General features: G+C 36.7%; 1 protein-coding gene across 2 annotated transcripts; it reads right to left on the bottom strand.

Moving 5' to 3' along the window:
- Positions 1-9,751: 9,751 nt before the first annotated feature.
- LOC121166249 (zinc finger C2HC domain-containing protein 1A) lies at positions 9,752-50,931 on the bottom strand. Of its 2 annotated transcripts, XM_040995349.1 has the most exons (10): positions 50,851-50,931; positions 41,563-41,639; positions 39,154-39,270; positions 33,177-33,318; positions 30,055-30,203; positions 25,530-25,629; positions 24,189-24,288; positions 18,219-18,335; positions 14,635-14,745; positions 9,752-10,170 (listed from the first exon to the last, which is right to left on the bottom strand). In XM_040995349.1, the coding sequence occupies exons 1-10, from the start codon at positions 50,864-50,866 to the stop codon at positions 10,005-10,007; spliced, it is 1,095 nt and encodes a 364-aa protein (XP_040851283.1). In that variant the 5' UTR covers positions 50,867-50,931; the 3' UTR covers positions 9,752-10,004. The 2 variants fall into 2 exon arrangements, with proteins under 2 accessions (XP_040851283.1, XP_040851284.1); XM_040995350.1 differs by lacking the exon at positions 18,219-18,335.
- Between the last annotated feature and the right edge of the window lie 9,935 nt (positions 50,932-60,866).

The following is a 60,866-nucleotide window of genomic DNA, read 5'->3' as shown; positions in this document are numbered from 1 at the left end:
ATATATATGTATAATGTTCTACTCTATTCCAATCATCTGTATGTCGATAATTTATCCATGTCATGATTAGTAATATCATCATCATAAGTCTAAAAATTAGGTCACTGTGTGTTTTTTTTTCCTTTTTCTGATATTCTTGTTCTTTTGTCTTTTCATATACAGTTTATGATCAGCCCGTTAGACCACTAAAATGCTTACAGGAATTTGAGGAGAAATTGTTATTAAGCCTGCAGTTTAAACTGGGGGGTGCAAAGTTTATTGTTTGACCTAAGGAATACAGTATGATTCTGTATTTAGGTCTTTGAGTTCTTCCATCAAGTTTTATATTTTCCAGCATACAACCCCTAAACATATTTTAGTCAACATATATGCGTAAATACTTGGGTAAGTTCATGTGTGTAATATTACAAATGGTATTTTTAAATATAAAGTGATCCTGCTTACCGTTGTCATATATAAATAATTATTGCTATTGTACATTGTCATTGTATCCTGTGATCTTGATAAACTCACTTGTTAATTCAGCCTTTCTATGGATTCTGTGGGATCATCTATATAAGCAGTCATGATGCTGGCAAATAGTGATCCATTCTCTGTGCTTATAGATACTTGTGAAATCTCACATTTTAAATTCTTATTTTATCTTCTGCATAGCACCATCAGAAAAAAAATATGATTTTTTTTTTTAGCTTTGTAGCATGAAGACACTAGGTATATTCAGTTTTCCTTTTTAAACAATCTATTGCTTCATCATCAAAATGGCTGATGCATTACTACTCAGGGATCTTTACACTGACATAGAGAATATTTGTATCGGATTAATACTAATAAAGAGTTACTGAGAGTTTTTTGTATTTCTGCATTTTTATTTTAACTGCATCTCAAATATGCCAGTTTAAAGGTTATCACAAATAAATAATAGGTCAAATCATTACCTGCCAAGTTTACATCTGCAAGAATTTTGCACAACCCGACTTGAACTAAGTGGCTCTGTTCTTTGCCATGTGAATTTATGCCTCTGTCTCAAATACTGAGAAAACACAGAAGGGAAATTGCACTGAGTGAAACCAATTAATAGTTGGCAGTGTTATATGTCAAAGCTCAAAAAGATATGCTTATTTAGGTGATAAGAATTTGAGCTACAATTCCACATGAATTTACTCTAAATGGCTGAAGTAGTAGTCAAGTTTAGTCAAATTGGGCAATGGCAAGATAAAGAGGTGAGGAAGCAAACAATACTTACCAGTGAGTAAAGGAATACACGAGCTAAGTGAGCCGCTGAGGTTGATAGATGGACCAATCCTTTGAGCTTCCTAAGGGACTAACCACTTTTCGGTTCTGCTCCATCTTGCACCTTATATAAAATTCCTTTTCTCTGGTTAATTTGGAAGGACCCCTATCACTTATATCTGAAAGTGCCATTGAAACTGTTTTCCATGAATGAATGCGGAACAAAGAATGAAAAGTTTGTGTATAAACATTAGGTACTATTTTAAGAAAGTAAAAGAAAATGAATGACTAAAATGTGCTCCATGATCAAGACAAAGCAACTGAGTCAACAGCAAACAGGAATTTATTTCCCTCCCACTTTTGTATTTTTTATTGTTACTATTATTTTCTATGACATGGCTTTCTAGACAGGGGATGCCCATTCCACCTCTCCTTCCTCCATCCACATTATTCCCTACCACCACCATCCCCCCCCCCCCATATTATTACAATAGTATAGTCCTTCAGCAACAGTCACAAGTCCACCATTCTGCTATTCAAGTATAGGTATTAGAAATTCTGAAAAAATCTAGTATCATAGTCAAGGCATATTTAACAGGAAACAGATAAAGAAACTGTGATATATCTACTCCATGAACTACTTCTAAGTCATTAAAAAGAATGAAATTCTACCATTTCCACCAAAATGGTCCCAACTGGAGACCATTATGTTCAGTCAGTGAAATAAGCCAATCCCCAAAAGGACAAATACCATATGTTCTCTCTGACATAAGGCAATATTCATGCAAAATACAAAACAATTAGAAATATAGGTAAACATGTATTTATATACATATATATCCTCAATAGATGAACTGCATAATGAAGACTAAGAAATTGGTTAGGGAAGATAGGCTGTGCATGTATCTCTGTTCTCGAATAAAAGGAGGACTCCTATGAGTAGACCCACAGATGGCAGAGTAGTGGACAGGAGAGCAGTCTTACGAAATGAGAAAACTTCTCTTTTTATGTTAAACCGAGGGGTGGGACAAAAGCCTCAGTTTGTTTCAACTCTTAAGTCATCACGTGAGCACGTTTTTCTGAACGCTAAATGCTCAGAATGCTTTATGTGGTCAATGTAAGTTCATACGGCTATTTCAGAGAGGAATGGGATACAACCACCATCTCTTGCTTTGTTTCTCACTAACTTGGGGACCAAATAACATAAGAGTATTCAGATTATTTATTTAAGTGAGACCATACTACTCTCATATTCAAATCTTAATCTGAATGAGCCAACCTCATATTTATGCCACCCAGAACATACACTATATGGCTGCTTGGTTACCTGATTTAACTTTCTACTCTCTTCCTACACAGACAAACTGTTCAGGACTACCAGGAATGTGGCTTTACCACAGACCTACAGAGTTTATTTTACTTTCATTATGAAATGTCCTTTCCTCTCCTATCTACCTATATACTTTAACCTTAATGAATAAACTTAAAGAGAGAGCATTCAAACCTCAGGGGTACTCAATACAAATATAAGAACAATAAACAAGTAGTAATGGCTTAGCCTCTCTCAAGTTTGTGCTCATAGATCACTTTATCAATGAAATCAACCCTAAACATTGGAACTAAAATTGTAATCGACTCCCACTCTCCCCATCTACCTTCTAACCACCCTCCTACTTTTTCTATATAGCATTGTCATTATTTAAGATAAACTATTTTAACTTATTAATTGTCCATGTTTTCATTCTTCCTTTACTATAATGTGACCTTCAAAAGGGCAGGCAATCTTGACTGCTTTGCTTATTATACTTAGGAAAGTGTCTTAGCCAGAATTAACATGTAGTATGTACATCACCTTGTAACATAAGCAAAATTATGTAATAAAAAGTATCAGTAAGAACCTGGTATTGGGCATTGTGACAAGATTTTATACAAAATGTTGATAACCCTCAAATTAGTCCAACAAAATAGAGGCCAAAGTCAGCAAAGATTTAATATTGTCCTTCTCAACAGTGTGAAAACACCCTGCCGCCACTTCCTAAGTAACAGGATCTTTCAGAGTACCTCAGCAGTGGACAAGGAAGCATCTACTGTCCCTTAGGAATGGACTCTTCCAGAACCATCGCAGAAGAACGACTGATTCCATTATTTCATTCTGCATATATGCCACACCCTGTGTGGGAAAGTGACATGCCTCCTTATCAATAATCAGGTCTGTTAACTACCTCAATTTTCAATGATGTACTCCTCAACTATTTATGTGATTGATAACTATACATAATGTTGTATTCCAACCTGATTCAATGCAAGTACACACCCTGTTAAAAAAAAAAAAGAGGGGTACAAAGCCTATTATCAAACTCAGGCTTTTCTGAGCAGCCAGTTCAAGAAATTACTTTTTATTTTTTTCTTTTCTTTTCTTTTCTTTTTTCTTTTCTTTTCTTTCTTTCTTTCTTTCCTTTTTCTCTGTCTTTCTTTCTTTCCTTTTTCTCTGTCCAGTGATTTAAACCTTCCCTTGACCAGCTGAATAAGCTTTCACTTTGCTTTTTCCAGCAGATTTTGTCAGTAAGAGGTAAAATTATACCTGAAATATATTAAGTCAGTTTACAATTATCTAATACCATGATAGGAATGAAAAAGGATGTTAATTTAGCTTCTCTTAAACATTTCCTCATTATCACAGCCATTGTAGAAGAGAAGCAGAAGATCACATTACTTTGTTGAAGCTTTTGCATGCCAATGGAAGGCCTTAGTGCAACAGATGTAAGCAACAAGGAATTAGTAAAACACTGTCAGGTAATTCCTATAGTCCTCTGGAGAACCAGATTGTAAGCGTGGAAGTTGTCCAGCAGAAATAATACCCAAATAGTAATGACAGATGATTCTAGCAGAGGACAAAATCAATGCAAGCGCTCTCCCAGGGAGCAGGTCACATTTTGTGATGAGGATGCCATTTCGTGTCTGCCTACTAAATCCCAGCGATTACAACAAGCAATGCAGATTGCACAGTCTTTGCCTCCTATAACCTGCTGCAGAATCAAAATCTCTTCGGTCGCTCCCAAGTAACATAACTACTTGTAGCTATGGAAAGGATGGAAAATAAAACTCCGGCTGAGTCTGAGTCATTGAGATTTAATATAGAAAAATCATTAAACCAGGAGGAATTAAAAAAAAATGCTAGCCATAAACATATACATGCCTATTACTGATAATTTAGGGTATATTACAAACCAAGCTATTTTTTTCTCTAGTACGTTACGTAAGCTGTAATTAATTCTACGATCGTCCAGTATGGTAATAGATCTGTGACAATTAGTAAGATCTCCAACAGCCCCCCTCTGTCCCCCAAATAACTGTTGATGGTATCTATGAGGAGAAGAAATCTTTCTGTTGATACAAGAGGGATAACCATGAAAGCATTTACCAAAATGGCCATGAGAAGAGGGTCTCACAGAGAATTTTTGAGCTGGGCTTGCACACAAGCTGCTCATTCAACTGCTTTGATATCATGTATAGCCAGACATATTGTTGAAATATCTATTGTTTAAGATTTTCAAATTAATATCTAATGGCACAGAATGTTTTCAGCGAATCATGGTTGAGAAATTAGGGTTTAAAATGAAACTTTTCATTCCTGTTTCTTTGTGAGATCTATTTTTTTTCCTGTAAGGATTCTCAAGTGTGATATTAGTAAAAATCCTGGACTAACATTATGAGAATCAGAACAAAAAAAGATTTTAAGTTTTAAAAGGAATATACAAAAGTAGATCTACATTATCTTTATATAGACATATGAATATATAAAAACATATATCCTCACTCTAGCTTGATACCATGACCAAATAGCTTTTAAATATTTAGACCAAGTTTATCTTTCACTTTGTGTGCTATGAAGCAAAAATCCATGTTTTAGAATATCTTCTTGAGTTAAATTCAGGAAAAATGATTACATTAATTCTTTTACCTTCACATATCATTTTCAGTAATAAAGATATTATGAAAATTATCTATTGCAGCTGACATTGTGGCAAAGTGCGTAAATTCACTGCCTCACATTCTGGCATTACATAGAGGTGCTTGTTCAACAGTAGGCTGCTTCACTTCCAATCCAGCTCATTGCTAATGTGCCTGGAAAAACAACAAAAAATATGAAAAGGGGAAGGGAAGGGGAGGGGAAGGGAAGGGGAGGGAAGGGAAGGGAAGGGAAGGGGAAGGAAGAGAAGGAGAGAGTCTAACAGTGCTGCAGAACTCTATCAGTTCCTTTATAATTAAAACAAACATGATGCATTAAACTGGGTGGGAGTGGGCATTTGATGGAGGTCAGGATGCTGCTTGAGATGTACACATCCCACCTTCGTGGTTTGAGTGCTGGCTCCAGTTCCAAATCTAGTCTCCTGCTAATACAGACTAGAAGAGGTTACAGGTGATGGTTCAAGCCATTTGGGCCCTTGCCACCTCTGTGGGAGACACAGGCTGAGTTCCTGCTCCAAGTGGTAGAACGGTAAAGTACAGCCATTTCAGGCATGCACTTGACGAGGAAATGGGAGCTTTCTGGCTCTCAAATTTAAATGAAGAATTTTTCAAAAGGAATCACTTCTTTTTGCCCTAAGTTGCAATCACTTTGGTTTCACATCAGCTATTATAAATAAATCATACCAGTTTAATAACAGAATTAACCACATCATATTCTCTTGATAGTGAAGATTTTATAGAATGAGCACATACTTTTCAAAATATTTCTAAGCATAAAGTTTTAGCTTTTCACATCTTACAGTAATTGGAATATCCACTAATGTAATAGCTATTAACTAATAGAAGCCAGCTTGCCAGATTAGATATTAATTTAGGGCAAATGAGAAAAAAAAAAAAGATCTTTACGCTAAGATCTTAACCTACTAAACTGCACTATAGCACAGATGAAAGATTAGTGCAACTGTTCCAGTTATTTGGCAACGTGAAAGCTTAAGATTCACAACTCTGGTAATAAAATATTGTAAAGTATAAATTCTTACTATTCCTCTCAATTACTACTAGTTGGTGGCATAACAGATTGAATTAGGTTTTTAAAATAAGTTCAACAACTTTGAATTATTAAAATCATAATAAAAGAAATTAAAGTCTCTTTATTCCTATGCATGAAAAAGGGAAGGAAAAAATTTATCAAAATTATCAGAAAAAAAATTCATACTTATATTGCTGAAGCCTGTCAACTTAACATAGTAATTCAGACTAGCAATTACACTATGCATTATCCACAAGCACCCTCTAGTGGCAAAAGAAGCAACTCACACATTACATTAAGAAAACATATTTACCTTGGCATCCTGAGTATTTTATTTTTCCAAATGAAAATAAAAACAAGTATGGCTACAAATAACTTAAAAAAAAAAAACCAATTAGTTGTTGTGACATTCAATAATATAACCATTTGTAAAAAAATAACCTTATCACTCAAAATATATTCATCATACAAAACATGCGTTACACACATAATTCTCGCTGATTTTTTCTATGTACTTCCATTATTTTCCAATCTTTTACTTATATTTTTACTGCAGATAACTCTACATTTTTAAGTCTAAATCATAAAATATTATAAAACAGCTTCTGCTATGACATCATACCAGTTACAAATAAGTTTCCTATTAATTTGACATCACTAATGTTTTTAATTACTATTTCTTATTTTAAAGATTTATTTTTATTTGAAAGGCAGAATTACAGAGAAAGAATCTTCCATATGTTGCCTCACTCCCCAAATGACCTCAAAGGCAGAAACTAGAAGATGATTCCAGGTTTCCCATGCAGGCAATTTTCTGCTGCCTTCCTACACACCTTAGTGCTGGATTAGAAGTGGAGCAGCTCCGATTCTCTCCGTCACCCATGTGGGATGGCAGAGGTGCAGGAAAAGGCTTAGCCTGCTACACCACGGTGCTAGGCCCAATTGCTAAGTTTTATTAGATGTGAAGATAATGTCTGTATACTTGAAAAAGTATCTATAATACTGTCATGATATAATCTAGTAGTAAGAAAAATTTAAAGAGGCCATCAAAAAGCCAGTAAAAGCTACCTTCTCATTTTTCTTTTTTAAGATTTATTTTATTTTATTGGAAAGTCAGATATAGAGAGGAGGAGAGACAGAGAGGAAGATCTTCCTTTCGATGATTCACTCCCCAAGTGACCTCAACGGCCGATGCTATGCCAATCCGAAGCCAGGAGCCAGGAACTTTCTTCCAGGTACCCCACACAGGTGCAGGGTCCCAAAGCTTTGGGCCATCCTTGACTGCTTTCCCAGGCCACAAGCAGGGAGCTGGATGGGAAGTGGAGTAGCCGGGATTAGAACCGGCGCCCATATGGGATCCTGGCGTGTTCAAGGTGAAGACTTTAGCCGCTAGGCCACACCGCTGGGCCCTACCTTCTCATTTTTAAAAATCTATACATTTCAGTTCAAATATTTCCTGATCAGTGAGTTCTTATCTACTTACATGTTGCTAGAATCAATGAATACCAACTAGCATATTTATGCTTTGTGTCTTTATTGAATTGACTCGAAAAAGATAACATCTTGATAAAAACACTTAAGAGACAACAAACAGCAGCCACATTCTTACTTTTTCAAGCTAACGACTTTCAGAATAATATATAATTTTTACAATTTAATTTAAGCTTATCATTTCTTATTCTACTACACAAATACTTGTGAAAATAAATAAAATGATGCATAGAAAATTTTCTCAACAAGAATTGCACAAAAAATCAATGTGAGAACAAGATATGCAATATGAAATGCATTTAAATTGTCACATGTTTATATGTCATAAATATATTTCATCTACTTACTGCTTATAATAATCTTTGAGGCCTGGATTAGATCATCTCTTACCAATTCAATTTCATTTGGCAGACTACAACATTTACTTGCTACTATAAAATTCAGTGAGAAACAAACATATGCCAATTTACTCACCTTTTAAAAATTTTTTGTTATTTAGTTTAACCTACCCCTGCCTTAAGCACACACGAAAAAATTATACAATCTTTAAAAATACTAGAATGAAAATAGTGCTCATTCCTAAGATAAAAGAAAGTGTTCAGTGCTCCTCATCTGATTTCTGACAATGAGGATAGAATAAACATAACGAAGAGGAAGCCCAATGCATACACAAGTCTTTAAACACATTATAGCTTATTCTAGCTGATGGATATTTGCTTTTTCTTTATCAATATGACTGAATATGATAGAAAGGAAAATACTAATAAAAATTATCAGGAAGAAATCTATAAGGTACACAAAAATAATAATCCTATAAATAAACTAGGTTTAAACTCCTGCACAAATCAACAATAAAAAAGCAAGTAAGAAAAATTCAGAATTTCTGAAAAACTATAACCTACAATTTTTTACAATGAATACAGTTGATCAGAATCATAAACAAGCTAGAGATTACATAAGATATAAAAGGTTTGCTTCTACCTTTTTAAGATGTTCACTTACATTTGACTGAACTGAAATTACTACAAAATGACTGATTTCCTACTAAACACTGTGTCATCCTAAAAATGACGATGATTGAAAGCTCATTTTTAGTCGAGCTGAAGAAAAAAATACAAACTTTTGTATATATTTAGTTATATAACAGGTTGGTTACACATTAAACATATTTTGACTTTGAGATGTGAATGGTGATTCAATACTAAACACTAAACAAAATGAGTAGGAAAAATGAAATATCCTTTTATCCTACTCACATCTGTATTTAAATATACGTCAAGGAACTAATATTCAAATACTTTTGACTTGCATGCTCAGCACTAATGATTAATACTGTGGTTATTATTTATTAGGTGAAGTGCCTTAAGATGTATTAGAAATAGTTTATTCTAAATTCAGTTACACAAAAATAAAAAATTTTAAACATGTAGGATATAACAAAAATTTATAAAAATGAAGCAGTAAACTAAAAGTGCTCCATAAAGGTTTTGGAAAAGAAAAAGGAATGAGAAATTTGGCAACATGATTAGAATGCAGGAAGAAAACATAATTGTTCAACTAATTCACACAAAAGTTTTAAAAGCTCATTTGGTTATAAATTAGACATGTCTTTAAATTTGTGTCTCTGAAAAGAAATGCATCATTACATTTTCACAGAATGAGTAGTAATAATCTTTACATAATTAATAATACGCTGTGAGCAATGTCGATCTCGGGGGGTCTACTGCTTGCATTTTTTTTAGGATTTATAAAATTAGCTATAACTTAATTAAAAATCTCAATAGGAAAATGACCTCACAAACCCAATAGTACTAAAATCATTATCCTCAATCAGTAAATTCAGAATATGCCATCCTATCACACCACTATCTAGAGACAGGCATCAATAATGAAAACAATCACTCTGATTTGTTTTTAACCTTCTGATTACCCCAAGTGTGAAGCATAAAGTCTGAGAATTTGTGGACACATACACTGAATGTGCCTGCACTACAGGAGAAATGTAATACCTAAGCTAATGGTTCCATTAGAAATTATTTTCTGAAAGACAAGTATTTCCTTGCATGGTATAGTTTAAGGAATATCATCAGGTATTTATTCTATACAGCTTATGTACACATATATACAAATACTCATAATACAACCATAAGATATGTGCCCAAAATTACCAGTAAAGATATTTTGAATATTTTTAGCACAAAATAACCAGAGGAAGTGCTCTAGCTGTCCAAGCAGCAATAATCATAGAATTCTGAACCTGGTTCTTTTTCATCTGGGTTGCTATTCATAGAAGCATTCTCCGAACGCCACATTCACAACAGAACTTCGCCCATTCTACAGGGTATTTAGTCCCACACTCGTGGCAGAATTTTGGTAAGTGTCCAGATGAATTTCCTTCAGTGCTTCTAATGCTTCCACCATTAAACGAAGATGTGTAGTCCCCATCTGGCCTGGAAAAGTATAGGAGAAAACAGAAATACAAAGTTCTCATCAGCTTTTCATTGAGATGTGAATGGTGATCCAACATTAGGCACTAAACAAAATGAGTATGAAAAATTATTCTTTTATTCTACTCACATCTACAATTAAATATAAATCAAAGAACTAATCAAATACATAAGACTTGAGAAAAAATAAAATATAATAACTTACTCAATCTCATTTTCAATAGTCTTCTAGTTCAAATTCTAAGAGAACTCCTGTTAGTACGTATCATAATTTTAAAAGCCCTCTTTAACAGATCTGTCAGTGTTAGAATTTATCTTGACCAAAGATAGTCAAACTTCCGTCTCTTCTCTGTGTAAGCATTTGGTACACTAAACCCTCATACAAAGAAAATCTAAACTCACAGAGAAAACCAAGGGTCTTCGGTTTCCAGGTCTCCCTCCTCAGTTAGAAGGATTGTGACGTGAAATCTCCATTAATTTACTCTTTAATTTTATTATTCAATTAGATCAAGCTACTGTGACGAAGCACTTGTGCATGTCATGATGGGTTATTTAATTCTATAAGAATGTCTTCTCTCTCTTCTGAGAATATGATGTTTACTTTAAAATCACCACAAAGGGAACTTCTCATCACTGGAAGATTATAAGCATGGTACTCCTAGAAAATAAAATATTCTTTCTCCGCAGAAATTTATTGAAGAATTCTAGTTAATTCACAATTTTGGTATGATTTTCATACCTTTTGGGAATAAAAAGAATTCTTAAAAAGTCTGGCCTTGTGAAACTGCTGGGTTAAGCTGCTACTTTAGGGACACATTCAGCCCATATTACAGTGCCTAAGATCAAGTGTGAACTCCGCTTTCAATCCCGTTAATACGTACTGTTGGGAGGCAGCACACAACAGCTCAAGTATTTAGGTCCCTGACATCATGTGGGCCCAGCAGGGAAATAGTGGGCGCCTCCCTCTTGGGTTTCTTCTCCGACCAGTGAGCATGAGAACCAGAAGTGGGGCAGCCATGGCTAGACAGAGTGGCATCCACTGGCACATGTATGGGCTGGATAGCGTGGCTGGTTGGGTTGAACTAGGCTTCAATGCCCATTGACATGTATGAGAGCTAAAAGGGATATGGGACAGACCGAACCAGTCTGCTGTACATACTGACAAGCACGAGAACTGGGATAGAGTGTGGGCCAGGTGGGGGTTATTGCAGGTTGCTCTGATTAGGCTGCAGCTCCCACTGGTGTACATGAGGGCCAAGTGTGTGATGGGCAGGATCGGACTGAACTGCAACACCCATTGGTTTGTGTAGAAGACAGTGCTGGAAACAGAACTGACCCAGCATATGCATTAGCTGACTGGGGTGGCTCACTGCGCCAGATCCTGCACTGGCAAGCAGACACAAAGAATCAGGTCTGGGATCCCCTCAGATCAATTCTCTTTGAAGATCCCCCCAACACGATAGTCTAGTGTCAAAAGCTCTTGCCTTGCTGCACTGCTGGTTCCTATTCTGGCTGTTCTACTTCCCATCCAGCTTCCTGTTTGTGGCCTGAGAAAGCAGTAGAGAGGATGGTCCAAAGCCTTGGCACACTAAACCGGGTGGGAGACCCAGAATAAGCTCCTGGCTCCTGGCTTTGGATCAGCTCAGCTCCAGCCAATGTGGCCACTTGACAGTGAACCAGTGGATGGAAGATCTTTCTCTCTGCCTCTGCTCCGTAAATCCGCCTTTCCAATTAAAACAAATCTTTAAAAAGATTTATTTATTTTTATTGGAAAGGCAGATATACAGAGAGGAAGATCTTCCTTCCGATGGTTCACTTCACAAGTGACCATAACAGCTGCTGCTGAACCTCTTCCAGGTCTCCCACGTGGGTAGGGTCCCAAAGCTTTGGACCATCCTTGATTGCATTCCCAGGCCACAGGCAGGAAGCTGGATGGGAAGCAAAACCACCAGTATTAAAACTGGCGCCCATATGGGAACCTAGCATGTTTAAGAGGAATTTAACCGCCACACTATTGCGTCGGGCCCTAAAAACATTTTTCTTAAATGTTAGCCTACTACGGATTTTACATACATTTTTCCCAACTGCTTATAAAGCTGATCATCTGTTCATGTTTCTTGCCATCTGAATTTCTTCCACTGTGACATGTCTGCCTCCAATTTCCCATCCACAAGGCACATTTTGTACCACACAGGTTCAGTTAAAATTCTGCTTGTAGAAGCTGAACAAATATTCTCAACCATAACTTGTCACGTATATTGTAAGTTTCCTTTCTAATGTGTACTGTTTATTTCACTCTATCCCAGCAGTCTTTTGCAGTAGTAGTTTTTCAGTTTAATCTGAATAACACTTTCTTGCCCACAAGCAATATTAATCAAGAAATCATGATAATGACACTTCATATTCAAAGATAGCTTTCCTTCCACCTTAATTTACTTGTAGTTTTTTCTCCACATATGCAAGACCCATATGTCTAAATACTCCACACTTTTACATATTCATTGCTACCTTTCAAGTATGATAAATTTCCAAGTATTTGTGGGATAGTGGTCTTATCTGAATGCTCAATTTTGACCTATTATTTCATTTTACTCTCCTTGAGACAGTATCACAATGTCTTAACTGTTATAGTTGCATACAGCATTCACACATAATTTTATTTTTTTTGATACACACATTATTGTTTTCAAATTCTCTTTGCTCCTTCACTCTTCTCTTGCTTTACTGACAGTGGGACAAAAGTTTGTCAAGACACGTGATTTCTGCACTGACTTTGTTAACTCGGGTAAGGATACGTGTATAAGACAACTTTGTGATATTACTCTATTTGATGGAAAAAGCATATATCTCTTATTTTTTCTCTTAATGTCTTTTATGTTTTACAATGTTACCAAATTTAAAGCTCTTGCTTAGCTTTTTAACGGATTCTTATATACCTAACACTTATGGATGTTTGTCTAAAAAAAACTGACTATAATAACTTTCAGTATACTGACCGCATCAGCAGAACATTCACTGAGATATCACTATTTACATTTTAGTAAATAATACCTTTTTCCTCTATTCACCGTTTTTAGGTTGTTTTACTAGACTTCCCAAAAATATGTATCCTATCAGGTTTGAAGAAAAAAAGAGTCACTGAATTTTCTTTATCTATTATGGTTAGAATTATTTCTCTCCGGGTGGGGGTAAGGATGAAGCCCAGTGAGAAAGAGGCAGGATCCTGGCTTCCCGTTAAATACCGGCCATTTTTTAAAGGAATAAAACCAAGAGCCAAAACTTACTGCTTAATATGATTTTTGTGCCTCTCTTTTGGCATTTCTATTTCTCATCTTTTGAAGAGATGGACACGCTTAATTCACATAGATTACTGCATATATTAAGCTTTCCATTTTTATAAGAGATTAATTTTGCTTAGATTAAAAAAACACATTATATAATATGATAATTCATTCAAAACACAAGGCACTCTCTCTACATTTATGTATATATATAAATGTAGCACATTGTAACATTAAATTTTCTGAGATAATTAGCATACTTTCTTTCCTAATTTGTCATGTTATTCACTCATCTTTGATGTCACTGTTTTTAAAGGTAATAAACTAGGGCCTGGAGTGGTAGCCTCGCAGCTATAGTACTCCTCTTGCAAGTGCCAGGATCCCATATGGGCACTGGTTATAATCCCCATGACCCTGCTTTCCATCCAGCTTCCTGCTCGTGGCCTGGGAAATCAGTTGAGGACAGCCCAAAGCCTTGGGACCCTGCACCCATGTGGGAGACCCAGGAAAAAACTCCTGGCTCCTGGCTTCGGATTGGCTTAGCTCCGGCCACTACAGCCATTGGGGAGATGAAAGATCTTTGTCTCTGTCTCTCCTCCTCTTTGTACATCTGCTTTCCAATAAAAATAAAATAAATCTTAAAAAGAAAATCATGAACTCATCTCAGTTATAGCTATTTTATACCAATCTCATGCTGTTCCAGAAACTGAAGGGAAGGGACATAAATCTGTGAAGTACAGTGAGCTGCAGCGACAGCCATAACTGAGTTCATTACACTTAAGACACTAATGTCAAAGAGTAAACATCATGAAAATCAGAAAAGGAAGTATGTTAATCATCAGAGGGTGGACAACAATAAACCTGCTGACAATAACGAGAGCACAAGTTCAAAGGACCCATTTCTCCACCTGTTGAAGTAAAAACGCTGTGCAGTTAAAATTAACACCAAAAATCCATATGGATTCAACAAAATGAATAAATGAAGCATTCATAACAAATAATGACAAATTACAGGAAAATTTTACATTCAAACTGTGTCTAGTGTACAATTTAAAGATTAAATTACATAGTAAAAGAAAAAAATCACTGTATGAACAGCATATTATGTATTTTTGTCCATGGTTTGTGAGAAACTAAATACTCTAACTTCAATTTTAGTTATTAGTTATAGTAAAATGGAACATACCTTGCTACCTGACTGTCAGCTCCATATGTTTTTCTTTTGTTTGTAAGTGCACCCGAGGCAGGGTTTCTTGCCAAACTAGGTGGTGTGGAATTTCGAGGTTTGATGTTAGTTCTAGAAGACAGAAAGAGATGACATAATGAAAAATCACTGAAAGACCATTATTCAATTACAAAAATTATTAAAGCTGAAGAGAACTTGAAAACATCGAAGTCCCAATGATTATTTGCAACATGGAAACAAACAGTAGACAATCTGGAATAAATTAAAAAGAATTTACTAACATCATCCTTGTAATATCTACAATCAGTTAAAATCTGCACATACACTTTACATGAAATTTTGTAATATAATCCTTAAAGGCTTGAAATTTTCTTCAAAAGTGAATTTATAGTATTTTCAAATAAGTTGTTAATGCCTACTAATTAAAAAGTAAGTAATACATTCAACAAGCTTTTACTATAACTTTAGTCATATGAAGTGTGGTTGAAAAATAATACACAGCTAACTACTTCAGATGGTAATGATTCAGAGACTGTAAATGAAATAAAGGAGGCAGTGTAACTTCTCCTTTAAAGATTTAATTTTGCGAACTACACAAGAGCTGTCTGGCATTAGAACTCTTAGTTACATTATCAACTAATTCTCACTTTGAAATTTTAGAAGTCATAGAAAGTTTAAGAAATTAAATGATTAAAAAGAGACAAGAAAGTTAAATGACGAGCCTAATACAGTAGTCTAGTGGCCCAAGTCCTTGCCTAGCTTGGCCCAGGATCCCATATGGGCACTGGGTCGTATTCCGGCTGCTCCACTTTGCATCCAGCTCCCTGCTTATGGAAAGCAGTTCACTTGGGGAGTGAATCAGCGGATGGAAGATATTTGTCTCTGTCTCTCCTTCTCTCTGTAAACCTGACTTTCCAATTTAAAAAAAAATAAATGTTTAAAAAGTTATTTTTAAAAAAGGTTAAATGATGATACAATACTAAAGGTAAAGAAAGGCTTTGGTACACATAATTCTAAATTCAAATTCAAACAGCTACTGATATGCTTTGTAAGAGTAGCCAACTTCTCTGCATCTGAACGCTCTCATTTATAAAATGATGCCTTACAGGAATGTAAGATAGAAATTTGCATAAAAGTAGTATAACTGGCATTACTAATACTAATGATATTGCTGCTGTTCTAAGTTACCCCTTATATACTCATTCTTCTAGTGTTAAATACATTTTGGTCACTGTACATATGTATGATGTCTTAATAAACCTATTACATATAGAACAACTAATAACTTCATTTTATATAAGAGGCAACTGAGGCAAAGAACCCGTTAGTAACTTGCCCAAGGTGACAAAGCCAGTATTCTGCAGTCAGGGATCTGATGTTCACAAAGCATTATTTCTCTATCCCTCTTTTGCAAGTCAGTTAAACTTTGGCATTTCATAAATAATCAGCATAATGTTCTTATATGTAAAAGGAGAGCACATTTTACAATACTGTGCAATTAGCAGTTTCAAGCTTTTGCTACAATTCTTCTGACTCTATTTGTGTGATAAAATATCCTAAATGCTTATGTGGTTATTTCTAAAACACACATAGGTTTAACAACATGGACTATTAGTCAGATACGCACTATAGGCCAGATTGGAAGTCATATACTTCATTTAATTTAGTGTTCTCCAAAATTTCAGAAGATACCACTCCACTCTGAAGCTGAAGAAACCTGGGCTTAGTGAGATAATACAGGTTGCAAAGCTATTCTGTGATCATAGTAGTACTTGAACTTCTACTTAGGTGGACTGTACTACAAATGCATTCAAATATGTACTACTTTCCTTCAGAAACAAGCTGCTTTGAATAAATCATTTAAAATATTTCTAAATGTCCACAAGCAAAGAATCACCTTGGTGCATGGATGGCATATCATGGAACTCTTAAAATTGCCACTCTAACTCCATCCATGAGGATTAGGCTACTCTGCTTTTGCGTATTTGTTCTAGATTTTACAGAACTATTAAAGTGCCTTTCCACGAATTCAAGGTCTAAAAAAATAACTGTCAAAAAATAGCATTTGAATGGCAAGGGTGCTTTTATGCTTTGGCTCTAGAACAGCCAATTTAAAAATTCTGTCACACCTTCATATAATATATACAATGAGATACACAACTAACACAAACATACTCATGAACATACACATGAGCTCACTGTATCAATAAAGTTGCTCAAAAGGTTTACATTTAAAGGAAAATTATCAACATTAACAGCTGTCATACTTATGCTTAATAATATCTTTTAAGCGATGGAAATTGAATGTCAAGCATAACTCTCAGGAAATGAAACAAGTCTGTCTTGATTGATCAGTACATAAAACATGTTGTTCCAGTATCTGAGTTGCACTTTTTTCTTTCTGGCAAAAGTTTGAAAATCATTGCTCTCTGTATATCTATCTATATATCATATTCTATATCTGGAATCTGCTTTTACTCCTCAAATGATAAGAGGCTTAACTTTGTTACTGTAATTAACTTATTTTTCTACTAGGGTTTCTTAGAGTACCACTTCAGAAGATGCAGGAGGTACTACTACAACAAAATGGCTCAGACCATATCTTTGTGCTAGTATTTACCAATAATGTTTCAAGTTTATGATTTCCTGCCACTTGTATGGGGGATGGGAGCCCAGGTAGATGTTCTAGTTTCCTGGCTTCAGCGGCAACTGGGGAACACTGAACATATCTGATGAGTGAATCAGGAAAGGGGAATTCTCTCTCTCCTACTCACAAAAATTAATCATATGCTGATTAAACTTGTTACTATTCACACACACACAGCAGGAAACATTTTGCAGTAGGAATTGGTTTAAAAGATAACTATAATAATATGCTATTCAACTTTAATAAGTAAGATAATTTATTATATCAGAATTTTATCATTTGATAAAGGGACTAGTCTTGACATTGAGGCTCAATGGAGTGAACTTTGAAGATTCACAATGAAAATTCACCATGAAAATTCATTCACTGTTCCATCTTCTCAGCTTGATTAGAACAGAACAGAAATGAATCTGTCTTGGAATTTACATATGCTAACAAAAACACTAAGGGCTGCTAGCTTAATGTTTTCTGAGTTCTTTCATTCAGGTAGTTTATAATAATTCATCAGCTGCTTCACTAAAACTAATCTGGCAAGATAACATAATGTATGGGGATACTTCAAAATGTTCATAAAAATGAAGTAAAGACAGTTATTCTGTTGCAAACATGTTTTAACTACATGCACACAGTTTTCTATAATATGTGTTTTCTGTGAACATTTTGAAGACTCTCTGTAGAGGAGCATCAAGACCATTACTCTTGAAAACAATTTCATTGAAGGTGACTGTTATGGAAAACCTCTTTTAGTTGAATGGTCTAAAAGCAGTTCTATCTTAACACACTAAAAATATTGATAAGAGATTTGAACATTTTAAGTCCTAAAAGATTAGTGTTTTTTGACTTGAGTATGAAAGCGGAAAGTCACAGTATTCTACTATACAAATCATTTAAAGAAATATCTGAAAATGATTAATCAAACTGAGTTACAAATACTTACTTGTAAATGGGTAATAACTCATGTCTTTTGATGGCACTGTTTGATTTTGTATCACAGTCATACAACTTTTGCATATTTCTTCCAGTTCGAAGTGGAGGGCCTAACATGCCCATCTTACTATTAAAATATATAAAGGTGTACCCATAAGGAGGTTGCTAATGCTTTTTATATAAAGAATTTTTAAAAAAAAAGACATACTAGTTTATCAGAAATCCACCCCATAATTATCTGGCTGCCAGATGAGATCCAATGTAAAAAAGAAATCCTCAAAAAGCTCACATGGAATGCATAATTTGACTGGGAAATTCTGATCTTGCAGGCCATCCTGCCAGTTTGGTGCTCATCCAAACAGATCCCATATTCACACAGCAAGCAGATGTAACCACAGGAAAAACAAAAACTATTCCAAAGAAACTTCGTGTAGTCAAAAGTGATATGCAACTTGCTATTCACAATAAAGGCAATTTTCATTCTTCTCTAAATTTTTCTTCTCTATTATGACTTCCCAAGTATTAAAATTCCAACATAAAATAAGTAATTGAATGCAGTTTATATAATTACCCCATCTAATCTTCTAATACTTTGCTCCTGAAATGTATCTAGAGAAAAGTGAAATGACTTTATCTGAAAAACATTGGAGAGCAATGTTTTTTCATAAAAAAATCAGATGTAAAATTGTAAAGTGACCATGTCATCTAAAACTTTCTACTTATTTTTTAACCGAAGTTTATAGTATCTCCCTTGAGAGGATAATAGGATAAATTGGCATGTTTATAGACTTTGCATGGCTTTGCCAACACCAAATAATTTAAACACATACACTACCACCAATTTTCATTCATAGAGTAGGGAAATAATTAGGAAATTATAAAAAGTATCTTACATAACTACTGAATGAGATATTGCTGTGGTTACATTGAAAAGTACATTTTTTTTAAAAAAAAGGAGGGTTGTTTACTGATTGCTTTTTACTTACTCACTGACTAAATAAAACTCTGAAAACATAGTACATGTCAGACACTGTACTGATTTTTGTAGAGACAGAGAAGATAGCTCTGATAATGGATAAATAAACTCAGTATCCTAAAAAGAATTTCTTCATTTTTCTGGAGTAAATGGAATTCTGATGAGGGACTCCTTACACTCATTGCATGTTCTGAAGCAGCCTATGTATAAAAAGCATTTTGTTATAAAAAGTATCACTAATATTCTGCAGGTAGCGGTACATACATTAGTATTTAAGATTTTTTTTTTTAAAAAAAAAAGGCTTCATCTGATCATACATTAAACAATTTCTATAATGATATTAAAGTTTGTTTTTAATCAGGAAACATTATTGAAAAATTTACTTATTTGAGATTTTAATCAGATTTTCTTTGAAGTGTTATTTAATAGTTATCAAAGCACTACTGTTTCACAGCAGTTATCTTTAAGATACCTAAAATTTTATAAGGTACTACTTTCTCTGAAAAAAAAAGTTACTGAGATTAAGATTTATAAAATTTTACATCAGAGTTTTAAGACAGATTTCTCTGAAGGTATCATGATACCAGACGCCAGGAAGTACTTTAGAGCAGATACAATCAAAACAGCATGATTGTGGCACAAAAACAGACCGGTGCATCCATCAGACAGAATCCCAGAAATGAACCCACACGTTCCCAGGCAGTTAACTTCCGATAAGCAAACTGAAATCAATTCCTGGCAAAGGACAGTCTCTTCAAGAAACTGTACTGGGAAAGCTGAAGTGACGTGTACAGAAGTATGAAACAAGACCTCTGCTTTTCACATTATACAAAGATCTATGCAAAACAGATCAAGGACCTAAATCTATGACCAAACACCATCAAATCACTAGAGGAAAACTGCTCAGATGTAGATACAGCCAGAGATTTCTTCAAAAAGGCCCTAGAAGGACAAGCCATAAAAGCAAAAATAAATAGGAATACACCAAGCTAGAAGCTTCTGTATTCCAAAATGTTCAACTAAAGAGAGAACCAAGAAAAGGGGAGATCTCTTTCACTGATGGAAACTAGAGAAGCTGATCTCACAGCTGAGAGTGGAATGATGGTGAATAGAGGCTGTGGACAATTGGAAGGAGGAATGAGGGAGGAAAGCGTGACTTTCGAGTCTAAGTTATGGATAAGAGAGAGAAGTTTTTCTGGTCTATTGCACAGGTAGTGTGATTATAGGCAAGCATAATACACTACGAATATTTTTTAAAAGCTAGAAGATTTTTGAATGGTGTCACCAAAAATAACAAGTTGAGATCAGTATATGTACCCTGAATGAACATTACACAATGCACCTTAATATTGAAGCAACACATGACACCACATCATTATATATTACATTGACAATACTTGGCAACATTATCCATGTATAAATGATTTAGATGAATAATCTATGAATGGTCCCTGTTGTTGAAACCATAAGAGTGAATTCATTTAGAAAATAAAGTCAGGCAGTATGGCTGATACAGTGTACTGTAAAATGGTATGAAGCATAACATGAAAATGTCATAAAAAGATGACTTCTAAAATGCCAACAACGGGGATTTTTTTTTTTATCAAATTTTATTTCACATCTCTGTGGACTCTACAGTTAATGCTATGAGGCATCTTAAGTTTTACACTTTGTCTTTTATCGACTTTTGGTCACAAATTCATAAATGCATAAATTCATGAATTTATTATCTCAACTCCATGGCAAAGTTAGCTTCCTAATTCAACAGCTTCAATCATTTTCATTTGTATAACAGTCAAGGCTCTGTTATCTTAGGTTGTCTTAGGGATTTGCAAATCAGTAAGACATAAAAGTTTATAAAAATCTAACTCCTATTTCATACATAGTCAATTCACACATATCAAAAGATTAGCTTATCAAAAAAAAAAAAGCAAAAATGTTACATTCACATAAAAATATATTTTAGGGCCCAATGTAGTAGCTAGTGGCTAAAATCCTTGCTTTGCATGTGCCAGAATGCCACACGGGCACTGGTTCATATCCTAGCTGCTCCATTTCTCTTCCAGCATTCTGCTTGTGGCCTGTGAAAGCAGTTGTGGATGGCCCAGAGCCTTGGGACTTTGCACCCACGTGGAAGACCCAGAAAAAGCTCCTAGCTCCTGGTTTCAGATGGGCTCAACTCTAGCCACCTGGGGAGTGAACCAGTGGATGCAATATCTTTCTCTCTGTCTCTACTTCTCTCTGTATATCTCCCTTTCCATAAAGATAAATCTTTTTTTTAAAAAAAGAAAAATCTCACATATATATAAATATTAGATAAATAAATATTTTTTAAAATATAGAAAAATCACATATATATAAATATTAAAAATCATGTGTTATTTCCTACTGGTTCTAATGGTATTAAGCATTAGATTTTTCATTAAATAGGTGCACCACACATGTATTATGTGGCTCTGATTTTATACCTGTTATGAACTCCAAAGTAAACATTTTTTTCTTAGTGATTGAACAAAAGTAAAATCTTTAAAATTTAATATTTTAATTATTAATTATCTGCCAAAACACTCATTTGAATTGGTAATTAACTATTAAGAAACACACATGTAGCACAGCAGTTATGATGCTGCTTGGATGTCCACAAGTCCTGGCTCTGGTTCCAATTCTAGCAGCGTGATAATACACACTCTAGAAGGTAGAACAGAACGGCTCACATGGTTCAGTCCCTGCTACCAGTTTGGGAAATACGCCCTTCTCTGGCCCAGGCATGGCTGCTGCAGGATTCTTGGAAATGAACCAGCACATACCAGATCACTATCATCCTTTCCAACCTACGAAATAACTTCTTTATTACCAATTAGAAACACATGCTGTTCACAAAGTGCAACTGTGTAAATTCTGACACAATTTAAATGTGGTAATACTTGTACGAAAGTACAGTACCTCATCATACTTTAAGAATTTCCTAGGATTAAAGATAATTATCTTATAAGGGAAAGTTTTCCACCAGTGTAAGTTTAAAACATTAGTTACAGTTGATCCACAGCTTGCCTAGATGTTAACCATCAAATATGAATACATTTTCTAGTGCAAAGGTAAAAATCTCTATGTAAACACGATAAATGTTTCAGATCACTAATTTGGCCTTGTAAACCAAAATAAATATTATATACATCAGGCTTCCAACAATTACAAGCTAATGAAATGATTTAATTTATAGATCTCATTTCTTGAACATGATAGCTAACTGGATATCTTAATTACACCTTTAATAATCCTGAATCAACTCTAAATGGAAAAAATTGTGGCCATACAAACTTCAAGTTAATCTTCCACTTGTTCCAGGACCACAGTTCTACGATGTATCAACAGATTTACAGATCAGGAATTTATTTTACTAATTATTTTTTCAGTTATTCACCAAAAATCCTTGGGTGTCTACACATGAGCTTCTGTAACTATTTCTGTAAAGCAAGGCAGACATGCTCTCGGCCATCATGGAATGTTCATCTAGTAAGGAAAATGAATCATTATCTCAGTAATTCTGAAAAAGGAATGGACTCTGGCACTAACCAGTAAGCTTTGAATCTTTCTAGTACACTACAGTAATATTCCAATTATTACAGCAAATGTGTAGAAAAAATAACAGTGTTTTCAGAAGAAACCCTCCTGACTCACAGGGCCTTGTAGTTCATCATGGAAGGTTGTTCTCTGTCATACTGCAAAACATCTTTGTAAAGTAGATTGCTACATTTATACTCCACTTTTATCCAATGAGTTAACACAGACGCAAGGAAACAGCAAATTAATTTATTAGTGGAAGACTACTGATAATCAAAGCTTCCTGCAGATGGCAAATCCCCTCACTTAGGAACACAAACAAAAAGAAAAAAAATGTAGCATTCAACTCTTCCAATCTTGTTATCTTCTTTTTCTACCACGGTAATTAAACACTCTGTAGGTCTTTTCTGTTTGATACGAAATGAAAAACAGAGATAACTATTTCATTTGATAAATATCCTTGTAAGTAACTACACCAAGTGAAAGAGAGCCTCTCACTGGGCTATACTTACGCAGCTAACTGCATCAACGTAAGTAAAAACAAGTGTAAGCCTTAATTCGAGCAGTTTAGTGACAATCTCAATTGTTTTATTAATCAAAATGGAAGAGCATGTGCCTTCTACATAGACTCAATACCTGTGTTACTAAAATCTTTCACATATTAAAACAAATTATTAAAAGTTTAGTTGTGTGACTTTAATAAAAACCATGTATACAAAACTAGAGAAAGTACTATAAAATACCAAAGAAAAATTCACTGTTCCTGTTGCACAAAATTTTTCTCATGTACACACTTTTATATTTCCCATCACAGTATATAAAGGATTTTGTATCCTACATTTTTTTTTACTATTGTAGGATCACATTGTTAAAACAAGTACATGTATTATTAAATGGTTTCAAAATATTGCTTTGTAGATTTTTATAATGTATTATTCAAACAAAGATGTCTATTCAGCAAATTTTTGAGATGATAAAACATGTATAAAGTACAATATTTCAAGCAAATATAGATCCCAATTTGTATTCTGCTTCTAACTCTTAAAAACTTCATGAATTTTAACAAATTATTGTTTTCCTGGTTTTCTTGATCATGGTGCAGTTTTAATAAAAGTATATGTAAAATGTCCAGCACAGTGCCTGAGTGCTTAATAAATTAGTTATTATAAAATTCATCTATATTTGAATTATTTCTTTACAGTCCCAAAATAGAAGCATTAAAATCTTCATATTTCTGAAGCTCTTAAAAAATGCCACCAGATGGTTCACAAAATGCTTATACTAATCTGAATTCTCAACATCAGTAAATGAGCTCCTGACTAGTTATCACTATTTATAAAAAACAAAACTAAGCTTAATTTAAAAAGTCATCTAAACAAAATCAAAGTTTAGCATGATTTAAATACACTCCACTAATAAGTTAGTTATTCAATGGAGACTTACCCTGTCTGAGGGGCTGCCATCCCTTTATGAGAGGGAGATAAGGTCTGAAGTTTAGTTCCCAAAGAGCTGTTAACTGAAGACACTTTACCTGAAGGCAAACCTTATAATAAAAAGGGCATTAGTTTTAACAATAAAAAAAGAAAATACAGAAATGTACAATAGAACATGTGACAAAAAAAGATTCAGTGCTACTCTCTGTGGGTATAATCAGCAGTAATCAACAAACAAAATTCTTTTTTTACTATTTATTTATTTTATTGGAAAGGCTGATGTACAGAGAGGAAGATCTTCCGTCCAATGATTCACTCCCCAAGTGGCCGCAACAGCCGGTGCTGCGCCAATCCGAAGCCAGGAGCCAGAAAGTTTTTTCTGGGTCTCCCACGCAGGGTGCAGGGTCCCAAGGTTTTGGGCCATCCTTGACTGCTTTCCCAGGCCACAAGCAGGGAGCTGGATGGGAAGTGGAGTGGCCGGGATTAGAACCAGTGCCCATATGGGATCTTGGCACGTTCAAGGAGGGGACCTTAACCATTATGCTATTGCGCCGGGCCTAACAAATAAAATTCTTTACAAAATAGTATTTCCCAGGAACAACATAAAGTATCACTTATTTAAAACTACTAAAAAAATTTATTTTTAAGATATACATAAAAATAAAGGTTTATTTTAGCGGTAAATATCTTCTTCAAAGAGTATAAACATTAAATGTCGATTTCTATAAGCTGTTAAGAGCAGAAAGGCCTGAGGAGTTAACATAAAAAATGAGGAGGAAATATTGTGCTCAAAGAATCAAGAAAACCAGTGCTAGAACTGTGGCACAGGACATTAGGATGTTGCCCGCAATAAACAGCTGCCTCCCACCTGGGAGTGCTGGTTCGAATTCAGGCTGCTCCCTTTCATCCAGCTTCCTGCTAAGGCACCTGGGAAGGCAGTGCGGGACAGCGCGTGCACCTAGGCTTCTGACACCAAGCAAGATGGAGCTACCTCCTCCTGCCTAGGGCCTTGCCCAGAACTGGCTGCTGGAGTCAGTAAGCCAACGGGCAGAAGATCTCTCTCTCTGTCTTTAAAATTAAGGAAAAAAAAAAACCTTTAAAAACAAAGCAAACTTGGGCGACTATTCTGAACACATGATATATCAAAAATTTCATCAGAGATGGATTTTAAAAATAATAAAATACCTAAAATAGAAACTTTATTAACAGGTAGTTTACTTTTACTGCAAAATCATTATTTTTCTTTCTGTTATCTAATCATAAGTTTAGTAATCTAGAATACACCACAACTTTCACTTCCTTCTCTACCAACAGAATTTTTTTAAGTATCAGATACTGCAGCTTTCATTACCTACAACAGGTTTGCTAGTTCCACTTGGTTGTGGTAATCGTGAAGATCCTGACGATGTGGTTCCAGGAGAACTGGACTTCTTAACTGCAGGTGGTTTATACTAAGATAAAGAAAATAAAATATTTCATCAACATGATCTCTTGATTATGGACTATAAACTAGTAGTTACATGCTCACATTCCATGAGTACAGAATTTTTACAAAATAAAGTTATAGAAATTATGATTGCATAATAAATTTATTTAATGCCATGGAATTGTACATTTAAAAATGATTCAGGGAAAGTTGCTCAGACTTTTAACAGTTAGTGTTTGATAAATGTTTTGGATAAACGGCTTCTGCTAACGCATACTTTCAGCGGCCGAGGTGATGCCCAAGTCTATGCAGGCCTTGATCTTTGTTCCCAGCTGCTGTCTTCACTAGGCCCAGTCCTGGACAGCACAGGCATCAGAGGAGGCCCCACTAGACGGGAGTTAGCTTTCTCCCTCTATCCTTTTCTCTACCTCTCAAATGAGTAGAAACTTCTGAAAAGATAGTTATGATATTAAATTTTGTTATGTATTTCACTACCAAAAAAATCTAAAGGAAAAAGCTCACTCTCTTAAACAGCATTTTTATTAGTTACTGAAATAAATACTCAAGTCAAAAAAATATAAATTAACATCTGTTCCATAATAGAAAGATTTTCTGAAACACATTCTCTATTAAAACCGGTACACTACACGCTTGTTTCAAAAGTTCTACTGCTAAAGCAAACGGGCAGGGGGGAGCATAACAACAAATTCCATGAGTGATAAGATTTGAAAAAAGAAACACCATAAAAACAACAGAAAATCTTAGAAACACATAATCATGCTCAACTGAAGTTTAACTTTAAAAGTCAAGATTCTTAGGTATTCCTGGGTGTGTTTTTATTTCATATGATTAATCCAGCTGTATTTCCTACTGAAAAAAATCAGATTATCAGCCTGGACAAATTTTATAATAGCTATCTTAAGGATACCTCCAATATAAATAAAAACAGCTAAGTCTGGCTTCACTAACCTTAACACATATAAAAGTTGAATATTATGGTTTTTTTCTGTTTTTTTTTCCTATATTTTTTAGATAGATGTCAGTTTTATTTTCAAATCTGGCTTAGAAAGATGTAAGACAGGACTCCTACTGTTAATAATTTTGTAAAAAAAGGTATATTAATTATATCAGCATTAACTTTTTGAGCCAAATATTTGCTTAATTCACTAAAAAAACAAACAAAAATTCATTAATCCTCTTTTGCAATACTAAGAAATGACCAGAATTACCCACCTTAACTGCACAAGAGGAGTAAAACTAACACCATCCAGTTCAAGTTCAGTGTTGCAACTATAAAGACATCTGCTTGTGCAGTTAAGTATTAGTCCAAAATATTGTAAGACTGTTCAGGACTTTATGGGAAAACTGGTTTGGTTCAATTTTTAAAGACAACTCATACTTTTCATCACTAAGCACTACAAAAATTTAAGACATTAACTACCAAAAATAATTAACAATAATTTTGAAGTCATATGTTCACAAAACTACATTTTGTTAAAGGGTCATAAAAATGAGTGCAAGCAATTTTGCACTAGTATGTTAGCAATCAAACATCTTATATGCTACTTGTGAAACAGAAAAACAAATTTTGGAAACTTTGGGAGATGAGCCCCACAGATATATGATTTCTTTGTTTCTGTGTTTAGAAGTACATTGCTTTAATTTCAGACTCATTCAAATACCAATGGCATTAGAAAAATTTTAAAGCAAAAAAAGACTTCAAAAAAGACTGATGAAATTATCAGTTATGTCCTCTTAAAATATGAACAATAAAGAACCAAACCACACTGGTGACATGCTCATACTGAGCTAACCATCCGAAAAAAAGTGCAGAACAATTAATGTAAACACAGGATGCATGTGTGGTATACCATAAGTTAAGCAGCCCAAGACTGGGCTTCATAATAGTTAACATTTATTAAGTTAATAACCTACTGATACATCAAAAATGGCAAAATATTTCTTTCAACAGGTGTTTTATTCTTCCCTTCTCCTCATTAGACCTCTCATCACTTTAATTCAGGTAATGTTTTCTTGCTGAATGTCTTTCTTTTAAAACATACTCACCTGCCTATCAGTACCTTACTGCTCCCCCGAAGCAGACAATCTGATTTGTTCTTTCCTGTGTTGTGTCCTATTCAGCATGCAGCTGAAAATTTGTAACTATTATAAGGTCTTTTAAGACAATGTTAGCTGTCTACAATTTTGTATAAGGCTATTTTAAATGGTCAGAAAACATGACCATTTCATTTTTAAACAATTACACTCAACACACATATTTTCATTCATCAAAATATTTGCTAGTTACCATTATTTTATTTTTTATAAATCATGAATACGGAGTGGGGAAAAACCACGAATATAACAAATTTTCCTGGTAAAATATTAAATTTACAAAGCTTACTCATGGGAATTGGAAAAGTTTAAAGAATATGGAGAACATCTATTTCTGTAAACAAGTACAAAAAATTATTTGGCCCAACTGAAACCGAAAAATGCTCAAGACAGTATATAAAAAAGCACTGAACACCAGAAAAAATGAAAAAGAAAAGTTACAGGCCAATACCACATAAGTTCTGTCTGGCTAACATGGGAACCTGCTGTACAAATTAGGCTATTTTAGGAAAATTAAAGTCCATTATTTAATTTAAATTGGTTCTACACTAAGAGTAACACCAAATACTTGGAAGAAACAAGCACTTCATACAAAGAATCATGAATGAAGCTTTAAGGGTCATGTAGGGCAAACAGTCAGCTGTTATCTCTGATTTAAGTATACAGGCAACCATGAATAAGGAAGCAGAATAGCAAAAATGCACCTATCAAGGTCACCTTTGAAAATGATCATACACATACAGGTATCACAATTACACATGCGAGGTTTGGGTTTTTGTTTTTTTTTTTTTTACTATTTTATTTGGAAGGGAATCGGAGAGACAGGGATAGAGGAAGATTTCCTAATCCACTGGTACATTCCTCAAAATTCCCAGCAGTTGGAGTTGTGTCCTTTGAAACCAAATGCCCAGAGCTCAATCCAACTCTCTGACATAAATGGTTTGGACCCAAGAAACTTAGGCATCATTAGCTACTTGTCGTGATGTACATCAGCAGTAAGCTGGAACTGGAAGCAGATCCACTACCCAAATCCTACTGCTCTTCTGATAGGGGATGTAGTTGTAAAAATTCTTAATAAAATTCAGCATATCAAATCTAAGTATTTATATTAAGGATTTATTCATGAAGTACACAATTGGTTTAATATCAGAAAATCAATAAGTGCAACTCTTTTGGAATAATGGGGGAAAAAACTATATTATCATTTCAATACATAAGAACATTCAAAATCTGCTCATGGTTCCAAAAGATCTCTGAGAACAGAACTATCTGATGCTGACAAGGCACAGATGAAAATCACTCAGCTAACCTCACACTTAACAGTAAACCTTTCACAAAGAATGGGAACAAGGCAAGAATAAGACCTCTCATAATTTACATCTAGCAATGATAAACACTATAATCAGTACAATAAATTATATGCACATAAAAAAGGCAAGTGGTTTGCAGAGAAAGAAGCAAAACTACCCTAATATATAGGTGACATAATCAACAAAATCTATAGGGCAGTTATCCAACATTAATTGAACAAAACAACAGGCACAATATATCTATACTTACAGATAGACAAAGATAACCGTTATATATTGATATCTATATACACACAGATATACAGACATACTTATCTGTAATATTCCTGGTCTAGCAATAAATTGAAAATGAAATAATAGAATTACATCTGCAAGAACATCCAAAAATATGGAACACTTAAGGAAATTCATAATAAAAATCTGTGTATTATCTATCCTATATACTGAAAACTACAAATCACTGCAGGTAATGTTAACAAGTTCATGAATTGGAAAATGTAATACACTTAAGATGTTATTTCTCCCCAAAGTGATTTATAGATTTAGTGTAACCTCAAATTTTTGTAGAAATTCACAAGTCAATTTTAAAATTCATATTAAAAATATAAACAACTTGGTCTACTAGACCACTTATAAAGAAACAATAGAAGAATGTAGACTGTCACATCTTAATAATTAGAAAGGTAGCTAGATTTTCCTTCCCATATATACCACACTCCCATATTACCTGGAAATGTGATTATTCAAACTGACACATGTTCACTTCCACACACTTTTTACTAACACAACGTCAACTATCTCTACCTCATTTTCTTACATTTTTCCTCTTCTGTCCTCAGGTCCTATAAACTCAAATCCTTCTAAAATCATGTAGATTTCACAATTTTTCTCTATCAGCTATTCAAACTTTGAAGCTATTTACTAACTCTCAAAGAAATGCATTTAATTTGGTAGGGAAAGCATATATATTTGGAAGACCCATTTTCTGATGCCTACATAGAAATTATTCAAATTCACTATTTCACCTGCGTCCGGGAAGCTGGTTTTCCTTTGGTATCTGTAGAAAACTTTCCTTTATTGCTAATACGCGCTGCCTGTTCTTTACAGAAATTTATATGTCTATCAGCTGCATTTTCATTGAATCTCCTCTGGCAATATGGGCATTGAATATAATCTAAAAAAGATAAAAACAGGAGATTGATTACATCATATCTGAAATGAAGGGAGACTCATTAGCTTGTATAAATGGCAATTAAAGATGTATGACATAATTAGCAACATGTGATAAGCAAAAGCACCTAATTCTTTATAAAAACCTAACAGGTATTACCAAAAGATAGCAAAGACTTTCACAATCGAAATCAAATATAGCTAAAGAAAAGAATAAAAGAGAAATTCTCAATTTAAAGAACTAAATGATGAAAAAAAAGAAAAAGTTACTTCTTTTGCTCAAAATAACACCTTATGTTTTCATCATGGATGCATATTTTTATATAATAGACTGGTTAATTGGCAATATACAAAAATGTAACATTACAATATGTTTCAAAAAGTGGGTTCATCTATGAAATCTATAATTTCACTTACAGAAAATGAAGAAATTGTTTCATGGATTTGAAACAGTTGTCTCTTAGATGACCTAACAGATGGAGCGATTTTTTAAAGGCCTCATTAACATAATTAATTCAAATTTAAGACACAGCAAATGTTTCCAAGACGAAATATCTTTCCAAAATGCAAAGTATACTGTAAATAAAATTTATTTTAAAATTCAATCTAGGAATTATCACAGACAAGGATTTTGGAGGATTGTCAAAGATATCAACTAAATGTGACACTGGGAATAAACACAAAAATTTAACAATGTGAAAAAATAATCTTAGTTTCAACATTTTTACTTTTTCATAGGGAGCATATCATTTATACTTTACACTCTCTGAGCTCAGAAATCTGTTTTCCTTACTGATGGAATAAGTATAAAACCTTTAATAAAAAGAAATTGCTGGAGCTGGTACTGTAACGTAATTGGTGAAGCCACAGCCTGCAGTGCCAGCAACCCATACGAATGCCCGTTTAAGTATCCACTGTTCCAATTCCAATCCAGCTCCTTGCTAAAGTGCTCCTTGGGAAAGTAGCATGAGATGACCCAAGTCTTTGGGACCTTCCTTGTACCCACACAAGAGACCTGGAAGACATTCCAGCTACCATAGCCATTTGGGGAGTGAATCTGCAGTTGGAATACCTTTCTCTCTGTGTCTCCCAAGTAAACAGATAAATCTTTCAAAAGCAAAAACAAAACAAAACAAAACAAAAAAACCCACTATTTCACCAATCCCAAGAAAACAATTTCAAAAGTCAAAATTATCCTTAAGGACAGATATTCTGCGTCTGGTTCTGTGCTATAGCATGTTAACAGCAGCTCAGCTCCCTGTGCCACCACCCACATGGGCACTGGTTCGAATCCAAAATGCTCCATTACCAATCCAGCTCCCTGCTAATGCACCTGAGAAAGCAGCAGAGGATGCTCCGGGCGCTTTGAGACATGGGGACACACACACACACAGACACACAGAGGATGCTCCAAGTGCATTGACACACACACACACACACAGAAGCTCAGAGCTTTGACCTGGCACAGACCTGGCCATTGCAGCCATCTTAGGGATGAACCTATGCATGGAAGATCTCTCTCTGTGCAACGCTGCCTTTCAAATAAATGAATCTTAAAAAAAAAAAAAAAAACCAAACTGACATTCCATCTTATTTATATAGACATGAGAATATAGCCATGGAAAGTAATATGTAACACAATGCTCTAAAGCAGATAAAACTCAATTTCATGAAGAAAATTAAAGTAGAAATAGAAGAGACACAAGTTAAATTCATAGCACTAAAGTTAATTATAAATTCTTTAAACAAGAACTGGCAAACTGTGGCATGGACAGCGTGTCAGTCTTGTGTGTGTTTGTGTTTTAAAGAAAGTTTTGCTAACATTGAACAAAGACAACCATTGCTGCCAATAAGAATTAAAATTCAGGGCATAACTTAGGTAGCCCAGTCTCTATAGTAGTTAACTCATGTCAACGGTACCAATAATTACTATTGTGGTTCTTTCCTCTTCCCAGATGATAAGGTATCAAGGTAAGAGAACTATGTGAATTATTTTATTGAATGACAATATCCCAACAAGCGTGATTACATTACATACTGGAATATTAAGTTAATAGCCGCTATAATTTTTAAAACACTACAATGTTATGTGCTTAACTACAAGTATTGACATACAAGACAAAGGATTCCCTATTTCCACAGTTATATGTCTTTTTTTTTTAAGATTTTATTTCTATTGGAAAGTCAGATATACAGACAGAAGAGACAGAGAGGAAGATCTTTCCACCTGCTAATTCAATCCCCAACTGGCCGCAACTCCCAGAGTTGCACTGATCCAAAGCAAGGAGCAAGGAGCCTCTTTGGGTCTCCCATGTAGGCACAGGTTCCCAAGGCTTCTGGCTGTCCTCAACTGTTTTCCCAGGCCAGAAGTAGGGAGCTGGAAGGGAAGCAGCGCTGCTGGGATTAAAACTGGCACGTGCAAGGCAAGGACTTTAGCCACTAGGCTACAGCAGTGGGACCCTGATACGCCTTTATGATCTCAGCTGTATGAACTGTCACTACTAGTTACCAAAGCATTTATAAAGATAACATTTCATTAGATTCTATTATAAATTAGTAACACTTAAAATTTGCAAAATTCTTTTTTTTTTTAAAGATTTATTTTTATTATTTTTTCATTGGAAAGGCGGATATACAGAGAGGAGAGACAGAGAGGAAGATCTTCCATCCGATGATTCACTCCCCAAGTGAGCGCAACGGGCCGATACTATGCCGATCCGAAGCCAGGAGCCTCTTCCGGGTCTCCCACGCGGGTGCAGGGTCCCAAAGCTTTGGGCCGTCCTCGACTGCTTTCCCAGGCCACAGGCAGGGAGCTGGAAGGGAAGCGGGGCTGCCGGGATTAGAACCGGCGCCCATATGGGATCCCGGGCGTGCAAGGCGAGGACTTAACCACTTGCGCCACCGCGCCGGGCCCTGCAAAATTCTTATAATTGTTATCTCTGCACATTTGTATTTCCGTCTACAATATCTCATATACCAGGATCATAGGAAGGTGGAGGAGGGGGAGGAAGCTTGCCACCCTCTTTCAGTGCCTGATCAAGGCCTTTAGCTGCTCGAATGGTGGCAATAAATTCTTCATGCTTTCTTCTCCAATTAGATGGCTTCTTTGGTGGTTCTGGCTATAAAGAAAGGAAAATCAGTATCAAACTTTATTTTACTAAACTGAAATAACAGAATTAGTACTGCTTTAAATGATTTTAGCAGAAATGCTTAATCTCAAATTTAGAAACTTTTGAAGAAAATCCACACAATTGCATTGCATTATACGCAATTTCTACCATAATTCTGTGACAGACTATGTATCACATCCATTTATCCTCCTCCTAAGACTGTATCTCTGTTTTCCCATAGTCGGAGTATGTCCCCAGGCCCTGGTGTTTTTAACTGTTGAGGAAGTGAAAAACAGTGCTCTGCATTTGTAACTGGGTTTTCTCTGAACAAGAAGTCAAGCACCTGCTATCAGTCATTTCTGTAATAACTTCCTATAGCTACAGAGGAGGCTATCTCAACTAAGCGGTATGTCTTGCGATTCTGTATGGGTATGCTGACTTGCAGAATTATTTTTAAGATTTAGCTTAATGATCTTAACTAAGGCTAATCTGCTACCAAAACAATAAATAAATAAATGTATGTCTTCATTGTTTGGAAGCATGCTGTATAGCCATGCAGCTGTGTTAATATCCTTTACTGAATCATCTCCACACAAAACTGAGACAGCATCTTCATCAGGAAAAAGATTTCCTTTTGGAACGGAGCCCACTTCTGAACTTGGGTTTCACTGTTCAGATCATCCTGTGCTGAATACTGCCATTTAAGTATTCAGATTTTATAACACTGAAATACAAGAAAGCATTATGCCTTTATTTTCCTTTTACAGTGTGTTTATTACTACATGTATATGAGACTACGTAACACATTCACAGCAAAATTAACAAATATCTAATGGTTTTAATTACCACATTGTTTTTTATTATTGACTATTATTTTATGATACGGCTCCATAGGATCTGGGATTTCCCTTGCCCACCTTCCCCAAATGCTCTCTCTCCCACGAATCCCCCCCATATTATTACAGTAAAATAGTCCTTCAAAAGCAGTCCTAAGTCCCTCATTCTGCTCTTTAAGTGTATCCTGACATTGTAGGTATGCACAACAGAGGAGAGTCCATCTTTGATTTGGAAGTAGAGGTGTGTACTGCATTATATCTTCACAAATGGATATGATAGTACCTTTTGCACAGTTACTGTTATGGGGTGTGAGCGAGATCACACCAGACATGTCTAAGGTTTATTAAGGAGTCTTTATTAACCAAGCTTGGTGATAATAGAGCATACTAGAAATAGCAAATCACAAGTCCATATGGCAATCCAACCAATCATAATCCAACCAAACATAATCCAAAGAGGAACAAATGGTCATTATCCTTAAGTCCATCCATTAACCTGAAGATCTATGTCCCAGCTTCCCCAACAATATAACTTATCCTAGAGACAGTCAACGAATAACCTAGACACACAAAGCTGCAGACATTCACCTTTCCCTGGCTTCTCTGCCCACATTCCACTACTGCGAGGCCTCACCTCTCCTGGAACTCCTGACAGCACACAAACCAGAAACAGCATTATTATATCCATTGTCCCATCTAAGCAGTACACAGGGACCATGCTCAGGGGATTACCTGTCCTGGGTCAGCCAGCAGTCGAGGTCAACAGGAAGAAAAATAGGAAGTTTACAAAAACATGAAGTTAATCAACATGCTATTGAATGATGAATGTGTCACTGAAGAAATGAAAAAGAAAAAAAAATCAAAACCCTTCTTAAAGAAAATGGTGCTACTGTCTGGGAATATATCCAAAGGAAATGAAATCTGCATATGAGAAAGGGATCTGTAATCCTATATTTACAGCAGCACAATCTATAATAGCAAAGACATGGAAATAACCCAGATGCCCACCAAAAGAGGAGTGGATAAAGAAATTGTGGTACATCTACTCCATAGAATACTACTCAGCCATTAAAAAGAATGAAATGTAACCTTTTGCAACCAAATGTTCTCAACTACAGACCTTCACACTCACTAAAAAAAATCAATCCCAAAAGGATAAATATTATATGTTCTCTTTGATATAAGGCAACCTTCATGCAAAATAAAAGATCAATAGCCTTTTCAATACTGTTTTTGCAACATTTCAGAGGGTTTGATACTTTTGTCTTCCATTTTCATTCAAAAAAGCTTTTTCTTATTAATTTCTTCACTGACTCATAAGTCATACATTCTATTACTTTCAAAATTTCATCCAGAAAAGAGAGAGAACTCTGATCTGCCAGTTCACTCCCCAAATACTCTCAATAGACAAGGACTAGGCTCTGTGCTGAATCCTGAAGTTAGCAATGCTATCCAGATCCTCTGGTGAATGGTAGGAACAAGATGACCTGACTTATCAGGGCCACCTCCCTAGGACTGTGATGGCAGAATTTGAGTCCAGAGCCAGAAACAGGCATCAGACCCACACGCTCACTTATGTATGCCAACATCTCAACTGCTAGGCTAGTGCAGAACATCAGGAGTCCTAACTTGGCAACAGCACTTCCCACTACACTCCAGCGGCTACTGCACCAAGTGGCAGAAGTCAGGGGTTTTTAAGCTCTCATCCTCCAATCAGACTGACAGTCACACAGAAAAGTTTCCATACATTCAATTAACTAAGTGGCTGGAGGCAGGAAGAGAGCTGCCAGAGCCCAAAGTTTTCCTGCAGTTAATTAAGCTAGCAACAGGAAGCAGGAAGTGCCACACTGTCAGTTAACTTGAATAGCTCTGGAGGCAGGAGGGGTGAGTGGGGAACACGCAAAGAGCCTCCAGAAGTAGTTTTGCACATTCTATTAACTTGAATGGATCTAGGAAAGGCAGGGCATAAAAAACTCCCCCTCTGCATTCTCTGCAACTGTCAATTAACTCCGCAAGCAGGTGCTAGCCATCAACCAGCTGCAGCTGCACCCTATCACAATCAGTTACTGGTAAATTCTATTCCTCTCTTTCTCTTTCTCTTTTTTTGCTTGTAATGTCAAGCCAGCAGATTCTGTTATTACTTATCATTAATGAGTTAGGCTTTCTAGATACAACTATTTGCAAAAGATTTTTGGGAAGACACGAGCAGCACAGCCTTTCAGATTATCCAAGCTAGCAAACTTCACTGCTATATCAAAGGCTACCTCCTGTGCATAATCAGGGCTTCAGTGTAATTACTACATTGCTCCTTCTGCTTCTCTGAAACCATCTGAATCCAGGAGAACTAATGCTACCATCCCAGCTTTGCTAAGTTTTCACAAACCACTTCAAAAACAAGACAGCCATTTCGGGGGGGGGGGTCCCCCATCTTCAGGAAGGCTTCCCAAGAATGCTTCAATGCCTCCTCAATTTCCTATTCCTCTCCTGTCCACTTTCTGGTTTGTGTCCAACATCAACTTGTTCATTATAGGTCATGGGTCCAAAAAGGGTACTTCAAAAAGTTTGGAGAGAAACTGAGTTAAAAGTGAATTAAAAGTTGACACATTGGCTTAACTGGCTAATCCTTCACCTCCAAGTGCTGCATCCCATATGGGCTCAGTTCATGTCCTTGCTGCTCCACTTCCGATTCAGCTCTGCCTATAGTCTAGGAAAGCAGTTGAGGATGGCCAAAAGCCTTGGGACCCTACTACTGTGAACAAGACCAGGTGGGCAGTCCTGGATCCTGGCTTCAGATTAGTTCAGCTCTGGCCATTTGGAGAGCAAACCAGGTGGTGGAAGATTTTTCTCTCTGTTTCTTCTCTGTGTAAATTTTTCTTTCCAATTAAAATAATAATAATAATACTTCAAAAAAAGTAAAGTGTTTTCTGATATAAATTCTTTTGGAAATGTATGAAGATATTTTATCTTACACATTTTCCACACATTTTTGAAGACTTATTGTAGGTTTATAATTAAATTTCTTTTCACCACAATGAACTTATCCTTCAATTTCTTTGAAGTATTCTTGTTTATTTTTAAATAAGACCTGTCATCTTTAGGAATCACCTGTAAAAGAGACCTTTAGCCTAAGGTGGCAGATGTCTAAAATCAAAGCTAGAGTTCTGGAAACTTAGTGCACTTTCTACCATGGCCCCATTGACCCAGATCTCTCAGGAGCCTTGGGCAGCTCTTACAAATATTTGGTAATATGTGGAATAAGCCCATTTGTCTAAAAGTGGAGCTTCTACAATTGTCTTTCCCTACTTGAGATTTGGTAGGATTTCTTTGATACAGGTAATTATACTATGAACTATACAATTTTTAAATTTTCTAAGACATTGCTTCTCAAATTTAACATCCATGCAATTCACCTAAGATTTTGTCACATTTCAGATTCTCAGTATGTCTGAGTATGACCTAAGATTATGCATTTCTAATAAGTCCCAAAATAATGTTAATATTAATTCTCTGAACCACAATTTAAGTAGCAAGTCAATGAACTATTATTGTAAAGCAATGTTCTTTAACTTGGCTGCTTTTCTGAAGACAACTAAGGATAATTACCATCCCTTTACAAAACTAACAGGATAACTAACATTTACTAAGATTACCATGTATGATTTTATCAACAACATATCCAAAAGTTAGACACTATTATTATCACCACTGCACGGGCAAGAAGAAACATAAATAGATTAAGTAACTTTCTCAAACAGTGTGCCTCTCAAGCCAGCTCCCACAATCACTTTATTACACTAACATTACAGATTGCTTTACTTTATCTACTTTAAATAATACAATCACACATCTTGAAGTTTAAAAGACAACTTCAAACACTGTACCTTATTCAAACCTCACCACACTTCCCACCAATATTCACAACTCAAAAAGATGGATATCTGATTTTCCTATTACCAAATAATTTTATTACTAAGGTGAATTCCATGTTAGGGAAGTGCTCTTTCAGAAGCATCAGAAAACAGGGTTTGGTTTCAAAAACCTATTCAATCAGGTACTTAGCTTTGACTCTCTCACTGAAATGACTTGTTAAAATTATGTCAATGCACCCATGAGAATGGCATCGAATGAATGGGGTAGCCCTCCAGGTCTCGAGGCAGGCGCTAGGCAGCTAGATGGAGGCCCAGACATGGTGTACCTCGAAGCTTCTCAGGGGTGTCTGGCGGGTCTTTGGGGGACAGTGCTAATTCCTGGGTTCCCTGCTACTGCTGTCACCTCGGGAATTCTCTGAGAATTGAATTTCTGGGTTTGGCTGATGGGAGGAATTTCAATCCTAAAATAAAGCTTAATCTAATGCAAAAAAAAAAAAATTATGTCATTGTATTTAAGTGAATTATTTTGGGCAACATATAGCAGATATTGAGCAGAGATTATTGCAGCAGGGTCTCAGCTTGGTTCTAAGAACGAAAATAAGCTAACAATAACTATATGTGTATAATTCAACAACTGATAAACTTCTCCCCCAAAAGCATGATATAGATCACAAACATCCGAAACACTGAAACAGGACAACACATTCTTAGTAAGCTAAGACACCTGTGAACAGTTGCTTCACTTTCTACATACAGAATTAAGGGGTTATACCACTACCAAGAAACAGTAAAACCTGACACCTTAAATCGTATCTGAAATAGACCACGACTCAAAAAGAGTGCATAAAAACTTTCAAACCATTTTCAGAATATAGCCAGCCATTGAGTTTCAATGCTAAAATAAAAAGAAAAAACCTCACTTTAATTAAAATTCGAGAGAGTACTATGGACTCTCCTTTGTAGTTTAAAATTTAATTTGAAATAAAATGTTTTATCCATCCATTTCTTAACACATGTGTTTAGAAAACGGAACACAGAATTTTGTTAAGACATTCTATTGGGTTAAAGTAACAGACATGCACAAGGTTTTCAACATATTAACAGCAAAGTTTATACTGTTCCAAAGATTTTACAATTACCCTTGGTTTAAGAGGTTTTACTGTTGGAATATCCGTTCCTTCAGCTCTCTGTCTGCTTGAATCAAAAGTCTTCCGTTTTTTGGTTGCAGTTTTCTGGCAAATAGGTCCATGCTTTTTCTGTGAAGATGAAGAAATGCAGCATAATCTCCTTATTGCAAAAAAGAAAGACTAAAATCTCATTTCAGTTGAGATCAATTTAAAAATCACACAAAATTAGACCCAATTAACACACCTGAGGATAAATAATAAGATGCACCTTGCCTTAACTAAAATTATATATATATACACATAAATATAATGCATGCTACGTTATCTCTCATAATAACAAATTATAAAGAAATACTCTCAAATATTTTAAAGACCTTTTAAAGATATTCTCTGTTTTCACATTATTAATACTAAAAAGTATACAAGAGCCATTGTACAGACCTCTACTTAATCAATAAAACTCCTTCCATACATGCTGACTGACCATATCAGCTGTACCAAAAGAACTTTTTATTCTATATTTTCATAAACAATTAAGAAACCACAACTAACTGTTAAGCCTTATTTGGGAAGAAAAGGTAAATCTTGGATGGATGTATTTGTCATGAAAGCTCTTAACGCTTTCAGTACATAACTAGTAATCAACTGTTTCACATACTGGATTTCAATCTTTGTTCAGCAAGCAAGCATTGTAATTAGAATTACTAGAATCAAATGTCTAAGTAATAAAAATGAGGCTAGCAGCACTTTCCGGTACACCCAAGCATGTCTGTTAACATAAATTTTTCTGTGTCAGGTATACACACAAACTGTTTACAAGCATGATTATATAAATTGTCAGTACAGTGATAACATCACTTAAACAAAGATTAGATAAATGAATAAGAATACTTTTGCCTATGAAAACTCATAAAAATAATGCAAAGATAATCAAAAACAACACTGAATAAGTAGAGAATATGCTTTGGAATTACAAGAAGCCATTGCTAACTAAAACACAGTAGTAGTCAGAAAGCTACTATAGATCATTAATTCCTTTTTTTAAGAGCTTATTTATTTGAAAAGCAGAATTACAGAGACAGTCAGAAGAAAAGTCTTCCATCTGCACTTTCCCTTCCCCAAATGATCACAATGGCCAGTGCTGCACCAGGCCAAAGCAGGAACCCAGAACTCCAACCTATGTCCCCTGTGGGTTAAGGGGCCCAAGTGTTTGGGTCATCTTCCATCGCTTTCCCAGGCACATTTTCAGGGAGCTGACTACAGTAGAAACCCTACAATTTAAACTGGTCCCCATAAGGAATGCTTATGAAAACGCCTAGGCTTCAGGTTAACCCGCAGCCATAGCACGAGCCCCTTCACTTTGCTTGTAAGAAACAAACTGGAAACAGTAAAAGGATGTATAGTGGATTACTGCAGGTTCATATCCAGCAGATCTATACTTAAAGAAATATTTTTATCTTATGTAAAGTGTTAATAAATGTATGTGGCACATGAACACGCTTTTTATTGTTCCCTATTTAGCTGATTATTTATCAAAATCAGTTAAAAGTGCTACTAGAATATGCTAAATATCTGAAAGTACCTAATAAATTAGATAACTTCAAAAGCAATGCTATACTGAAAAAAAAATTCTTTGTAACATTTCAAGCATGCAAAAAAGTGCAAAGTATAAAATCTTTCATTTACTTATCACTCTTTTAACAATTACATTTTAGCAATTTTACTTCATTTACTTGTTTTTATTCCTGAAGTACTTTAAAGCAAATCCCAGACATCATATCATTTTCTGTAAATAAACACAACATATTATCATATGTTTAAAAGATTAATTATTTTGACAGAGACACCAGAGGAGAGTCAGACAAAGAAACAGAGATCTGCCATCTGTTGGTTAGCTCCCCAGATGTTTCAACAGTCCGGGTTGGGCCAGGCCAAAGCTACAAACTATGAAGTTTTGAAGATAAATTCTTCCATCTGGGCTTCCCATGTGGAAACAGGTTGCAGGGGACCAAAGCATTTGGGCTATCTTCTGCTGTTTTCCCAGGCCACTAATATAGAACTAGATACAGAAGTGAAAGCTGCCAGACCTCGAACCAGTGCCCGTATGGGATGCCCCTGGCACAAGCGGTCACTTAACAGGCTTCACCACAAAGCTGGCCCCTATCACATATTTCTGAAAGGTGTTTTGTCCTATTTTTGCTAACAGACACACAGAGTTAGGAATAATTTTACTTTTTAATAGAGGGGTTCTGAAGATCAAACTCTGAAAAGAGTCCTGGGAAGTAATGCCAACAGACGCTCCTGAATATCCCTTCAAAAGTTGTTCTTGTAGCTTTTCCCATTAGGGTTGTTCTGAGTAAAGAATAGTAACAACTCCACCAAAAAAAAAAAAAAAAGAAAGAAAACAACCTCTTTACTTACTAATGCTACTGGAAAGAATGTTCTTCCACAAATCTTGCAAGGCAGTAATTCTCCTACTTGGACAACACTTCCATTCTCTGAAACAGAAAATAATTTATTACTTCCTATCAAACTGTGAAACCCAAATTTTAATGCTGTTTCTCAGTTTTACTGGTAGGCTAACAGCTGTTGTGAAAAATGTTTTGATCTATTTTGAAATAAGCAAAATTATCAATTACAATGGGCACAAGACTTAGTGATCATTGATCAAAATAGGCTATCATAAACACATAATAGTGATAATTTAAGAACAACCAAATTTACATTGCTATAAAATCTAGTTTTAAGTATTTTAACCAAACCAATTCCTTATGTTTTGTTAACTTGTGAGTTATATCTATTATAAATTATTAAACATAAAATTGTTTATCTTATTAAACTCCAAGTCATGAAAATATGTCACTAATGTCTAAAGAATTCGGAATAAAACTTACTTTATGTAACACCACACGATGCAAGTATAATGCCCTAACGATAATATCTTTCAGTTATGCACACTGCCTATCCTGAATAATGTGAAATATTCACTATTTTACATATATGTTAAGATTCACAACAGTACTTACTGGAGATATTTTGATCTAAGGAGAAAAATTCATTAAAGAGTAAAGAGGTAGGTATAACTTCTTTCAGTTAAAATTAATTTACCAATCATACACCAAGATATCACAAATTTTAACATGAAAATATTCAAAAGAACTAACACTATTAGGGATTCTTCTGAGTCAATTCATCACCTTACTTTCTAACTAAAATTTAAATCTAATTTATTTTCACAATTAATACTTTGCTACAAATGGTATTGGAATCGGTAACATCTCTCATGGGGACATTCCCCATGTTTCCAGCCTAGTATTTTACTGACTTTTAACATGTGTATCATACAAAAGACAACAGAAGACCATTTCTTTCAACAGTGACATAAGTAAACTTATGAAAAAAAAGAGCAACTAGGACTCCCTAATATTTGTTCCTATACATTTGATGAGTGTACAGAAACCAGGTGACCTAAAACAGATGTTGGTAAGAATATTGTCAAACACAGAAGTGACCTCTGTTCTACAATTCTTCTAGTTCTTCACACTACCCAATTTGATTGAAAGAGAGGAATTTTTTTATTGTTTGTTTATTTAAGGATTTATTTATTTTATTGCAAAGTTGATATACAGAGAAGAGGAGAAACAGGAAGATCTTCCTTCTGATGATTCACTCCCCAAGTGAGCACAACGGCCAATGCTATGCCAATCCAAAGCCAGGAGCCTCTTCCGGGTCTCCCACGCGGGTGCAGGGTCCCAAAGCTTTGGGATATCCTCGACTGCTTTCCCGGGCTACAGGCAGGGAGCTGGATGGGAAGTGGAGCTGCCGGCATTAGAACCGGCGCCCATATGGGATCCCGGGCGTGCAAGGCGAGGACCTTAACCACTGTGACACCGCTGGGACCAGCCCAGAAATATTTTTACAATGAAGTAAAATAGTGGATATTAATTACAAAAGAAAGCTAAGATTTGTTGACATGTCCTTCAGCAGCAGTGGGTATATTATTCAGGGAGAGCAATTTATTTTTTAAAGATTTATCTTATTTTATTGGAAAGAGAGAAGTAGAAACACAACGATCCCCTTCCTGCTGGTTTAACTCCCCCAATGGCCACAATGGACAGAGCAGAGCCAATCCAAAGCCAGGAGCCAGGAGCTTCCCCCAAGGTGCAGGGTCCCAAGGCCTTGGGCCGTCCTCTGCTGCTTTCCCAGATCATAAGCAGGAAGCTGGATGGGAAATGGAGCAGCCAGGACAAGAACCAGCACCACATGGGATTCCAGCACTTGAAGGGGTGGGATTAGCCAATTGAGCCATATTATCTAGATCACTTAGTCCACTAACAATACTGAAAGTTGAGGTAGCTACGAGACAGATTCCACTTGGCTCATTAAGAATGTGTTCAAAGAATAGTCAAAGTAATGTCACAGGGTGGATAACCTTGATTGTAGTTATTCCTTTAAATAAATATTAATAAGTAGTTTAAACACTGAGCAATATAAAACATTACAAAAAATTTAAAAGTTTTGCTTGCTTTATATTACATTTGAATATATTTGTTAAGTAGGTGATAAAACACACTCACACAAAAGTAAACTATTGAGAAAAAACCAATCTGAACACTGAAATAATGGATGTGCTACATAAGCATCTACTATTTGTCAACCGCAGACCAAGTAATAGCATTACAAGGTTAACTACTGAGACATTGCTCTCATAAAGCTAACACAAACTGTGTGATTTACTTAATAACTCTATTATCCAACTCAGTTCCCATTTTTATACAAAAACTCCAACTAACAATCAGAATGTACCATACAGCAAAATACAATGCTTAGGATTAATTTTCACAAGTTATCAACATGCTAAAATATGCTTTTTAAAGTTTATTTTTAATATTATTTACATAGTCGAGACATGCCTGTGTGGGACTCTGATTAGGGTGTGCTGGGTCAGGTATGGAGGAAAGTGGGTGGGACACACGTTTCAATCTTTTTCCTCCTTTGTCCACAGGGGAAGCAAGGGAAAATGCCATTACTTGCTGTGAAACTACATCAGCACTTGGGGAAGGGGGACAGTCCTCTGATGATGCTCTAGGGTCCAGGGTATTACTTGAGTGGTTTCAATAATCCTAAGACATTGTCAGTTTTACTGCAGCGGGTTGAGAAAATCTTCCCCCCAAGGCCTACTAGCTGATAAAGTCCACTTTAGTGCATCCCATAGACCCAGAAACATGCTGCAGTGCTTGGCCAGGAGAACAGTTCAACCTCTTCTTTTATCCATCCTCTGATGAGGCAGTTGTCATCCCCTGCTGGCCTAAATGAATGAGCTGGCTGTCATGATACCCATGTGCATGTGGACTTGCTATCGACCAACAGGCATCAGCAAATAAAATCTAGCATCAATACATGCACTCCAAGGTTGGATTACACATGCTATAACTTTCCCTGTGGACAGGGTCTGAATCCAGTGGTCCAGCCTAGCAGTCCCCCAAGAAATCTCACCTAGGGTGACCTCAGATTTGACTCTAATGTGTGCCAGACAGTACAGGATCAGGTGCAGTCTGTCACTTGCACCAGCCAACACACACACACACACACACACACTAGTGAATGCAGTTTGGTCAGTTCTATCTCAACCCTATAAGTCACACAAACCATAGGGTGTTGTGCCCCAGCCCAGACCCAGCCCACTACAGGACTGGTCCACACACATATAAGCCAGTGCCATGGGCTAGTCAGGGTGACCTTCTCCACTAATGCCCAGCACACATACCACTGGCCTAGGTTTTTACACATAGCCCTTGCTGTAGCCTGTCCCGGTCCAGCCCATATCTCATCCAAGTCTCATGTACTCTCGTGGGTTCTGTGGCTTAGCTCGACCCTAGATCTAGCCCTCACATATGCCAACAGGTGCTGCCACCTTGTCCAGTTGGCCGGGCCCAACCCTGGCTCTTTTGCTCAGCAGTTATAGGTACAGTCTAGTAGGGAAGTGCCCACAGTTCCCTGCCAGGAATGTTTCCACCCCCAGATCTTGCATCCGTACCAGGGTACTGCATTCCAGCCTGACATGACTTACAGCCATTCCTACCACTTGCCAACTGGTGCTATGGCCCAGCTTTGCTGGCCCGCACCCATTTCGCACACCAGTGAGTACAGCAGCCTAGCCTAGCTTGACCCACCAGGAGAACCAGTTCTCAAACTTACCAGTAGAAATAGCAACCCAGCAAGGGAGTCCCCAAAGTTCTATGCAGCCCACAACTTGCTCTAGGTCTTGCATGTGCCAGCAGGTATAGCAACTCTGGCTGAGATAGCCTGCCCCTAGTCTAAACATTCCCCAGCAGGTGCTACACACTGGTTTAGCCTGGCTCACCCCTCAACCTAGTTCTCGCCAGCAGGTCCAGCAGCCTAGCCTAGCCTCACCTGGCTCACCAGTAGTCTTTATGTGAACTAGTGGGTATTGTGGTCCAATCCAGCCTGGCCTGAACCGTGTCCTGGCTCTCATTCATGCCAGTATGTGCTATAGACTGACCCTGCCTGGTTTTCCCCTACCCAGCTCACACATGTGCCAACGGCCTGGTCTAGCCTGCTCCCAGGCCCAGCTCTCACACTCAACAGCAAGAGCTGTGACTAGCAGAGGGGTTCCCCAAGTTCCTCCACCAGATTCAATCCCAGCTATAGATGCTGAGTGTGCTGTCAAGCGCCACTTTTCATCATGACATTGCAGGCCCCTAGCACCAGTTTTCACAAGTGCTAGTAGGTGGCAGGTCCAGGTCTCCCACTTAGGCAGGTGCCTAGGCCTGACTCAGACATGCTCTCTAGCTTCCCCCCTCTAAACCACTTGTCTCAGCTCTCTTGCATACCTGCAAATGAGTCATCCAGTCCATGGAAGAACCCAAAATCTTTCCTTCCCTGACAAACATGCCTTAGCTATTCCTATTGCAATACATCTCTAGATCCCTTCCTTGGGCAATCTGCAGTTCCTTAACCTGGGGGCAAGGGTAGCATGTCCCAGCTTAGAATTCCCTGCATTCCCCAGTTTTCTTAAAAAAAAAAAGGAAACTATGCTGACATACTAGTATAGTTAACACAAATTTGTCATTAACCAGGCCCAGAATGTCCACCAGCTATTGGCTGCTTTTCTCCCAGGAGTGTAACACTTGCCAATGTACTAGGCTACCTAAGCATCTGCCTTCAACTGCAGTGAAATATCCTCACAGGAAAAGGAAATCACCATCACTCACAGGCACACATACACAAAAAAGAGCAAGAGAGAGCGAGAAAATAGTATTGCAAATACTTAAAAGCAATTATGTCAATTGCATAAAAAAGTCATTAATTCTAAACAAATGTACATAATATCAAATAAAGCACATAATAAACAAAAGAGCAGTAATATATAGGCATATATTGCGCTCACATGAATCATCAATGGAAGATATATTTTATAATAAAAATAAATCTTAAAAAAAATAATAAATATAATTTTATAATTTCCTTTTGCATTATCTGATTTTAGGGCACAGTCCTCTAATTCACAGGATGTGGCATGCACATGTATATTGACAAATCTACTGAGCCAAATTCTACCAACACATCATTATAAATAGCTTCAGCCTTGGAATTTGTTCTAATTGTACTCATTAAAAGACATGAAAATGTAGTAGAAAAAGCACTGGAACCTGGGGGCCATTATTGCTAGCAAAGCATGTAAAGCCCGCCAGCTACATCTAACATGGGTGCCGGTTCACATCCCTGGATTTTCTATTTCCAATCCAGCCTACTATCAATGGATTGAGAAAAGCAGAGGTAGAGGACCCAAGTGTTAAGCACCCTGCTACCTACCTGGGAGACCACATGAAGCTTCTGGCTCACACTTTCCACCTAGTCCAGCTCTGACCTGGCCTACCTAAGCAGTGAACCAGCAGAGGATCCAGAAGAGAGGATCTCTCTATCCCTGGCTAGCTCTCTCTGTAAAACTCCTGGAAATAATAAGCAATTCTTTAAACACACACACACAAGCAGGCAACCAAAACAAACCCACCAGAATTTGCCTTATGTTATATAACTTCAAACTCTCTGCTGTGTCACTGGGAAAAAACAGTATTTAACCTAAGGTCCAGATTTCTCTAGTATGAAAACAAGGAAGTTATATTAAATGATATATACGGCCCACATATACTAATATGTCTGGGAAATCAGCAGACAGCCCAACTGCTTGGCTCCCGACACCCAGGTACGAGACTCAGAAAAACTTCCCAGCTCCTTGCTTCCAACTAGCCCAGCTCTGTCCATTGAGGCCATTTAGGGGTGGGAGGTGAACAGATAGATGCATTTCTTTTTGTTTTTCCCTGTGGCTCTGCCTTTCAAATAAATATTTTTTTAATGAATGTAACTGATCAACAGTAATCTGTCAGATTTGAAGCCCTCTTTCGAAGCCTCATCTTACTGGATCTTCCTACAGCATGAGCATGGCAGCACTTTTCTCTCAGCTTTAATGGTATCTTTTTCTGCTAAGCCCAGGCTTTCCAAATTTCACAAGTTAAGCAAGGTTTGATCTAGGCAGCATTTAAGACTTAAGAATAATAAGTGCTACAGACTCTTTTTTTTTTAAAGATTTATTTATTTTTATTTGAAAGTCAGATGTACAGAGAGGAAGATCTTCTGTCCGATGATTCACTCCCAAGCAGCCGCAATGGCTGGAACTGAGCCAATCCAAAGCCAGGAGCCAGGAGCTTCTTCCAGGTCTCCCACGTGGGTGCAGGGTCCCAAAACTTTGAGCCGTCCTCGACTGCTTTCCCAGGCCACAAGCAGGGAGCTGGATGGGAAGCAGGGCTGCCAGGATTAGAACCGGTACCCATATGGGATTCCAGGCATGCAAGGCAAGGAGCTTAACCACTATGTTATTGCGCTGGGCCCAACAGATTTTTTTGAAATATATTTTCTGTTAAATAAATATTAGATTCTTCTGCACTTTTCTTACTGGAACATTTTAAAATCTCTTGAAGTTTTCCCTTACCCCAATTTTCTTTACTGCTCAATGTAAAAGAATTAACTTCTTTGAAGTTTGTTTCCTTATTTGGTAAGTATGGTTTGCCTAGGGGATTGTATCCGTGTCACTCAGGTGATAAGTACTACATACCTGCAGTTAGATATTTCCAAGTATTTACTAGACATTCCTGTCTGATATCCTCAAGTAGTGCACAAACATATTGAAAGGCAAGCTCATTACTTCATCTCCCTAATGTGGTTTTCCTGTTGCTTAAAGACAACGCATCTCAGCCAAAGCAAGACAGTTTATGTCTTTGATTCCTTTCCCCTTTCCTGTTCAGCAGTCATAACTCACTTCTCATCTCAGAAATGCTTTCTATTATTCCTTTCAAAGTGCAGCTACCTTTGCCTTAGTTCAAATTCTCATCATGAGAGTGGTTCCAGCCTCTCCTTTCCCCCATCTATCTTCCTGCCATAGCTGCATAGAGAGGGAGAGGACAATCCCTCTAAAGCATGTCTTATTTTACACACATGTGCCACTTTCAAGCCTACAATATGACTCCTGCAAATTCATTCACCCAATAAACATCTATCAAAGGTGCCTCTTAGGTACGAAGTACTTAAATGCTTTATTATGCTACATCATTTAATATTCATCATAATTCAACTAGTTAATATTACATAGCTCCATTTTTTATAAATAGCTGATAAAAACTGAGGTTTAGATTAAATGAAATGCCCTAAACACAAAGCTTAATAGAACAAAAGTACCCCTTCCTCGCCAGCATGCTATTCAGAATTCTGGCATCCAACTCAGTACTGAAAAACAATGAATGTGAATTAAAATAACAGAGATGAAATTTTCAGTAAAGGAGCATTTGCTTATACTAAGGAAATGCGAAGCAAACCAGAAACCCTAAAGAAACATGAATCTGTCTTCAACTCTCAGGGCTTTTTTTCTTCTTTCCTGACATGCATTGTTTGGATGTTTATAAGATCATTCAAGAGTCATATGAAATTATCGATCTAAACATTAGGCTTCTAAAGTTTCACTCAATTTCAAGTTCCACCTGTGGTTGCCTTGGTAAGGCCAGATCAAATGATTTTGCAGGTCAGATGGTTCCCCACCCAATTACTAAATGAAGGGTTACACGAAAGAAGGGCTATGGGACTTCTCAGGCTTTACAGGACAGTGGCAAGGCCTGACTGAGTTCAAATGAGGATGGGCAGCCTGATCACACAACTGTTACAAAAACCTGCAAACGCTTCTAAAGCACTTTTTCTTTGATAATAGAGGATGCTCCAACCCACTTTAATAGCAGCAGGTATTTTAACTTAAAGCACATGATAAGGGACAGTGTTATGACTCAGCAGGTCAAACCACCATCTAGAATGCCAGCATCCCCTACTGGAGTGCCAATTCAAACCCCACCCAGTCCACTTAGAATCCAGCCAAAGCTGGCCCAAATACCAGGATTCCTGCCACCATTAGTGAGCTATCTGCCTCTCCCTCTCAACTAAGCACATTCTTTAAAATAATAAATAATTACAAAGGGGGAGTGGGGAAAGCCACCTCTCAAGGAACCCCACAAGCAGAAGTATCATTAAAGTAAGCAGTAAGCATTACACCCCCTTATTTCACAGAAACCCGGATACTCGAAAACTAAGCAAGGAACAAGTTCTTCACAGGTCATACCACACTGCGGCTGCTCACAAACGAAAGTTATCAGAATCCGCTGATTATTTATCATCCTTAAGATGCTTACTGTGAGAGCTTCACCTCAGGGAAAAAGTATGAGATAAACTCACACTGACAATCACATTTGCTCTCTGAGGAGAATGGGCCACTGCAGAAGTTACCAGTTACCATAACACAACCCCGAGATTTTCCACTCCAACATGCAATTCTTAATTGTGGTTGAACCCATCTAAACTAAAAGAACTGATAACAGAATCAAACAACAATTGAAAAGCAAAACGGAAAAAAAAAAACTGAAGCTGTTGTTGTCATAAATTTTTTCTCCTTATTTTATTGGGCGAATGCAGTCATTAGGATAAAATGAATACAGAGAACAGAAAAAAAAATGGGAACAAAGCAAAATCTGAAATCACCGTTACAATGCAGGGATAAGCCCAAAATAAGGAACAAGTACTGGCTCTTCTTTAGCCAGATCCCGTGAATAAGCCACTAAGTCCTTCCAGTCGCCCATTGTCCCCCCTAAACCTGGCCAGCGACACTTCCTCGGACGTCCCTCCGATTGAAGATGCCGTAGAAATGGAAGAACGGTTACTCTGAGAAACTGGCTAGGGAGGTGTGGGAGCTCGAGGCTGCAGACACACCCCAAGGCCCCAGCGGACCGGCGGTGCGGATGCCGCGGATCCTAACCGAGTCCAGCTTGCAAGGAACAAAAAATCTGGCCAGACCTTGGTTTGCCAGAGGCAACTCGGCAACCAGGCACGACCGAGAGGACGTGCAAACGTGCACTAGAGAGAGGGGGAGGCTAGCTTTCAGGCTCTGGGACCATCCGAGGTGGAGCAGCCTGCGAGTCAAGCGCTCCCCCCGTGCCGGGGGGCTCTCCGCCCACTGCCGCTCGCCCCGGTCCCCAAAAGGAGGTGCGGACCCCTCCGCTCCAAACGTGCCCTCGGCCGGCGGAACTGCTGCCCGAGGCCCCCCTCGAGCCTCCAAGAGCGCTCTCGCCTCTCGGCTCCCATCCCTTCACGCCTCACCTTCCAGTCCGTCCATTGCGCCAGCGCCTCCCGATCGGATGGACGCTCCAGCAGCGCCCGCCACCGCCCAGCTCCGGCTGTAGCAACGCGGCTACGCCTCCCACCCGCTAACATCCCGGCCTCCGATTGGTCCGCGCCGGGGCGGGCGGCGTGCGGCCGGGCCGCGGCTGAGGTGCGCCTCCTGCTGTCTCGGGCGGCCGTCTCCCGGCTCGCGGCGCTCCTGTCCAGCCTCCAGGGAAGCGGGAGCCGCCTCAGATTGCACCCTGCAGCCCAACGGCGCCTTTGTTCCACTCCGGCCTGGTTTTCCCTCACACCGTATCCTCCTATTCAGTGTATGTCAGCACTTCGCGGCTCCCCGTCGCCGCTCAATGCCGCTCTGTTTTCTGTTCTCTCAGCGGATTCTTTAAACCCGAACAAGCACAGCGAACAAGTGCCCTGCCCTCCTGGACGCGGCCCACGCTCCATTTTCAGCTCTTTGGTCAGAGGACTTCTCCTAGCTGTGTCCCCTAGATTTTACCTTCCCGCAGGAGTCCGTGTGTTAATAAACGCCGTTTATCGTGAAAAAGTCACTTTTTGAGATTGTGAAACAGAGAATGCTTTAAACGCTTGTAAACAATTGCCTCAGCGTGAAAGCTGGGGCCAAAAATTAGAAGTGAAACCCAGCCTTCCTGCCATCTTCCTCCACTCTTGGCCTTCTCTGGCAATAGTAAACTAGTCTGGATACGTGGTAACTAAGGAGAGGACATCAAATTCATATTTGAGGCAGTTGCAACTGCAGGGCTGACCAACCTGTGGCAGGACAGTTTTCCGTCAGACAAAACCTGGATGTGAAGAAGTTCAAGAAGTTCATGGCTTGGTTGAACAACCTAACATACTTCACTGAGACTAGAAATCTTTAAAACGTTGGTTTAACAGTAATACACATGCTGTGTTGTTTGCTCACTGGTAAGTTATCAGCATTAAGGTATTGTCCATAGCAAATCTTAGCATTAATTTTCTGATGAATTCGTGTCATGGGCTATTTTGACATGTGTAACCATCTCTACTGTGGAAAGGTTCCATCCTAAAAAGTCTGTAACAGTTACGACCTTTCCACTTCTTTCACATGGAGGAGTATTGTTTGAACAAATTAACAGATGTTTGTGGGGGCATCACCTCTCCTAGAGAAGTGTGGTAGGAATGTGATATGAGGTCCATACTTTGTGTGCGGTCATAAAAAGGCAACTTCCACCATGGCTGAATGGCCGCCTTTGGCCTTTTGGCAAGTCCTCCTCTGGTGCTTCTGCTGCTTTGACATCCTGGTCCCATTGTCCAGACCTCAGCCACACCAGCGATATAGATTTCCGGGATTGGACGGGGGAAATTTCTTTCTCCTCGCCAGTGCTGCTAAGACAAAGTTAGAATTTAGAGTAGGGCAGAGGAAATTGAAAGAAGAGTGGATAGGAAAAAGTACACACAGAAAAGAATACTAAAATAGGCTATTCATAGTTCTAGACAAACATTGTTTCAAACATTGAGCTAGCTGGTACACACCTTGTTAGGCATAAGGTTTACAGTAACAGCAAAGCAATCATGACAATATAAGGAATGGGTCATGTTAGGAATGTTCTAGGTCATTTTTGTATGTCACTTAATTTTTAATGCTTTTCTGCATTATAGATGCTACAATTTCCACTTTTTAAGAATTAACATCTTCATTTTCTCAATGTCTTGGAAAGATCTTGATGTTTTTATTATTTGTATTATTAGTGAAGGAGTGAAGCTTGGATTTCAATTCTGTCCTGTCTTAAAGCTTAGGATGATTTCATCTGGCTTCTCACTCCCTTTTTTTGCCTTGCTTTCTGGCTCCAAATTTTAATCCAAGTGTACATCCGTGTTTAACTGACATATCACTAAACAATTCTGTGGTGTCCAAGACATGTTGGCTGGTGTTGTTTATAAACATTAGGTTCTCAGAATGTTTGTGCCTAGGGCAGTCTGGCGCCTAGTCTTTTACCTGGTACTGCATAGAGAGGGACGACTTCCTATCTGCCCTTGTAAATTCCTTCCTCTATTTCCTTCACTCCTGGCCTGAGAATCCTGTGTTAATGTCATTATCTGACTTTATTTCCTCTCTACCTTGTTCCATGTTCTATTACATTTGTTCCACAAATATTTATTACTTACCTTCTAAGTTTCCAATCTATCTCATCAATAGGCCATGTATAAAGTTCAGTTTTTTTCTCTTACATTCTTAAGTTCTTATCCATATAAATCTTTTATCTATTAAGTTACCATGTTAGTTGATGATAAAATTCTAGGATGACTGTGAGTTAGAACTCTTCCTACTTCCTTATAATACAAAAAAGAAAATAGATTTTCTGAAATGTTTTTGGCCTGATTCAGATCAAATACTAGGATGAAGCTGAAATAGTGTGCCTTTGTCTTACTGTGTGATATCCGTAATTCTTTCCACTTTACTTTATATTCCCTTCAATCATTAATCCCTGGATCCAGTCTACATCTTATATAAATTTACACAAGATTCAGCAAGCTGCATCTATCTTTGTGTTTTTAACACTCAAACCTCTTGTTGGATATCATGCAAAGTTCAGGTTGTCTTTCAGAAACTTGGGTTCTCGTTCATGTCATTTGTAGAAGGAAGCAAATTGAGATTGTGAGTCTCAGTGAGAACACAGTTTCTCAACTCTACTATCTTGTCTCTTCTTCTCTCACACTCAGCAGAATGAGCTACTATAATTTAGCATATTCAAATGAATTCATACGCTATGTTATCATTAAAAAATAAAATAGATGGACACATAATCCTGAAATAATTGGGAAAATACATTCTGGACTTTCTCGTAAATTTGGGTTTTTTTTAGATTGAAGGAAAAACAAAATTCTTTAAGCATTCGGGGGGGGAGGGAGGGAAGCAGTAGTGATTAATTACGGCATAAAGACAAACAGAAAGAAAATAGGTAGTATTTTAGATGCGAATATTATGTATCTTTGGTTTTCCAATAAACTACATTGCCAGAGAGGAACCTTTCTCCAACTACACTTTAAAAAGTACTTTCCAGGGGCTCAGTGTGGTGGACTAGTGGCTAAAGTCCTCACCTTGAACCCGCTGGGATTCCATATTGACACCAGTTCTAATGCTGGCAGCTCCACTTCCTCTCCAGCTCTCTGCTTGTGGCCTGAGAGAGCAGTCGAGGACAGCCCAAAGCTTTGGGACCCTGCACCCACGTGGGAGACTGGGAAGAAGTTTCTGGATCCTGGCTTTGGATCAGCATAGCATTGGCCGTTGCACTCACTTGGGGAGTGAATCATCAGAAGGAAGATCTTCCTCTCTGTCTCTCCTCCTCTCTGTATATCTGACTTTCCAATAAATAAATAAATCTTTAAAAATAATAATAATAAAAAGTACTTTCCAGCTGCAAAATAATTTTTAAACCCTTAGTAATGATCACACTTATCCAAACCTTTGCACAACAATTTCATTTTATCTGAAAATGTATTGAGATCTTATCATGTACACAGTACTATCGTAGATACAAAAGGGAGCTTCAAAAAAGTCTCTCAGATCCCCAGAAAGTTAACATGTAATATAAAGGAAGCCTGAGAAAATCATTATGCAAAATAGAACATTATGTAATTATTAAGTCTTAGTTATTGTTAAACAGCTTATGAAAGCAATTTGTTTCAGGAATTCATTTATGTAAATGAAGTGGCGGTAAAGGCCATTAGAGAGCCAGAGCTTAAATTGGGTGTATAAGAGTATCTTTGGAGAGCTAGTCTGAGAAGGGATCTGATGCAAGAGAAATGAAAATGCTTCCTTAAGAAAATAATGCGCCCTTGATATATTTAAAAAGAATTTAAAAATCTCAAGAAGGAAATTTTTACATATCTTTGTTCATGTCTAGGGTTCTGTTTTAATTATATTACAGGCTTTTTGAATTATATAATGCAGAAATTTGGATAATTTATATATATATTTTTGTCTCAGGTGTGAAATTAACTGAGGTGCCCTCACAATTCAATTTTCAGACAGTTATACTCTTCTTTTTTGTTATTATTCTTTTGCTGTTCATCTTCCACTTCCACCCTATTTGCTAACTTCCTCACTATAAATATCATTCTATTGCATTGGTGTTCCCAGTGTGTATGTATCTTTAGATGTGAGTCATTCCTTGAAACATAAGCATTGCTGTTTTGTATATGCATCTTAATTTCTTTTTTTAAGATTTATTTTACTTGAAAGAATTCCAGAGAGGGACGAAGAGCCACAAATGCGCACGCTTACACACACATTATCCATCTGCTGGTTTACTCTCCCGGTGGTCACAACAGCCATAGCTGGGCTGATCTGAAGCTAGGCCTTCCTCCAGGTTTCCTAAATGGCCATAGGGGCCTGGGCTATCCTCTGCTGCGTTCGCAGTCACATTAGCAGGGAATTGGATTGGAAGTGGAGAAGCCAGGACTACATTATTTTTACTTTCTATAAAGAATATTATACTGTGGCTTTTACTCTAATTTTAAAAATTCTAAATTATTTTTTTTAATTTACTATTAATTTTTAAACAGCCTATCAAAGATATACCAATGTTGTTATATGTAACACTGATTATTGCTTCTTAATGTTGGATAGTATTTTACTGTATGTACATTCCAGGTTTTTACCTACTTATTCCTGAGTGATGGGGGACTCCGTTTGTCACTAGCTGGATGGTACAATGAACATCTTTGTGCTTGTCCCCTTGTGAACCTGAGCTCATGTTTCTCTGGAATTTGTGTCTAGAATAGATTACTGGATCATATTCATTTTCACTGCAAAGGCTATATCAGTATATACTCCCAGTTTCAGCACACCAAGCACCCATGCTCCTATTCTCATTAATAGCTGGCTTTTTAATATTTTGTAAATCTTTTATAACTTTTTATAATTCAATCATTCATATTTTACTTTTAATAAATTCCCAACTTTATAATTTTGTATTGGAATTCTCAACCCACTGATTTGTAAGGTCATTGTATATTCCAGATGTTATCTTCTTGCTAATTTCAAATATTTAAAAAAAAATTTCCCACCTATCCAATACTTTATTATTGTTCTATGACTTTTTTCATTACACAGAAGGTATTAATTTTAGTTCTGCATACCCATCAATATATACTTTTAACTTTTGGCTTTAACTTTCTATTAAAGTTTCTTCACCCTGAAGTATGAGGAAATTTGTTTATATGTTTTCTATGTTCTGCTTTTTATCCTTCTTAATTAACCTTTGTATTAATCAAGAGATCACCTTTGTATAGGACATGCACTGAAAATCCAAAGATTCAAAGATATATACAATTAGTTCCTGAAATAGAATATGGTTTTTGTTTGTTGTTATTTTAAGCCTTATTTATATATTTACTTAAAGTTTAGAGTTATACTTAAAAGAGGGAGATACAGAGAAAGAGAGAGATCTTCCATCTGCTGATTGATTTCCCAGATGAAAGCAATGGCTGGGGCCAGCCCAGGCTGAAACCGCAGTCCAGGTTTTTCACATGGGTATCAGGGGCCTAAACACTTGAGCCATCTTTAACAGTTGTTTCCAGGCCATCAGTAGGGAGCTGGATCAGAAATAAAGCAGCTGGGACTCAATCATTGGGTTAATTTGCTAGACCAGGACATGGGCCCTCAAAGCTAACCTTTCTGTCTTAAATGAGTTACTTTTTCCAAAACCTACATATTAACAGAGGTGGTAAATTTAGGTAAAATAAATTTATAAATAAAATATTTAGCAGCTTTTCTATTATGAATGTAAGAGCTCAGAGGAAATGGATAGATTTCTAGATAAAATGTTTTAAAAACAGGATAAAGAGAAACTTGAGAAAAATGAAAAATATTGAATAAAATGAAAAGGAAAAAACAACTCTTCACTTTACTGTCCAACATGGGAAAAGATCTAGAATTAATTTTTGCAGAATCTTCAAGACAGAGGTAATCTCTATTGTGTCCAAGCTGTTTCACAAAATTCCATATCTGATTTTCTAAGATTAGTATAACCATAATTGAAAGCAAAATAAAGGCAATAATTGTAAAATAATTGTAAGGTTATCTCAACTTGTAACAATGTATGCAAAAGTTATAAGTAAATTATTAGTCATCCAAATTCAACCAAATCATCACTAAAGCATATTACAGAAATGCATATGTAGTTTCACATTAGAAAAAATAGCAGTATGAAATTAAGCTTTTTTCCTTCTGTTTTCTGTTTGACAGAAAAGTTGACAATTTAGTACTTGAAAATGTTAAGATACATTCGGTAATAAATGTTGTTATTCTTTGCATTGCTGAAATCACCGAAGATAAATAAATATGATTAGTGACGGTGTATGGAAGAGATTTGCTATGGAAGAGGAAATGCATTTTCTAGAGAACTTGTAGTAATGCCATTTTGTTAATTGAATTCCCTTGGAAAATTTCCAGTTGAGGTAGGGAGTGGGTAGACAAAGGATAAAGTATAGTTCTAGTTTTAAACACCCTCTTCTCCCTTGAATGATTCCAGACGTTTGGGCATTCATACCTTGATTTGAAACAACTAGAATGCTAACTAGATCAATGGTGAAATTCACAGCTGCAATACTAGGAATTTTGATTAACACCAAACTGGAGGAGAGGGTGCAGATGAATAGGAATGGGAAAAGAAAGGCTTTGATTTTCAAAAGCAGGCCACGTCATGAGTCCAATGGAGGCCTGAATAATAGTTCTATGATATGCTCTTTCCATTTTTATCATAGTGTTATTACTGATCTTTCAAATACACACATGCTTGTAGAAGACTGTTTTTGAACCTTTTTTTTTTCTTTACTAGAGACCAGGGTTTAATCGTCCAACTTGACTGACTTGGATGTGTTCCTGTTGATGTAGATTTTGTCCTGGTTGGTGGGGAAGCCGAGGCTGGCACCCCGGCTGTGCTTCCAGCTCATGGCCCAGTTGGTCGTAGTACCTCTGCAGGTCCTGCTGAAGCTTCTCCGCTGCCTTCTTGCTGAGCGCCATGTTGGGCCTCCCGAGCATGCTAGAGGGCCGGCTGAAGGAGGGAATGGGTTGTTAAAGCCACCCAGGAGTTTGAGAAATGCAGCTAGTGCTACAGGTGACTACATATTGGGAACGTGCATGTAGGAATTTTTAGAAAGTTTTTCAGAAAACCGCTAGAGAGATAACCATTTACCTTTGGCTCTCTCCTGTTGGCTTAAGTATAGGAGTGGCAGCTGGCGTTTGCATAACCCTCTGGCCTGCATTGTGACGAGAGCAGTAGTTTGTTCACAGGAGACCTAAAGTGGAGGAATGCCTGGCTCCCTGGCACCTGAAAGTCAATCTCCAGAATCGTTCATGAGACAGAATAATTTTGCCTCTGGCACTCTGTTTTGAGAGGGGAGAGAAGAGACAAGGGGGAACATTCATATTAACAGCCAAACCTAATCTTACAAAGCTAGATGTTACAGACCCAGAGGGAAAAGGACAACAAAACTCTTTTTCCAGAGTATTTTGTGTTGCAGTCAAAATTTGAAGAGGTGTTAATGCCCAAAATTCTTTGGAGATGTTGCGAACCAATTTTCCCTATCGTCTACAAGGAAGACACTTATTTTCAGAAGTTTCTTTTCCTACCTGGAAGAAAATTAGGAAAGGAAAAGAAAATATCAAGAATATCAAGAATACTTTTCCTCTTGTTTTATTATTGCTCATAATAGCTTCTAAGAGCCTTTAAAGAACTGTTAAGTGTTGCATGTTAACATCATGTAATCCTTTTGATCATATCAGGGTATTTAGGACAAAGAAGGGTTTTCTTATTACAAATCACCTAAATGAGCATCTTGGCACTTTTTCATGATTTTAAAGCTTTTCATTTCTTCCACTTGAGACAATTATTAGATCCTATAATTTCTGCAAATGCCTTTTAATGGAAGTATCTTTACGAGAGTACACCTTTTGGACATATAGCGATTGCTATTATATCTTTAGAATAGGTAAAAGTAACTGAAACTCTAACTCTGATGTAATTAGAGTTATCTCCTGTTAATTAAAAACAATTTTCTGTATTTGCAGATTTTTTTTTGTTACAGAGAAAGTTGCTTATTTAAAACTGGAAAGGTAGCATTCTATTTATTAACTTACTTAAAAAGTGTGCCAAAGGTAGGCTCTTGGTGTATTGTTTAATTTTATCACATGAATCCAACAAGTGTTCGTTCACTTGCTGTTTCTAAGAGACAGAGTTTTCTTAAGCCTTTGTACATTTGTGTATCTTAGCAGCTAATGGATACTCAACAAAACAGAAATAAGAATCTCTTCTGGCTATATTTTCCAAACATAATGAAGAGTATGCTGTCATTGTAAATGGAAATTCTAGATAATAAAATATTAGTTCCACAGAAATAATTCAGACATATTCTTTCCATTTTCATTTTAATTTTTTTACATTTATTATTATTATTATTATTATTATTTTATGATATAGTTCCATAGGCTCCTGGTATTTCTCTTATCCCAGCCCCAATTTCCACCCCCCCACCTAGTTCCTCTGTATCATTACTAAAGTATAGTTCTTCATACACAGTCATATGTCCATCATTGTGGGCATGGACAATGGCAGAGTCCAGCATCCTATTGTCAAGATATAGTAAACAGTTTCATTGTAAGTCCATCTTTGTCTGGAAGTAGAAATGCATACTACATTGTATCCTCACATCTGGATATGTTAGTCTCCATTTCACAGCTACTGTACATCCCCTCAAATGAAAAGTCATAATACAAAATCAACAATAGAAAGAAAAATAGAAATTTACAATGCCATGAAGTTAAATAACATGTTACTAGATATGACAGTCTCCATTACACAGCTGCTATACATCCTGTTAAATGAAAAACCACAAAGCAAAATCAACATCAGGAAGAAAAAAAATTAACAACACCATAAAGTTAAATAACATGCTACTAAATGACTAACGTGTAGCTGAAAAAATGAAAATTAAGAACATTCTTGTAGAAAATGATGCTACTGTATGATCTATATGAGTCATTTAATGATTTAATTAGAAGAAAGTGTTTTGAAGAGATGAAACTAACAGAAAACATGGAAACCCATGTAATATAGTTTCCGCTGATTTTTGTTGGTGAAATGTGTCTCTTCTAGACAACAAATAGATGGGTTTTGTTTTTTAATCCAGTCTACTAATCTATGATGTTTGATTGAGTTTAAGCTATTTACATTCAGGGTTAATATGTATGGGTGGTTCTTTGGTTCTGTCATTTTAGGAATGGGTTGTTCTAGCAGTTTCAGTTTAGCCAAGAAAATTAAATTGAAGTTTATTTTTAAAATAAAAATGAAGTTTATAAGACTTATCCTTTTCAAATGGAAAATAAGAATACAAAATAGAAGGGACATTTGAGGCCTTTGTTAGAATTTTCACTTATTTATTATTTGAAAACAGAGCAAGGCATCTTCATAAGAATCACTTTATATTTTTTTTCCCTAAAACAGCAATAGAAGCAAATGTCAAGATAATTTTTGTGAGCCAATAAAATATTTAGCATTTTGCCCAGTAATTTAGTTAAGTCTGGCTCAAAATTGCAGTGTCATCAGAGTTTTTGCATAATTTTACTCTAGCTGAGATCAGTCTGTACTTTGAGAATTTATTAAATTGAATACAGTTTTTTTGTGGGAAGCCCAAGATGTTGGCCAGTTTATAGATCTTACATTTTTTTTTAGTCATAACTGAGTCCTACTGATTGAACAACTTTATCATGCCCCATGATGATTCCTATGCAGGAGTGCGATACTTTTCTTGGATTCTATAACTTTTGTTCCCATAAACAATTAAACATATAGTGAATTTGTGGAACTCTAGTTTTAAAAGCAATATTAGGTCTGATTATAGGACTTAGTAAATAGATTATTAATGATACCGTGATTCTTCTACAGGTCTCCTCCATAATTTAGAGGAAAAATAGGCATTCTATTTTGGGTTAAAACAAACTATACTGATGAAAT

The sequence above is a fragment of the Ochotona curzoniae genome, unplaced genomic scaffold (genome assembly GCF_017591425.1).
Source record: "Ochotona curzoniae isolate NIBS_2020 unplaced genomic scaffold, NIBS_Ocur_1.0 patch10, whole genome shotgun sequence".
Taxonomy (NCBI): Eukaryota; Metazoa; Chordata; class Mammalia; order Lagomorpha; family Ochotonidae; genus Ochotona; species Ochotona curzoniae.
Note: the sequence above shows the minus strand (reverse complement) of the source record. Positions and strands in the feature narration are given on the sequence as shown.

Excerpts from the sequence above, each read along its gene's own strand:
- LOC121166249 (XM_040995349.1), bottom strand. Across the intron at positions 30,204-33,176 it reads TCCACCTTCCTATGATCCTG|ATTATATTCAATGCCCATAT; the intron begins GTATATGAGATA and ends TATCTTTTTTAG. Across the intron at positions 18,336-24,188 it reads ATGGCAGCCCCTCAGACAGG|TAAGATGGGCATGTTAGGCC; the intron begins GTAAGTCTCCAT and ends ATATTTTAATAG.